Below are 59,134 nucleotides of genomic sequence, written 5' to 3' on the forward strand. Positions count from 1 at the left end.
CGGATTACGAGTCGAACGCCTTAACACACTTGGCCATGCCGGGCCCTAATACAATCTGAGTGAGAATTTTTAATTTTAAATTGATGTTAAAAATATTTATTTCATCGTGACAACAGTGAACCAATAGATATATTTTTTAACTCAACAGAGAAATTTTCACACAGCTCATAATCACTCAATGAATATAGATCTTTATTTTTCATCCAAATTCGTTGGGAAGAGTTGTTAGCATGTCAAACAATGGAGTTGAAGATTTTTGTTCTGATACCACCATAGAAAACAAATTATTCTCAGCACTTTTGAAGCTTGGATACTTTATATGAATGACGATTACATCTCACTATTTTGCCTGAAAAAGTGTCCTAAAAACTGATTGTGAGTTGTTTTTCTTATACCATATTACTTTTAAATCATTGCTGGCTAATTTTCAAATTACTCTTTTACAGTTTTGCATGGAATTAAAAAAAACGAAATTGGCTATAACATAACATATAACATAATGCCTTGGGATAGCATTAAACCTCTTACCAATCATGACTGTTCCATCCTCCAAACTAAACTAAAACTATTAATAAATTAATTTTCAAAATAACTTATAGCCAAATCTTATCATTCATAAACTTATCAAGCTTCCTCTCAAACTTATTGCCTCCACAACATATGAAGGTAACTCATTCCAAAGGCCAAGCACCCTGTTAAAAAACAGGAGTGTCTTAGCTGAAGGTGACTCCTATACTGCCCAAAAGCTACACTTGTGTTCCCTTGTTCTACTATTCTCATCATTAAATGGGAAGAAAGATTATGCATCAAAGTTTTCAGTTGCATTTATAATCTTAAACACCTTAATCAGATCCCCAAACTCTTCTTTTTCAAGAAAGAACAGTTTGAGAAATTACAATCTTCCATTGTATGTCAAACACCATTTTTGTAACCCTTCTCTTAGCCCTTTCCAACATTTCAAAGATCTCAAGACTGAACATAATATTCCAAATGTGGCCTAACCAGCGACCTATACAATAAAATTATTAATTTTAGACTTGTATTCAATATCTCTGTAGGTACAACCTAAAACCCTATTTTCTCTACCACTAGCAACAGCACGCTGCTTCGATGGCTTTAGAGATTGATCAACTACTGCACTAAGATCACTTTCTTTTACAATACTGTTAAGGTTATTTCGATTCAAATTCTACTCATAATTCAACTTATGATAGCTTACAAGCATTATCTTGCATTTTTTATAATTGAAACTCATTTGCCATTTACTTTTCCAACTCACTAAATGATCTAAATCCTTTTGTAAATCAAAAGCATCTTCTTCGCAGCTAGCAACACCCAAGACCTTAATATCATCAGCAAATTTAAGTAACCTATTAACCATTCTTTCATCTATGTTACTGATGTAAATCAAAAAGAGTAAACGTACTAAGACTGAACTTGAGGTACCTCACTTGTGACATTAATCTAGTTTGACTGAACTCAATTTATAACAACTTTCTACTTTTTCCCATTCAGCCACTTTTCTGTCCAATTTGCTAACATATCTTCCACACCTATAGAAGTAATTTTTACAACCATGTTATGTGGCTCATTTCAAACGCCCTTTGAAAATCAAAATACACCAAATCTACACTCTTATCATAATCTACGTAAGCGGTAACCTTTCCAAAGAATGTCACAAGATTTGTAAGGCAAGATTCTTCACTTTGTGAAACCGTATTGGCTATCCGATAAAATTATAAGTTTTGTTAAATAGCTCTGCAAAGTATATTTTGTCATACTTTCCATAACTTTTCTCACAACTAATGTAAGACTAATGGGTCTAGAATTACTGGGACAACTTTTATCAGTTTCCTTGAAAAGACGAGTTACATTAGCTAACTTCCAACCCTCTTGTACCTGCTCGCTGTTCAAGAACTCACAAACAATAGTAGCAAGTGTCTTATGTTTTCAATCTTTAACCTTCTTCAAAACCCTTGGAATTGTTTTATTTTGATTTGGGGAATTTTGCACAAAGCTACTCGAGGGCTATCTGTGCTAGCCGTCCCTAATTTAGCAGTGTAAGACTAGAGGAAAGGCAGCTAGTCATCACCACCCACCGCCAACTCTTGGGCTACTCTTTTACCAACGAATAGTGGGATTGACCGTCACATTATACACCCCCACGGCTGGGAGGGCGAGCATGTTTAGCGCGACGCGGGCGCGAACCCGCGACCTTCGGATTACGAGTCGCACGCCTTACGCGCTAGGCCATGCCGGGCCTCAAAACCCTTGGAGAAATATTATCTAGCTCAGAATTAATGCAATCTTTTTGTTCGATCTTCTTTCCATCTATCAACTGTCAAAACTGTGGAACAATGTTTAAATCTTAGTTAGTAAAAATCGAATGAAAAGCAAAATTTAATAACCTAACCGATTTTCAAGTCATGAAGTAATTATTTAATTTAACTCAGTTGATTAGAACTCAACCGTACTGCTGTATTCATTCTTTGGTGTCCTTATCCTAAAAAGATCATTGAGTTGTTGGAAATTATTCGAATCAGTCGCCCCCCGCTAGTACAGCGGTATGTCTACGGATTTACAAGGCTAAAATCAGGGGCTCGATTCCCCTCGGTGGGCTTAGCAGATAGCCCAATGTGGCTTTGCTATAAGTAAACACACACACTCAAATCAGACCTAGTAGGATGATATCTGGGATGAAAAATTTGTTATATGAGAAGAGATTAAGAACTGGTTGTTTGTTTGTTGTTTTTTTAATTTCGCGCAAAGCTACTCGAGGGCTATCTGCGCTAGCCGTCCCTAATTTAGCAGTGTAAGATCAGAGGGAAGGGAGCTAGTCATCACCACCCACCGCCAACTCTTGGGCTACTCTTTTTACCAACGAATAGTAGGATTGACCGCTACGTTATAACGCCCCCACGACTGAAAGAACGAGGATGTTTGGGGGCGATGGGGATTCGAATTCCCGAACCCCGACCATCAAATTACGAGTCCAATGCCTTAACCCACCTAACTATGTCGGACCAGATTAAGAACTCTGAAATTGTTTCTTTCTTCTCGGAAAGAAAAATAACAGTTAGATATCAGAGATTTGGTTAAGAAAAAATGTTAAAGAAAGTGATAGTATTAGTGCATCTCTTTTTTTGTACCTAGTAATGAAAACAGTAGAATTAGGAAACACAAATTTAAATTTTGGCAGAATATGAGTTGTTTTAAACTGAGTAAATTTTATTTTACCAACATAATGATTGGCCTTTGAAATACCTTGCCTTCAACTGTAGTTTGGCCTGGCATGGCCAAGCGCGTAAGGCGTGCGACTCGTAATCCGAGGGTCGCGGGTTCGAGCCCGCGTTGCGCTAAACATGCTCGCCCTCCCAGCCGTGGGGGTGTATAATGTGACGGTCAATCCCACTATTCGTTGATAAAAGAGTAGCCCAAGAGTTGGCGGTGGGTGGTGATGACTAGCTGCCTTCCCTCTAGTCTTACACTGCTAAATTAGGGACGGCTAGCACAGATAGCCCTCGAGTAGCTTTGTGCGAAATTCCAAAAAAACAAACAAACATTCAACTGTAGTAAATAATAGTGGCATACGTCTCCGTAACTGCGAGAGAGGAAGCCAAAAAAGGCGCCTGAATAAGCTAGAACAATTACAGTTACATGGGAATAAATGTATGGGTTCAATTACTTTTCGTACGAGGGGACCCAACTTTTCGAGTTACGCCACTTGTGGACGCAATAAATTTAGAGGAGTTCAACGTCAATAAAAAGCTTGATAAATATTTTAAAAATAAGATCTGGCTCTTAAAGTTTTGTTTTTGACGTTGGTTTTTAAATCAACGAATAAATTGCAAAAATATTTTGACAGTGAAAGACTACGTTGAATGTCTGTCGGTGTTTGGGTAAGAAATGTTCATACCCTGAAGGGTCAGGTTCTCCATGACCTCTTCCTCCTACTACTATGTATAGTGAGTACTATTCAAGTTTTGAATAACTACGTTTTGTTGAATAGTTCACAGGTGGAGTATTCCATACGTTATTATATGGTAGTAAGTTAGTATACATATAAATAAATAAAATATTTTACCACGCTTAAGGTTATATTTATTTGACACCTTAAATATGACTAATATAAACTGTTATGCCTTATTTAGAACATCTATATACTGCCGGCCATCACATAAATAGAAAGCAAACAAACAACAAGTATTTTAACGTATATTTATGTGAAGATCATTGAGGACGAGAATACATTGACAGTTCTCTGGTGTTACTAGATGTGAGAGGTTAGGAGAGAGGTAGTGAATAAAATTATAAGTAAACTTCAAATACATCTAAGAAATTATTGCGAGATGTAATTTGTCCTTTGTGCAATGTCGTATGGAGTTTCGGTTATTACTAAAAATAAAATTATTATTTAAAGATACTGCTAAGTTAATGGTGTTACTAGTAACACATAAAACTATAACTAAAAGTCGATCGTATAGAATTATACAATATTAGGTTGTAGTATAATTAACGTGTCATTACTTTGTATTTATTTGTTTTACTGTACTTTGTTGATACTATGACATAGTCAACCATCATTAATTTAATTTATTGATTTTTTCTTATTTAGTTATAATGTAATTATGTGACATTGAACTTTTAAACATAACGTAATCTGTCGTGATATAGTATTATGGACTATAGTATTAGTGACATTTGCTGGTGGTCTTGGCTTGAACATTCTGTTGGAAATATTGGAATTGATCTGAAATTGAATCACGTATATATTATATTCCTTGCTGCTAGTGAAAGTAGAGTAGAAGTACTACTGCTACACATTACTGGCACAACAACCAGTCAAAATTGAAGTTTGTGGTAGGTCAACACTGACAACAAAGAGCTAGCACTGGGCAGGTAATATTATCTTCTGAACAAAACTTATAACAAGCTACCTACTTAAGATTAAAACTAAATATCAGCTCAGTAATGAACAAATAATTGTATATCTTGTTCTTGAGAAGATTATATATAATACATAGTTTAATCAAGTGGGTGCTCTCACTATTAGTGATATTTTCAACCATAAACTCAATATTTCACAAGATTTGGCCAGCTTGGGAGAGTTTAATTAAATTCAAATCTGTATATTGTACTAACAATACAAAATAATATCTGTAATAAAAATAAAACAATTATTTTAAATTAATGAAAATAGATATATTAAACATTCTAACCTGTAAACATTATGGCATTGTTGATCATCATTGAATTTAGTGATTTTACTATTTCATAACATTGTTATTGTTTGATATTAACTTGTGAATGTAATGCAACCTGTCATGATATTCTAATAGTAACTTATTTATTGCTGGCTTTGAGCATTCTATTGGAAACACTGAAATTGAATCATGTAGATCTTAAACCTGTTGCTGGTAAGTAGAACTAGAACCAGTGAAAATCAAAGTTTTCAGTAGGTTGAAAATGACAATAGACAGGTAATATTAACTTCTGATTAAAGCAAGCTGTCTACTTAGATTAAAACTAAATATCTCAAGATTAGGACACATGGTTTAATCAAGTGGGTGGTGCTCTCACTGTTACTGATATTTTCAGCTATAAACCCAATAATTCTAAAGTTAATCCAACTTAGAATATTTTGGTTAGGCTTACATTCATATATTGTACTGACAGTGTTAAATATTCTCTATAATAGAAATATAAACATTTAATAAAAATGTATATATTTAACATTCTAACTAATGGTGATAATGAAAGTAACATTAAAAATTATGGTCAGTTTACTTTAGTGACAAAAATACTAAAGAGCATGATAAAGGAAGCTTCACAAAATTATTTAATTTGAATATGATACCATAAAAGAAAGATAACATAGATTCCTCAGAAGGAAATTTTGCCTTACTAATTTTTTTTTTCTTTTCTTGAAGTTATTTTGACAGTGAAAGAAGATAGAGGTATTGTACATATATTTTGAAAATACTTTTGATAAGGGAGCAATCAAATAAGAAAACTGCATTGGTGATGGATGAGCTGGGAAAGGCTGTTTGATTGAATTGCAAGTTGGTTGAATAGAAGAAAGCTAAAAGTTCCTATTAATGAATTATTGTGAAATTAGAACCTTTTACTAATTAATATCTTTTGCTTTTTCTTATGTATAGGGACATAATTGTTAAAGTATGTTGTTAGGTATTTATAGTTTCGAGGATGTTGAGGTATTGCAGAATGATTTGGCTGAAATTTTACCTTGGACAAATATTTGGAAAATGACCCTTAAGTATAGCAAGTACAAGGCAATGCATTTGAGTTATCATATTTCTGATCACACATTTCTGTATGTATGAGAACACTCAGTAGCTTGAGGGAAGAAAAGAATCTTGACATATTGAGGAGTAACTCAAGCTATCAGAGCATTGTTCTGTTGTTAGCAATAGTAACATACAGCATGAATGTATCCTAATTTTAAATTTCTGCTAAGTCTCAGTACATTGCTTTGAGCCCTAAAGAGAACTAGCATTTGAACAGAAGCCTATTCTTGATGAAATAAATACATCAGAGGTGGTTAGGAAGAGTGGGATGTGAAATAGAAACGTGGATAACTATCTGAAATGAATTTTTGGGTAAATAAAATGCTACATTTAGTAAGATCATTCTGGTAGAACATAAACAGTTTTAAAAAAATATATTCTTTTTCAATTATTCATCATTAATCCTTCTTTCTTTCTCTTTCAAAATATCTTTGAAAGATTAGTTTGTAATTTAACATTTTTAAAGTTGGGGACACAACTATTCTTAACTGTACAACTGGATTCATTAAAAATTTCAGTCAAAATTAATGTAGTGAACTATTATGCACACTAATTACATAAGGAAGTTTGTTGATTGATTTACTTGCTCTTCATAGATTATTGTGTGTACTAGCTATATAGGGTTGCTAGGTTATTTTAGTTTCTAACATATTTTTTATGGGTTTGAGGTTTGCAATGCCCAAAATCTTCAAGTTTTACAAGGAAGAATGACTTATCAGATTCTCCTTGAAGTCAGAAGTTTGTTTTTATAGCTGAGTGTTGGTTAACAACAATTACATTTTTATTGTAGAATGAAACCCAATTTCAAGAATATTTTATTGGGATTGTATATGGTGTCTGATGTGGAGCATACAAGTTCCAGAGGTGCAATATGTCTAAAAAAAATTATCTGGATGTATTTTTAAGATTTCATTTGTAAGTGTGACTAAAAATAGCACAGTTTTGAGGGTACCTAACTTTTTCATACCATTTTTTTTGTAATTATAATCCAGAAAGAAAACCTCTAAATTTATAAAAACATCTAGAGTGAGAGAGGGTTGAGTTTAATGGGAGTATTCCCTCTGCTCTGGAAATAAAAATTTGATGATTTTAAGTGAAATAGATATGAACATTTTTATGTAAGTGGTGAACTACAATTTCTTTGTATCATTAATGACATGAAGAGAAATGTTTCTTTTTTTTTTAACTGTGTCAGTACAGAACATATTGTGTAACAAGTAATATCTTTTATTTTTTCTTTAAGACCCATTGCTAACATTTATTAATGTTAACAAATGTTTATCACTATGTAAAAAGGGTTTTGTCCACAATCATTTGATTTCATTACACTGTTGTACAATTATAACAGAAGTGCAATTGATTGTATTGTCCTACTTTATAAGTGGGGCACGTTTGCTAAATTAGTTTACTTACTCACATCACTAGCTTTGTTGCATATGCTATATTTTTATCTTTAGGCTTTATTAGTGGAGGAACTTGTTCAACAAGCTGGAACATTTCTACTCTGATCAGGGAGAAGCTGCAATGGTGTCGACACGTGGTGTGAAATTTAAATTTTCAGAAGGAGAAAAGGTACTTTGCTATGAGCCAGACCCTACCAAGGCAAAAGTGTTATATGAATCAAAGGTAATTACTGGTAGAAATGCACTTAGTGGTAGTTTTGAAATTATCTAGTTATTTGTATTTGATTAAATTAGTAAAATTCAGTGCTTAATTTTGATTTAACTTTGAAGACCGGTAGGGATGAAAAAAGAAGTCCAGGAATGAGAATGGATTACAAACTCATGGTAACAGCAGAATTCATTTTTGAAAAGTTGTTAGTGATAGCATCTTTTGAGAGTTAACTTATAACATTTTTTTTTTGTCAACTAGTTATGAAACCAACTAAAAACAAAAACTATCTGGGATTTATGATGATATTGTTCAAACTGTTGAAATGAGGGAACACTTAGGAGCCACCATTATTATTAGGTTTCGAGGATTTTATTGTATGTTAATGTTAAGGAGTCATGCTCATAGGCTCACTGATTTTCTGTCAATAAATTGTGTAGGAACTGCAAAATAAAGGGAAGTTTACTAGAAAACAAAGATAAAGGACATATGTAGTATGTGGCACTATTACTGGAGAGAGGTGTATATTGGTTAGCTATTTAGGAAGATCTATTTTTAAGCTCTTTCAGACTTAGAAAATATGGCATTATATACTGATATCAACAATGCCATTTTTCATAGAATGTGACTTGTGGTTAGTCTTACTTCAAACAATAAATTTTGTACCCTTGGAGCATTACCTTACTTACTAGTAGAAAAGATCTTTGTCAATTTATATACAGTAAGTTTAACAAGGCAGCAGTCTTTCTGATCTTGTTCATTGAGTGATAGGACAAGAGTAACTTGTCAGACTTTCTGTATAAAGAATACATACTCATGTGCAGAAATTTTGAAAAATTTTATGTTAACTAAAAGGGTTAGGATACATGTGATGTGTCTGCATGCCAATGTAACAGATGGGTAGAGGCTATTTATTTGGAGTTTGACTTTAAATTCAGTTACTGATAGATTTACATTAAATTCGGGTATACAGTTGTAAGTGGAGTACACAAGTCACTAATTCATGGAAGTTTACAGCTAGAACAAAGAAGTGACTTGGAGACCAAGATTTAATAAAAAAACAACACTTTAATTCAGATAATTAAGATTCTTACCAACATCAGGATTACTGAAAGTAACTTTAAATATTTCACTGTTAAAACTACTAAAGTCTTCCATTCAAGCTGGTACTTGTCCTTCAATTAAACATTAAATAATACTAATTAAATACTTTAATGTAACACAGTTATCAATTATAACATCAGTTGATATACGCTCAAAGGTATCCTCTTTAACATTCATCCAATTCTTAAATACACTGTTCTACTGAGAATGAGAGCATTAAGTACTTATATGGAGTGTAAGCAGAAGAAGTCTTCTGCGTTCTTTAGAACTTCCATCTTCATCATTATTAAATTAGTTGGATAGGCAGCTGAGTAATTTGGATCAGGAATCATTACAATCAGCAGGTTTGTTGGCCTTTGGATATGAGCCAAGAGTCTGACATTTTTGGCTGAAAACAAGGCTTTTTATATTTGAATATTTCGTTGAGCATTTGACTGACTCTACATGCTGGTTTTGCAAGTAGTTCTATCAAGTAATTGGTTAATATTTACTGTCTTATTAAACAAGTAGTTCCATCAAGTGATTGGTTGATATTCACTGTCTTATCAACCCAAAAAGTAATTGTTAATTGGTTATAAGTAAACACTGTAAATTAGCCACATGTTTGCATGTAATTCTCCTCATCTTCCTTCTTATCAAAGTTCTGCCAAGAATCTCTGGTTTCCTCTCTAAATAAATCTTTTAATATAATTTGTTTTCTGTCTTTATCAAAGTTGGTATAAACTTTCTCATAACTTTCTCTCTGCTACAGTGATACCTGTTTCTGTAGGTAAAATAAACAGTTGGTTTGTTCTTTATAACATCATTAATACAATATCATTTATATTTGACATTCACATTTTGTTCTGGTGACTTGTTACTAAACTTCTCTTATGTATGCACAATGTTTCTCCATATTGCATGTCATACATGTAGTTTTTACAAAAGTTCATTTCTTTTTCCTTGAAGCATTTGAAATTAATGTAAAGTTCCTCAAAATGTTGCAAGTGCTTCACCATAAAAGTAATAATTTCCTAGTTTCAAACCACAGAACAACTAGTTTATGCCATTAGAAAGGAACCTGGTGCCTTGAGTAAATTGGTGCAGATTATTGATTGAACACACACATTTGAAGTGATCTTAGGAACAAATTACTAATTGTAAGTATATTCAAGGTTAAAGGAGAACAAATTTCAATTTTAAACCGTTGAAAGGAAATTATGCAAAGTGAGGGAAAAGCCTAACAAATTTAGAATATTCAATATATTGCAATAACAGAAGGTTTAAAGGCATACAAAACTGCTAGAGAACTGTTTTAAAGAGAATATAGTAGAACCTTAATTAACAGTCACCAAGCCATTAAGGGAAGACCTTTTCTGTGTCTTTATTATTTTTTTTTACTGTTTGTAACAAAAATAAATTTTGAAATAACAAACCCCTCGATGTTCTGGAGTAAGGACAGTGTCTTTAGTCTCATTCTCTGTATGGGCATTTAATAAAGACAGTTATTTAAGTATGTCTCTACAGTACACTGCTAAATTCCAAACATCCCAGTATTCAAACACTTGTGATGTTTATAGGATTGGCTACAAACCATTTTCTCTATTAAACATTGTTAGAGATTCAAAGTAAAAAGATTATTATTACCATTGGGAAATTCCACTGTGAACAGTGTAAGGTACATAAACCGATAAATTCCACATTGTGTTTTCACAGCATGAGTCAATAAAGCTTATTTCTGTGTGTATATGCTTTGTTGCTCTTGAGAGTATTCTGTTCCAGTGTTGGAAACACAGTTTAATGATATAAGCAGTGATTTGTTGTTCTGTTTTCAACAGATTTTTGCTTCAGTCATTGACAATAAAATAAATACAGAAAATAAATGTGTAATGTTTAGCAATTCAGATCCTGAAAAGTAGTTTGAAACTTTGTGACCAATAATAAAGAAAAAAGGGCACAGCTAAAACTGAGACCTATTGACAACTCCTGAACAACTGTGTTGTGCATACACCAAACAAAATGGGGATGGGGCTTAAAATTTGGAAAAGTAGTAAGGTCAGTATGGAAACCAGCTTTGTGCAGCTTGTTTCTGATGTTAAGAGTACCTTGCAATAGAGAACATATGGACACAGAGGGAAGGGTGCCCTTAATATCATGTTTCTACTGTATTAGAAAACTGAGAAGAGGATATCCAAAAAATAGTTGGTATAAAATGTTATCAATAACAACAAAAACTCTTTTAAGCATTTTAAAGGGAAACAAAATGCTAGAATGGGTATTGGGCACCTGGATCAGTTAATATTTTTCCTAAGAAGGAAACAAAAGAACATATTTATGGGATGTTAATCTTGATTTTTAACAAATCCATTAAAAGTGGTTATTTGCTGGAAGATTAGCCAATATCACACCAACTTTTTTGGAGAGAGAATAGACAGTGGTTAATTAAATCTTATCTTAGTGATTGGGAAATTACTAGTCTATAATTAAAGAAATTACATAAGATGATACAAAATGTCCCTGATAGCCTATACTGATTTAGAAATGGATAGTTTGTCTTACTTGTAGACTTTCATTGGCAATGCTATATAATTTAGACATAGCTAAAGTGTTAGATTCATTGTATTTGGAATTTCAGAAAGCTGTTGATATCTTGTTATGTGAGAGACATTTTAGGTAGAGATTACACATGTTGAATTAAGAGTCAATTGAGTGTTAGAAGGCTTAAGGTTGTTAGAAGTGAGGTGAATCACAGTAATGTCACAAGCGATGTATTACCTTTGGGTTTTATGGTAGGTTATTTGTTTTTTCTCATTCATTGATGGTGTTGATAATTCAGTAACCAGAAATCTGTAAAATTTGTCAGTTATTTTCAATTAATTGGTACATCATAAAGTTTACTGTAGTTTTAAAGAGAATTTTGGTGATCTGATCTAACATCCAGTAGATGCCTTTTAATCTTAATAAAAGCAAGTTATGGGAAAACTGCAGATAAACTCCATGACAAAGTGATCTAGGGATAGTTATTACAAAGTTTCTAATTAGACCTTTCTAGAAAATGTACATTAGCTAATAATAAGGTGTACATGATTTTATATTGTGTGCATTGAAGTATTGAATACAGGTTAAAGTAGAACATCATCTCACCTCTGTAAGATGTTTGTTAGATCTCATGTGGAATTTTGTATTCAGTTTTGATCTCCTTCTACAAAAAAGAATGTTGAATTTTTGGAACTAGTCCAAAAAAGCACTACCAAGATGTTTCCAGTTTTGGAAATATTATTGTATATGGCAGGTTGAAATCTCTTGGTGTGTTTTTGGTGAAGAGAAGATGGACTTGAGGGAACGTGATATTGGTTTTAAGACTGTTAGATATTTGTTATCCTTAAATTTTAACAAAATATTAAAATAAAATAAAATTGCAAGCAATAAGACTAGAGAATGTAAGTTTAATGAAACTTTGGCAAGACTCCAATTAAGACAGTGTTGCTTTATTTACTAAGCAGTTGTGCACATATAAAGTGGGCATATGCTAAAGATTCCAGATTTCAGGGACCCATGTGACTCAAATCATGAAAGACTTACTAATGAAATATATAACATTAATACTTTTGTGTCTCTGGATCTGTCTGATTATGCTTAGTCCTAACTTGTGTAAGATACACAACATTTTCAGTTTTGGGACATAGTCCTGTCTGATACACATTTGCAACTTGTAAACAACCCACCTTTGAAGAGTGCCAGTGCAGCAGTCCTCTTGATATCTCTAAGAGTCAACAGCTAGAGGTCATCCAATCAGGAATAGGCCAATATACTGGAGATCAGTAACTGAATACAAATATGAATATTTAATACTTTTCTGAATAAAAAAAAAAAACAAATGCAAGAAAATTTCTAAGTATTTGAATATGAATGCATAGTAATGTATTCATAAATACTTTGTCAGGTAATATGAAATAATGATAAAACAGCAAATGATAATATTCCAATACTTTTATTTTATAAAACAAATTTTGACAAATAATAACATTTCAATACTTTTGAAATGCAATAACAAAGTTTTAGAACAAAAAATTTAATTTAACTAATGTTCTTAATGGACACCAGTTTCTCACATTTTTTTCTCAGTGGCAGCAATCAGGTCTGAAGATTTTGCCTTCAGTGCTAAAGAAATGTTCAATGGGGGGTCAGTAAATGTTGGAACACTCAGTTAGCAATTGGACTGTAGAGATAGTTTTTCATGGATCTTCCAATAATCTAGAAGGCTGCTTTACAGAAGTTTACAGTTCTCTTTTAGTTCCATAGTTGTAGGATTATTTATTGACTAAACTTTCTTGACTTCATGCTTCAGGAGCATTTGATTAGATTTATAGACCACAGGTCCAGTGAAAAACCAGTCTAGAGTAAATCTGGAATTCAGTGCCACAGTCAAGCAGAAGATGCTTTGTTGCTCCTCCTTAATCAGCTGAATGTGAACAGATTTCTTTAGAGCAGAGACAAGATTGAAATTATAACTGGACTGCATGCTGTCAGTCTCAGTCATCAGTCCATAAGCACATGATACTACATAACTGGAGGTAACAATATTCTATCCATGGGTGGAGTCTGTTGCCTCTTCAAAAGATGTCAGTATTGTCACCAAACCTGCAAGCATGTTTGGATCATGAAAAGTAAGTTTCAATGTACCAGTGTCTAGATTGTCCAACTTCTCTTCATGAGTTGTTAATAAAGACTTAATCATCTATTTAATGTCTGGGATTCATTGTGTTGGTGTTAACTAAACTCTGGTCTCTTTTTCAAGTAGATTAGTTAATTACATTGATTTTTTAGTGTATTACACAATGGCTGATGCTTTAAAAATTACTTTCAGCAGTGGCCAGCTTGTTTCATACCATCCTTAATCACAAGTTATGGCATGTGGGAAAGGCAGGAATTATGTTCAGGAAGAAAGTTGGATAAATTGTCTGCTGACAGATGCTTGGGAAGAATATACAAAGAATCAATAGCTGCCATTAGATCTTCAAAACCTTTTGACTCCACCACTGAGGATGGTTACAGTATATCTGAAATAAAATTGATGAGTTTGTTATTGATATGCTTCTGACAAGGCAGTGTAGACTTATATTTAGTTGCTTCTGTATAGTATACTGCCTTTGTAGGCTGCTGCACCTGGACAGAAATATGAGAGCCAGATGTATAATTCTGTATTTTTGCCTCATAAATGTGTTAAAAATACGAACATGTATCTTAGTTGTATAATACAAAGTATGGTTTATAATAAAACATAATTCTAAATAGATAACAGTAATGAATAATTTAGTTTAACACAGATCAGAAATTTAGTTTATCTATATATCATATAATTTACATAAATGTAGTTCATATTAATAAAAATAATAAGACTTCTGAAGCAAAAATAGTTCACTCACTGTATTTGCATTTTGCCTTGATATGACTAGATCTATCAGTTGGAAGTATGAAGTGTTCATGTAACACTGAAGGCAGTTTAATAACCATCTCAAATTCTCTCATATGACTTGATTGGATTAATAACCATGTAAGACAATAAATTTTAAGGTAGGTGGAGAGTACTGACCTCTCTTGACATGTTGAGGATGTAATAACAAGTCTAGAAATTGGATGAGTACAAAAGCTGACATTTATTCTTGAAATATTAAGTATTCACTAAATCATTCATCAGACTTGAATACTATGCCATTATATTCAAATAGAGTTACAAGTATTCCCAAAGCTGTGTTCAGTAGGAGTTTAATATTAATACGACATTCTTGTATCCTGCACTATAATATTATGACAAAACAATCATAAACTTCTTACTTGTGTAAATTTAGTTTATTTTTCTACTGAAATAACATGTCTGTGATTAGTTTTGGAAGGGGAGAAACAAAATAGCCTGGTACTTTCATAAACATACATATATAACTGCTCAAAGAGTGGTTGACCTATAGTATTTTCTACCTTTAGGTCAAGCATAGAAACTTCAACATTGAGTTAGTATAAGAGGAAATTACACAAGTATTTCAGAGATCTACAGTGAATAAAAGAAGAGGGTTTTATATTTAGTTTGGAGTAATCATAATATGAGATAGTCTAGATAAGTTATACAGCCCTTTGTAATTCCTTGAAAATCATATGAGGTATGACATTTCTTTTAAATCATTATTCCTTGAAAATAATATTGGGTATGGTATTGTTTTAAATCACTAACCCTGTGGGAGTGACCCAAAAGATGATAAAGCTTTTATCTTCATGCCAGAAGTTAAAGAAAATGTAGTCAAATCTTGTTCACAATACTTGATATTCATATAGGAGGTTTTCAAGGTTATATAAGTGAAATATGAAAACTATAAGATGAAAAATAATTTCATTTCTAACTTGAAAGTCATCTTTCACTCAGATTAACTTCATAAAGGGTTTTCAAAATTAACAGAAAATCTTTAAAAAATATATAAAATTTATTTTTTGTGTGCAGAAGACTTGAAATGTTTACTAAAAATTTAGTTTTAAAACAATAGATTCAGAATAATTATACATATAGTTTATGATTTGATAGTGGTTGCAAGTTTGATCAAAAAAACTGAGCCTCAATATAGAGTTAACAAACAGGAGTTTTGAAATATTTTAAAATGCAAGATTGTTTTGTTCAACATGATAACAAAAGGTCAAAACATAATACACTTTGTTTCTAATCAAGTTTTTTGTTACCAGTTCAAGCTGTTTCTAGATTTATTATATAATTGTTTTAACTTACTGAATTGTATTGAAATTCAATAATCAAGTATAATAACAATAATGTTAATGACCCATCAGATTTTTCATCAACACTATTCTCTTAAAATGTTTCTATAACCCATTTAGATGCCACTAAACAACATAGCAATATTATTCCAATAAATTATTTTATATAACCAGTAAAACCATTTACAAACACATTTAAACCTTCTGGTCCAAACAAGTATAACACCAAAATGCAATGTACAATAATTTTACAAGATCATGCCATTTTCATGTCATTATACCTTTCATGAGTAATACATTGAAAAGAATTAGTGTGTGTGTGTATATATGCATCTAATATATCATGAGAATAGCAACAACCTTTTTAGTAAAATTTCAAAAGTTATAAACTAACTGAAAATAAATGGTTTATTACCACTTTGTGTATCCTGTTGTATTAGCAATTTAAAAAAAAAAATTTGAAAAGCATTATAATTTTTATTTATTTATTTTATTTTTACAAGTTTTTCAAGAGCCAAAATCAGTACTAAAGCAGTCAAGTAAAACAAAATAAAAAGGAAGGCTGTATTAAAAACAGTATATCCAAACCTGTGATAAATGCACAAAAACAAGCACAAACGAAGATCAAATAAAAAATGCTGCATAAATCAAGAGAATCCCAAGAGTGCAGGTTATAATGTTGGATATAAAGTGTGGGATAAGATGTTCATCTGCATAAAAGTAGTGCAAAGTTGTTTAAGTGAACAATTAACACTGAAAATACTTATTGGAAAATATCAGCAAAATGTTCTAAATGTTTATATTTATTGAATATATTGTGTGTGTATATATATTAGTGAAAATAATTACATTCTAATGAATTTAAATAGGAAAATCATAAGGAAGGACTGTTAAAAACAGCAAATCCAAACATCTGACTAATTGTATTAATTTGTCATTTTAACTCAACAACAAGCTAAAACATAAATAAAAATTTCTACATCAAATGGAAAGATCCCAGGTTACAAGCTACAATGTGGGATCATGAAATGTACCCTCCTACTAGGGTGTGGAGGTGACTGAAGACGTAGGACCCACATAGCAGTGGGGAAACACCATCTATCAGTCTTAACTTACATTCACCTGTTTCATTTGAAATAAAGAATAACAACAGATTTAGAACTAGAAATACAAATTAGGAGAGTATGATGTTGGTGCTTGAGCCCAAGATGTTCTACATCTATATCGCCCTTCACTGCCTACAGACAGTTGTGGGAAGGTGACTGCTCTCCCAAGTAAAGAATTAATTGAAATAAAAATTAAAAAAAAAGGAAATAAGGTACTTCCATTCTGGGGTAAGTAAGATGAAAATTTACCTCTTGATGTTAGCATTCCAGCCCCCAATATGATAGAAAGGCACTAATTGACCAGCATAGCAAACAAACTATACCAACATGAAGCATTCCATCCAGCTGTCCAAACTAGTATAGCTCACAACCCATTCATCAGGTTTATTGTGACTATATGCTCTAAACAAGCCTTTATATGTGGGAAGATGTACATCTGCATAAAGTAGTGCCAAGTTGTTAAATGACCTTATTCTTAACAAAAATTAGTTATTAGAAATCTTAAGTAAAATTTCTCTAATTTTTATATCATTATACAAGATATTCGGAAAGTCACTGTGAAGTTTTGTAATCATATTTTATTTAGTCTATTTCAAGCCAGCAACTGATAGCAGTGTTTAGAAACAAAATAAGAAGGATCCAGGTCTGTATTGATGCCAATGGGGGTCGCTTTCAACATTGTTTATAATTGTCATTCATATTTACTTCCTGCATTCTATTTTGAAACATGTCTGTTAATAAATATATAAGTGCACAGTGACTTTCCAAACACCCTGTATTTATTTAATATGTTCTTATATTTGCTACAGAATAATTTTGTTTAAAGTTTCTTTATTAAATCCATTAACTGTTGATTTTTGTATCAGTATTTTAATAGTAATACTTCAGGAAAATGTTTAGGCACTGGTTATAAAAAATGTTACCCACAATATATGTACAGAAATTAGATGTAATTGATTTGTTTATCTGTTGTTTATTTAAAAAAAAAACCTGAAAAGAAACACTGTGTTATAAAGTTAATGTTGGGTGTTCATTATCTTCCTACAAGGAATTTGTCTTAGATAAACTGAAGTTCAAGGCAATTTCTTGTAACAGTTATTGTTATTCCATTTTTTAAATAATTTCTTCATATTAATTCAACCGGTATGTCTCTGATCTTACTATAATTATGTGGGTACTAAGTAAATAAAATGAGTAATGGTGCAAAATTTGAGATTGATATCTCAGATATAATAATAAAAGCTACACCCTCCAAAAGGTAGGGAGAAGGGTCAGAATTTTGAACATATTTCTAAAATATGTAACATTTTATGCTTTTCATCAGAGGTTGTATCTTTCTGGTTGAACATTGTACCTTTAATCGATGTGACACAAATGATAATAATTGCAAAATCATTCTACTAATGTGCATAAAGTAATTTATCAAGCATAATGTGTTATTCACACATGAATATATTTTTCTTTTCTTTAACACTAGTTTATAGCTGTGTATTGTCAATGTATCTTTTTAAGAGTACATTGGAATATGATTGAGCAGACCCTGCTGCTAAAAAAAAAGAGAGAAACTGAACAGTATCAGTCTTTCTCACATTTGTACTAACATTAGTAAATTTGAAATACATTCTAAGAAGCTATTCAAATCATTGTAATAAATAATAAACATTGAAGATTCCCAAACACATCAAAACCTGTCTTACCACTTATGTTCTACCCAAACACAGCAACTTTGTTTTGTTGTACCAAAGTGAATTACCACTGAACCTGTAAGATTAAATGTGTAGAAAAAAAGCCATACGTAATGTATAACTTTGCCTTATTTGTTAGAATGATGGTTTTGAAAGAGTTAATTAGAAATTGACTGTCTTCATATGTAGTAAAATACCAATGGAGAGCAAAATATTCTTTAATACTTAATAATGTATTCTGAAAAGATTATTCTTTCTTCTTTAGGGATGGCTTATTTGTAACAAACAAAAGCAAAAGAGAATGACATAGGTGAATCATGTCATAATTAAAGACAAAATGTTGAGAATTAATATCTCAGAATATCAAATTTACTAATAAGTTATTTTTTAACTTGCATGAAAAGCGGAAAATAAAGATGTTTCAGTTGCTTGTGAGTCGTGTTTATTACTTATTTATTGAATACCTCTGTAATTTTTCTTTACAATTGAAAATTATTTTTGTATTGTTGTTGAGAAGCTTATTCAGATGCAGCAAGGATCAGATCTTCAGTGTAATTTATATTGTGGTTGTGTTTGGAAAGAGAAAGGACTAATCAAATTAACTTATTCCTTATTGTGTAGGTTCTAGAATTGGTGGTAAATCGAGACACTAGAGGAAGAAAAGTCCCTGAATATCTTGTTCATTTTTCAGGCTGGAACAGTAGGTAGGTTTGACTGTTCAAAACTGAATTAATATTGTTTAAAGAGAAACACATTTTATCTAACTATTAACATGAACTACTTAATGACAATAAAGAACATTACTTTCTCCTTTTCTATTTATTTATCACAGAATTATTTTACATGTGAATAGTTTAAAATTAATAAATTGATAAATTAGTTACTATTACTTAGTGATTAAATTTAAAAACATTCATGCATATAGCACTCATCTCTCTTCAACAAGTGTCTGAAGCTGTGAGTAATATTCTGTGGAAAGTAGCTATGAATAAAGATTTTTTTTCCTGTTTAAGAATTTTATTTGAAAATCAAATGCACATACTTACTTATATATGTATCTAAAATTATTTAGAATTTAATATATGATGAAATGAAAAAAATGTTTTTTAAGAGAACACAAAATTTATTTTTCTGAAAACCAAACTGTCAAAGAAAATGTTTAAATTGATGTTATTTTTAATTTTTCAATAACTGTGTATTTTGGTTTTGGTAATACTAGAACTCTTGTGGTTGAAAAGTAACTGGTAGGTATTTTACTTCATAAAACCTTCAAAGTTACAAGAAGGTATGACAACTAGACAAGTGTGTGGCACAATTGTTATTTTTCAGAATTTGTTCTAGTCTAATTCTTCTGCAAAATCACAAAGAATTACAAAACATCCTTCATATAAGAACTTTTAATTTAAAGTAAAAAGTTAATGATAATATGTAAGTCACACTGTATCTGCTATATCTATATCCAGTGCCAAGAAGGTCCTTTTGTCAATGTGGGGGCTTATCAGGCCAGCTAGGGTACACAACACAAGCAAACTTATAAGGTATTATTATTACTTTGTCCAGAAACCTTTACTTTCCTGCTCATCTTCTTTTTTTTTTTTTTGCTTCTTCTTCTTTGGAAAATTGAAAACTTCTAGTTGTTTTACAAATAGAATGTGTACTTTTTTTTATAAAGGAAAATACCAATAACATTAAAGCAGATGTAATAGAAGAACTTTATCCTATCCATATATCTCAGAATGGCTGGGATGGATATTAACACTTTTATTGATAAGGAAAGAACAATGTTTTGACCTTCCTAGGGAAGGTCAGTTACAACACAAGCAAAAATAAATTGAATATATTAACAATAACATATTTATTGTTATTTATCAATTTATTTATACCTTTGTAATTTTTCTTTACAATTGAAAATTATTTGTGTATTGTTGAGAAGCTTATTCAGATGCAGCAAGGATCACAGTTTTATAGTCATCTATAAAACCACTAAGAATATACTTGATGGGTTTTGATATATTTTCCAACTAATACATGTACATAAAATTAGAACAGTTATTTTAGATAAAAATTGTAAATCATAACTAGCCTTATCTATGTAATATTAATTGTCAGTAACATAGTTTGAGTTGGATGAATAGAAGAAATGTCTAGAAGCTATAACATAAAACAGTTAACCAAATATATAGTAATTTGAATTAATACAGTACAATTGAAACTTTACAGTGTAACTATGGGATTTTTGTATTTGTGAAAAGTGTAATACTTTCAGTATTAAATCTTTGTAATAAATATTTAAGTATCTGATGAAGTGGGTGCTTTATTTTATCTGTCAGTCTTTGTCTCATTTTCTGGATTATTTTAAAAAATGTAGAGTTTTACCAAGAATTTTGTAGATCAAGAAGAATGATTATTTCTGTTACGAATGTATCAATGGTAAATGTCAGAAATGCATATTTTTCAATAGCTGGGATCGATGTGTATCAGAAGATTATATTTGTCCAGACACTGAAGACAACAGAAACTTGCAGAAGCAACTAGCTGAAGAAGCAGCAGAAAAGTTGTAAGTTTATAGGTTTTTGAACTGGCAAGAATCAGTTCTTTCTTTAAAATTTGTTTTTTTATTGAAAATGTTATAAAAAAGTATTATATTTGCTATCTTAAGTAAAATGTGAATGTTTATTATGTGTGTAAGTTAAAAAACACTAACTTGTTTCAGTGCTAGACATAGCATCTTGGTAATTTTTATCTTGCTACAAGTTTATTATTTTGTGTGAATTCTGAATTTTTCAAGTCTTAGATGCTGAAACTTGGCTGTTTCAAAATTTAAAAGCTAATACCTTGTCAGTAACTGAAAATTAAAAACAGATGTAAACAATTAGAGTGTTAAATATATAACCCTCAAAAAACTGATTTCTGTTGACATTGATGTTTTGGAGTAACTGTGGGATGAAAAAAATTTTATAATTCTTTATGTTTACTCTTAAACTTTCTCCAACTGTAATAATTAAATGAGTTTTGAAAATAGTTTTGTTTCTCTGGAACATGACTTATTTTACAATAAATACTTAGTCTTGAAAGTTTGAGACAAAGAAATCTTTAAAGTCTGAAGGGGTAGTGTTTTAATTTCAAGAAAAATAATTTGCAAACGAAAATTGTTACAGTTGATGGGAACAATAAAAAACTGTCATAGATATTAAGTGAAATTTCCATGAAAATTAACTACAAGTATATAGTTGGACTTCAAGGAAATATTTAGTTATTTCATTTAAATATTTCATTTCAGCCATTTTAATCTGTGTAAAGACTATCTTGTTCTTTCAAAATTAAGATTTCAAGAACGTAGATTGTGTCCTTAATCTGCTCAAAAGTTCATATTTTTGTTTAGACCAAATTATAGCTTAGTTATTTAACTTGGTAAATTATAATGGAATTATAGGGTATCAGCACAGTTATTTATGATATTTTTGGTGATTCAACTATATATCTAAAACCTAAAAAGAAGTTTTGTTTGATATCCTCCATATGCAAAATTTTAAAAAGCTTAGCAACCGAGTTCAAAAGTCATAGATGGAAGAGATAAATGTTTTCTTTACTTATTTATTGTTTTATATTTTAAGAAAAATAAATTTAATAATTTATTTTTAAATAGTAATAATCTATATACATGTATAATGTATAATAATTAAAATGTAACTGTATATTATCAAATACTAGTCCACTAAAACACAGCTAAGACAGAGAAGAATAACGTCAGTTTTATATTGGATATGTAACATGAGTACACGTTCACTGCATCAATGCAAGTTATGTAATATTAGCTAGGTATGACTGGAAGGCTAACATAATAAAAAATTATATATAATTATGAGACTTAAGCTACTTAGACTACACATTTGTATTTTCATGTGACAATATGTAGTCATTCTAGTATGAAAAAAACAATAATTTACATTTATTTCCTAATTTTTTATGATGGTTACGAGGTTGGTCAAGTGATGAACCCCTCATTTAAGGAAAAGAAAATAACATGAAATATAAAGTCTTACTGAAAACAAACATTTGAAATGTATTTAGGAGGTTTTAGAGGTTACACAAACATTATTTGGGAGAAATAATAGTTTCTTAATCATAACATGAAATCACTTTGTACTTAGACTAGTAACAAAACAGTTTATATATTTTCACAAACAAATTTTTAATAAAAATATTTCCTTAAAAAAATCTGTTTTTTTTTTGTATGAAAATACTTGTAATCTTTACTAAAAGTATACCAAATTTTGTGAAGGTACCCACACTGTATTAAATTTTATAGTGCAAACACTAAACGTGTGCAAGTGTGTTCACAAACTCGTATTATACTGAGCCCATTGTGAAAGGGTTAATACAGTTGCTGAATACATTTATGAAGTACACCTGTTCCAAGACGGAATCAGATGTTTACATCTGTAACAAGATGCTGTGTGTCAATTTACAAAAAGCTAGAAAGACTTCACAAGCATGTCCTCTGTGCCAGACACTTACCAAGGTGCATTTCATTCATAGATAGGTATATAACTGCTAATATGGATATAATCACCAGTTGTTTGTAGAATTCTCTGAGCCGACAACATGTGGAGCAATGCTATTTTTTACAGTTGAGTTACATTTCACTCTGAATAAAATACATACTGGTACAACTTCCTAGTGAATAATAGTGCCTGCCCCCCAATATGCTAAACTTGTTGATACCTTCCTGAGAGAAAAGGGATTGACTAAATGGAATAATCTGCACAATCACTAACTTCAATTCTGTCACCTGTATATGGGATTCTCTAAGGAAGCAAGTCAAGTACTGCCAAGTGAATCAAGATGTTAACCATTTATCATCCACAGAAGGTTATTTTGTCAGTTACTGTAATTGGTATAAATCTATGGGTGGAGATGATATCTGGCATATGTAAATATATGGGTGGATGTGTTAAAGGTTTAAAGATGCCTTTGAAACAGCTCTTTCAGGGAGTGGTTGAGAATACTTTGGGATCCTGTCAACACTGACATTAAGTACACAGTATTGATGCAAGACTCTTTTGCTGTTTGTGTTGACCATATTCAATGATGTAACAATGTCTACCAAAAATTACTGATAAATGTGAAAAACAATTTAGAATGATTTATGTAGTAAATATGGTTTTATATTACTTCACCAGCTTACATGTTAAAAAGTGTAAAAACAAATCTTATTTCACTTTCTAAATGGTACATAACTTTTTTACTTTTAGAAAAGGAAGTAGGAGGAAACTTCCACCAGTCATCAAAGAAACACTTAATAAGAAGCTTTGTAAGGAAACAGAAAAGGAAAACAAAAATGATCTGGCCAAACGACTTGAAGAATCATCAACAGAAAGTGAAAGCTCTGAAGTAAGTTCAGCTTTCAAATCAGTACAGTAAATTTAGTTGTGAGAAATTTGGTCTAGTACAGATTAATGTATTTTATTGTGTATTTTTTAAAATTTTAAGTACCTTAGATGTTTTTTCACTTTTTCAGTTTTTTTGTAATATCTAAGTAACAGTGAAGGTTATAATTAAATGAAATATTTCATGTACAAAGTCTGAATTTTGTAATCTGCAGTGTTTCATATTTTTAAGAATTGGTAAAGCTAATTAATGGTTAAATGAAAAGGTTAGTTCCCTCACTCTATGTTCAAATTTTTATCTTTGTCTAGTTACTAGTTGCTAAAAAATAACTAATACATGTTAATCCACACACTTTTGATTAGTACATTTTATCTATGTTTTCAAAAAATTACACATGAAAATTGCATCCAGCAAGATATGGTAATTGGAATAATTACAATTATGAGAGGATTAAGAATAGAAGTAACTAATTATGTTCTTTCAACAACAAGGATGAAGAAATTGATCATATAGTTGAAATCACCATCCCAGGGATATTGAGAGAGATTCTTGAAGAGGACTACTACAACATCAATAACAAAAAGATGGTGGGTTGCAAATAATGTCTTTGGAAAAATAACTTAGCTTCTAATTGTAATTAAATTAATATTTCCATAAATTTATAAAATGACTACAGAATATTCAAATGTATTTATTGTAGGCATGTAACATCAGTAAAGAAACAGTGATGATAAAAAGCCATTTGTAATCTTCGTTAGCAAAAAAACAATTGCTGTACTTTCAAAAGTATAGAAACAATTATTTTTCCTTTAGAAGAACTTAAAAAATTCAAAAGAGTAACAGCAACAAAAATATTGTAAAGATAAAATATTACATGTGACTTGGTTTGAGAAATTTTCTCCATTTACAGTTTTTGTGTGTTATCTTACAAGATTTTCTTATATTCCTATGTGTTTAATTTCATTGCCTTCATTCAATGTCCCCTCGGTGTGGATTCCTGTATGTGGTGAGGGGACCTCCCAGGGAAGGTTCTTTTCTTTCAGTTTACCTCCTGTGGAATCTAAACATCCACCCACGTGTTTGCTGTGCGTGGCAACCCGTGAATGGGAGAAGAGGATCCTGGTGGTTGAGGGGTCCTACCCTAACACACCACTTTGACTTTGAGTTCCTGTAGACGGGCAGCCTTGGGGTGGCCCATCTGGGGTTATTCGGCTGGTCCACTCGGGCTAGGGTCAACTAAGTATCAGTGTTGGATGTTCTCAACAGGTGTTGTGGACATTATATCTGATGCTGATATTTGAGTATAGTGCTCACGAAACCCTGGCGTTGCTGCAGTGTCCTTGTTTCACATTGTAGTGCATCCTCTTGTAAGGCTCTGTGGTGGGTGGGGTTAGTGAGCACCGAAGTTTCCATTTCTTTATTATGGATACTCCAGTTAAAAATCTTAATAAAATAGTAAAAAACATTCTATAGGTAAACAACCACGTCTTGAAGATTCTGAGCAGCAATTCTAACCATCCGTACCACCTCTTGTACCTCAATTTCTTATATTGCACTCACTTTCAGACAAACTATTAGGGCAAATGTCTCCCTTTTTCATTTAGAAGGAACAAGAGGGACTTGCTGGCTCTCCAAAGTCAGTAAAAAAGTTTTGATTGGTGGAAACATCGACATCTCAACACAATGAACTCCTATTGCATTCAAAGGCAATTGGGGATATACCTATAGAGATTACACTTCATGCTACTTTGAATTCATCATGAGCAGTTATTGTTGAGAGGGATTTGAAGAACATCCCAGAGTCAGAGATTCTCACTTGTTTCTCCACCCAAGGAATTTCTGCAGTGAGGCATATCTCCACTCCTAAAGATGGAATTATGATGCTGACCAATGTCCTCATTCTGACATTTATGTCACCACATCTGCCTGCCACTTTCAATGCAGGTTATCTTAATTGCAGAGTATAGCCATACATTCCAAACCCTCTCAGATGTTTCTAGTGTCAACGGTTCGGTCACTCGAAGATGTCGTGTCGTGGCTCGTTGAAGTGTGCTCGTTGCAGTGGCAGTTGCAATGACTCTCACCCATCCTACTTCCATCCCTAAATGGTTGGAAGAAGAAGAGGTGCAGCATTTGAAAACGATTCATAACATTATCCATCCCAAGGCTCGAAAACTACTATCCATCACCTCGTCTTGGACGTATGCTACTGCATTTCATTCCACAGCTACTGTGGGAGTGCAGACAGATCTCTCTGTGCCTCTTAAAGAATCGGTCTCCAAACAAATGAAAAGTCTTTTGATTTCCATTGTTAAAAAAAGTTAATGAATCAACTTCAACACCTATCTCTCTCCCTTATATACATTCCACCAAACCCCAAGATCCACATCCTTTGGTTCCAGCTACAGGCATTTCCTCGGATCAATCTTCCTCTCTCACCCCAAGATACAAAATAATCATTTGTTCACGTCCTCAGCCTTTGGAATCCCCTTCCAACAGCAAAGACCTGTCCAATTGACCCAGGGCAGGATCCATGGAAGTCGATAGACCTCCCTTGAATAAGGAAAGTAAGGAAAAAAGACATAGTCTTAAACAGAAGGGTTCTCCACCTAGTCCACCTACACATAAATAAAAATGGCCACCTTGATACAAAGGAAATGTCCTGGTTTACGTTCTAATTTAGATGGCATCAAAACACTGATTGCTTCCTACCATCCTGTTTGTCTCTCCTTGCAGGAAACATTTCTGAAACCTGCCGATACAGTCACTTTTGAACGGTTTTCTTTGTACAGAAATGACAGGCTGTGTGATGGATGAGTGCATGGAGGGGTGGCACTGTTGGTTGATCAACATGTGCCCACCCTGTCTATGCCCCTCTACACACCCTTGGAGGACGTAGCCATCCGTGTTTCCTTGGGTCTAGAGGCGTAGATCCTGGGGGGATGGGGGTATATATCCTCCCTTTCACTTTGGGTAGGGGTTATGGTGCATACAATCATCCCTCCTACAGTTTGGTCTGTTGAATTTTTATTACATCACAGGCATACAAATTATGTGTTTGTTCTTGTGATTCTCGTGTTCTTACCAATTGAATTACATATTTAGGCCTATATGTAGGCTTTTTCAGTAGCCGAAATGTACATCTTTAATATAGGCGTGCTTCTAAGCTTTTTGATCTGAGCAATAGTTCATAAGTATCAGTCAGTAGGCCTAAGTATACATGCAAGTATTGTGGCAACAAGATTACTCTGTAACTGCATGTTTACAGCTTTCAGGTTCAGGTAATCAGAGATTACCATTTTGCAAATTGAACAGTCCACATAAGTGGTTGCAAAAATCATTCCCCCTATCGGGTGTACAAAAATCTACGCCCCTGCTTGGGTCATACCATCACTGTTTGTTCTCTCTATCTGTCATCTGGAGAGACATATGATCAATCAGATCTTGATGCTTTCATTGAACAGTTGCCACCTCCCTTTTTCATCTTGGGGGTCTTTAATGGACATCGTCCCCTCTGGGGAAGTGCTGGTATTGATAGGAGGGGTCGCTTTCTAGAGCATATGCTCTCTGATCACAACATTTCTATATTCAGTACTGGTTCTTTTACTTATTTCCATGCACCTAGTCATATTGATCTCTCAATTTGCTCCCTTTCATTATTTTCCCATTTTTCATTGAAGGTTGACAATAATCCACGAGGCAGTGATCATTTTCCTATAATCTTGAGAGAAACTAGCCATGGTCAGTGCCACCCGACTTGTGTGCCCCAGTGGAAGCTGGATCATGCAAACTGGCCCTCTTTCACTGCTTTCGCAGAACTTGATCCTGCCATTGTCTGTAAGCCATCAATAGACGACTCTGTTGCAGCAGTAACTGACTGTATTATACAAGCAGCTGCTCATTGCATTCCTAAAACCTCAACACGTTTTCCAATATAGCCTTGTCCATGGTGGAATCCTGCCTGCCACATGACACGGAAGGCTCAAAAATGAGCCTGGGATACCTTTTGTAGATATCTCACACTCTTTAGCTACATCGCTTTTTAATGGGCCCATGCACATGCTCGATGGATAAGACGTCAAAGCCAGAAGGAATCTTGGATTAAGTTCACAACCATCATATCCTCTATAATGTCAGTCAGAGAAGCCTTTCTCAAAGGACAACATCTTGTATCAATATTCTTTAACATTGAGAAGGCTTATGATACAACATGGAGGTGTGGCATTTTGTGAGACCTCCATATATATGGGTTACGTGGCCATTTGCCCATTTTTTTAAAACTTTTAATGGACAGGAGATTCCAAGTTCATGAGGGTTGGACACTTTCCCATTCTTTTCTACAGGACTTTGGAGTCCCTCAGGGCTGTGTTCTGAGTGTCACACTTTTCAGTATAAAGATTAATGCCATCACTGAACAACTCCCTCCCACTGTTACAAATGGGCTCTATGTCGACGACTTTCACATCTCTTGTCAGTTGTCGAACATTAGGTATATTGAGCAGCAGCTACGGAATGCCCTCAATTGTTTGGTGAAGTGGACCACAGCAAATGGCTTTAAATTCGCTATTTCTAAAATCATTTGCATGCACTTTTACCACCAACATGGTATTCACCCTGATCCTGAACTCTGTATCGGTGATGTTTTGCTGCCTGTGGTCCCTGACACCAAGTTCTTAACTTTGACCATAAGCTAACCTTTATACCACTCATCAATCAACTACCGGTCAAATGTACAAGAGCAGTGAATATCCTCCATGTCCTCTCTACCTCCACATGGGGAGCGGATCGACCTTCTATGCTAAACATTTATTGTGCTCTTATTCGATCGAAACTTGACTATGGATCACTGGTCTATGGCTCTGCCAGTCCATCGGCCTTAAAGATGCTGGACCCTATTCATCATCAAGGGCTTTGGCTCTGCACTGGGGCTTTCTGCACTTCCCTAGTTCATAGCTTATACATAGTCTCATGAATCTTCTTTGCACCTCCACCATTTGCAACTGTGTTTACAGTATACTTCGAAACTTCATTCCTCATCAAAGCATCCCACCTAGGGCTGTGTTTTCTTTCCTCAATGAGCCATGCTTTTTCAGACCAGACGTCCAGGCGCAATTGGATGAATTGGGTCTGTCCTTGGATGACATTGCAGAATCCACTGGTCAGCCCATCCCACCATGGCTTATTACAATCCCCAAATGTGACCTTTCTTTAAGTCGTCTGAGAATAGCAGATACTCCCGATTGGAAGTACTGTCTTTTATTTACTGAATATCTTTCAAACAATCTTTCCATTCCAATTTATATGGATGGTTCCAAATCATGTGACTCTGTGGGCTCTGCCATGGTTTGTTGCTGTTCAGTGGTTGCACGCAGAATCCCCTCTTCAGCTTCTGTGTTCACTGCTGAACTGTATGCCATTTCTCTTGCCCTGGATCACATAAAATCTAAGCAGTACTCGAACTGCATGATTTATACTGAATTTTTTAGTTCTCTACTGGCCCTGGAATTGCTTCATGTTGGCTCACATCCTGTTCTTGCCAATATTCAAAACCAACTGGCCCATTTCTCTTTAATATCTACTTCAATCCAGTTTTTCTGTATACCAGGTTAAGAGCTTGCAGACACGGCAGCTAAATCTATCTGCTGTAGCACTATCACCACTGTGCCTATTCCATACATAGGCTATGGTCCTATATTCAAGGCTCAGCTCCATGCCAGCTGGCAATCGACTTGGAGTGAGCAACGTGAAAACAAGCTTTTCCAAATAAAACCCAATATTGGACTTTGGCTGTCTTGCTTCCATAAGTATTGGAAGGAAGAAGTTGTTCTAACTAGACTATACATTGGTCACAGTTTTTTAACTCATCGTTTTCTTTTATCTGGAACTGGTGCACCAGTGTGTAGTTTTGTAACACTCAGATCACTATAAGCCACATTTTACATTCTTGTCTTCATTACAACTCTCAACGACGGCACCATTTTAACACTGTTCGGACCCAAGGTTTGTTCATGACATTAGACAGTGTCATTGGTGATGGTAACATTGTCCACCTTGATAAAGTTTTTAGTTTTTTAAAGGCCATTAATCTTTTTAATGTCATTTAAGTGTTTTAAATTTATATATTAAACCTTTTTTAATGTGGTTCCCTTTTAAGAATCACAAACTCTAGTTCGATTTGAAAAGCATAGAATGGCCGTAACATTAAATAACTCGACACCAGGACTGGAAAGGCCAACTTCAGGTGACTAACACTGCTGTTTGAACTATCCATTTAAACTACCCTTTAGTCATCCTGGCGAGTTATTATTACAATTTTGCTGCATGTCTTTTAAAACTTTTATTACTTTACTTTTTGAAAATGGCCAGAATGACACATAATCCAGAACCAGGACTGGAAAGGCCAACTTCAAGTGACTGGCAGTGGCTCTTGTTACCTGTTAGTCTTTCTGGTGGGTTATGATAATTGCCATTATGCTACAGAAAGTCTTTTACAACTTCTCTTACTGTGGTTTCTCTCTTAACATTGTAGAATCGATGTCAACATTGGTTTTATGCTATTTATGTTTTTCAGATGTCTTACCTTCATTTCCTTTTATTAATTTTACTATATTTACTTTATTTTTACCTTTTTAACGGATGTTTGGCGCAGATAGCCTAACTGCTTTGTGCCATAAAACACTAAATCAACCAACCAACCAACCACACTGCAGAAAGTCCTTTACAACTTGGATTACTGTAGTTTTTCTCTTGACATTGTAGACTAGATGTAAACATTGTTTTATGCTATTTATTTATTTTTAACTTTGTTTTGTTTTACCTTAATTTCCTTTTATGAATTTTACTGAATTTACTTTTACCTTTTTACCAGATGTTTGGCGCAGATAACCTATCTGCATTGTGCCATAAAACACTAAATCAACCAACCAACCAACCAATCATTGAATGTCATACTGTGTGTTTAGTTTCATCATATTTGAGTGTTATAGGATATGTTTAGTTTTATCATTATCCTTGAAAGTTATCCCATGTGTTAGTTTCATCACCATATTTGAATGTCTTTCAATGAATTTTGTACCTGAACTACACATATTTTCTGTATCTGCTTTTTGCTTGTGGAGTAGCTATACATGTTTCAATGAAATGTTTTATTTTAAAGTTGTATATTGAAAACTCTTCTTTCCAATAGAGTGTATCTTTTCCATGCTTAATCAAAAAAGGTTTTTAACTTGACTGATGCAAGAGAACTGCAAAATGTAGGCATAGTATATTTTACTGACCTGTAATACACAGTTCTAAACATGGAGTTACATACTCTGTTCTTGAAGATTTAGGTCAAGTACTTTTCTCTCTTATAGTGCTTGCTATAACTTTTTTTCTTGTTAACAAAGCTCACCAGAATGTTGTATCATACTAACAAGTTCTGTAAAAGTTTCATATCTCCTCAATCACAGTATAATGGTTGTGACATAAAGGGTATAATCAAGGTGTGGTATAGTGCAGTGTCATGAATTATGTGAACATTGTGGATCAAAGTGTAGTTTGAAAGTTGAACTTACTTCAGAGCATTTTCTTTATGTTGATTATTCTTCAAGTGCTTTAACTAGCTCTTTTTTTCCCTTCCCCTTTTTTGTCTCTTTTCAAGGTGTGATGCAGTTCTCTCTCATGACTTGTGTTGTCAATGTGTGGTACAGTATAATATCATGAATTGTTAATGAGTGATGATGTACTAAAGTGCTTTTCAACAAATGTGTAATCTTTTTGTTTACAAATGATATACATATAATTTAACTGGGCTACTTTAAGTGTTTCATATTACTTCGTCACTTCTTACCTTAACATATAAAAATATTTCTACTGACTGAATACTTTAATATAGGAATGTAGATATTTTAGTTAAAAAGTCTGACAGTATATAAAAAAAAGCTTTATGGATATGAAATGGAGTTGGTGTGAAATACTGTCATATTAAAACGAAATATATTATTAATGATATGTTTGTAGATACCTATATACTTGTATGTGTGTGTGAATATATAAACATAGTTTAATGATTAGATAGATGGTGTGATATTTTTGGATTAAACAAACTGTGTTAAAGCCATGTTATTTGGCTTTATTCCCAATACTCTACATAGTTTCACAATTCCTGTAAAAAAAAAAAAAACTTTAACTGGCTTCACTTGATTCATATTTTAACTTCATGGTTATTTTTGAAGAAAACTGAAAATTCTTCAATCAAAATAGTTGAATTGGTTATGATTTTCCAAAAAAAAAACCCAACTAGTTTTTGGTCTTTGATGTGTGAATATTCCACATTGTAAAACAATGCTTTTGAATTTCTTAAGAAGTATGTCAGTGAAAAGAATGTGGGAATTGTGTCACAAAATTATGTATTAATTCCTGAACTTAACTGTTTTAGCATGTATTGTATAGTGTGTCATCTGTTGCTTTATTTATTACTCATTTTGATCAGTAATTTTAATTCTTCAGCTGGTGAAACTTCCTTCCGAACCAAATGTGGTGTCTCTACTAGAAGCTTATGCCAAATCTGTTGCAGTAAATACTGTGTGTTCATCCCCAACAAAGAATTCCAAAAACCACAGCCAGTCTCAACATTTATCAGCTGATTCACGAATTCAGTATGTGTTTAGTTGATAGTCATACTATTTCCCTTGACTAATGTAAAAGTAAAACAAAGGGTAATTAGATTATTGAAAGCAAGTTAATTTTAAATAGTGCTGATATAAAACCTTTCTCAATGACATAATTATATGTTTTTCATTGTGATTATAAATGTATATCTAGTTAACTATAGAGTTTTATTTTTACAAAATTGTAAATTTCTTCATATTTTTTGCATTTATCAATGTAATTCAAAAAGATAAATTAAAGTACCATCTTTCATTTCAGCATAGTTCTAAGTAATCTTACATTTAGACAATGAAATTTAGATATTTATTTTTAAGAAATTTATTCCCCTCCCAAAAGTATAGATTATTTTGCCAAGAAACTTCCATCACTTGAGAATATTATTTTCCATGTCTTGTTTCTCAGGCAATTTTCTTTTACTATCACTGGTTTTATTGCTACATCACTTTGTTGACATAAGTTTATGAAGCCAGGCATTAAGTCTGAACAATTACTTGTCAAGCTCAACTTTGAACAAATCTTTATTCATTAATGTGTTTTGATAGGTTAAGTTATAAGTTATTTTCTTTAGAGTAAATAAAATGGCTTGAATAATAAATTATGGTTTCTAATGATAGCTGACTAGCTAGAGGCTGTGAAGGAGTTAACATATAGACGTTATTTTCATTCCTAAAAATATTTATACATTATATTTACTTGAAACCTACAGATATTGACTTATGAAAATACATAAATAACCTTAATTTGACTTAGCAAGTACAGTAGACAAGATATTTATAATGAAGCAAATTCTTACTTACTGATTGTTATTAAGTTTATTTTGTTGAAATAATACACACCAATAAAAGTACTATTTATAAGATGCAAATTCATCTAGACTAAAAATATAGTCAACAAAAATTTTTATATCTATCCTGAAAAACGTAATGGTAGTGCTGTTTTGAAGAATGAAGTCCTAGATTATAAACAAATCCTTGTCAGTTTTTGCTATATGTTTATATGATTTATAACCAAAAGTGCAATTGGCAAAATGGTATTTTACAACCTAAAAAATAACAGAAATCCTAAATGAAAAGACATGATTTTCAACAGTACAAACTCAGTACTATTTTATGTTCAGTACTTTTGTTCTAAGTTTCATGCAATTTAGTTAAGTATTTTAACTTTGAGAGAAAGAAAAAATAAAAATATATCAGTGATCTATCTTCAATGTACACAAGGTTAACCATGAATCACTGGCTTGGGCAGGATTGAACATTTTAATTTTCATAAATTGGTATGTTTACTGTAAATATGGATGCCAAATGGACTAGTCACTGGAGTTTCATTTGAAACAGTTAATAGTAGATTTATTTAAAACCCAGTTTGTGGAGTATAAAAGGCACTAATGTGAGGAAATTTATAGTTTGAATAAAAAATTGACTTTGAGACTGAAATTCAAAACACAAAATACACTTTAATGAGATATATTAAGATACTTTGCAACATTGAAATTACTGAAAGTATTGAAGTTACACTGTTAAAACTGTTGGATTCTGCAGTCTGAGCAGGTAACTGCTCTTCAGTTAGACTTTCTATAATATCCACTAAATTACTTAATACTATCAGTAAGCTATCAATTAACACATTGATTGAAATCTTAAGCATAATTTTATTAATTCATTTGCTGACTCATTGAAATTCTCTTAACTAAAACCTAAACTAACTCATCAATTGATTGTGATAGAATGTGGCAAATTGGTAACCTATTTGCATGTATTACTGAAGGCAAATGTATATTATATTCAGTTTTCTGCTTTTAAAAAAGTAAAGGGAGGCAAGAAAAACACTTTCACTGTAGCTACACACACATACACATGTGTTAAAAAAAAGTTATAACTCAAGTGCTTTCAAAAGATTGATGTTTTCTTCATCTGAAAAAAGGTCCATCCTTCGAAAGCACTTGAGTTATAGGGTTTCTATTATTTTATATTGAGCTACATATTTTTCTGATATCATGTGTATGTGTGTGAGTTTCTTTGTGTTGGTATTAAACTTTTAACCTTAAAATAATTATTTCAAAAATGTTTATTAATTTTTAATAGAATCGAACTATGTCGAGAAGTAGTGGATGGATTTCGAGTATTTTTTGATTTTACCTTACCAAGTTTGCTCTTGTATCGGAGTGAAAAATCTCAGTATTCATCAATTCGAAATTCTCAAGTTCCAGCTCAGTCTTTGAATAGGTAAGTATCAATGCACATTTATTTAAGTCATGAAAATTGCAGCAATTTCTTGAATAGTTGATTGTCAACTAAAAGGTACCAAAGGTTCTACCGTGATATCTTTTATCAGTATTTGGATAACTATAGGAACTTGAAAAATTGTCTTCTTGAGAATAAACTGATTCAGAAATTTGTATAAACTTTTTTGTAGCAACCAGTATTTCAGCCTTTTCAGTCATACAAAGTGAAGTCAAAGAATTGGGTAAGCAAATTGTGACTTGATATGCATCTATATTTTATATTTTTTTAGTTGATCAAACTAGTAGTTTTATTTACTTTGGTCAATCTAAAACAAAGTAAAGAATTACTTTGCTTCTGACCTGTCATTTTGTTTTAACAGTTAAAATAGCTTACAACAAAATTAAAATATTTTGAAACTTTTATGGCAGATAAACATTTCGTAATCTAAGATATTTTACAGTCAGTGGGTTTGTTTAAATCTAGGGTCTCAATGTGAATATCACATTCTTCTCAGTTAATTTTTCTTTTGATAAAAAAAAACAAAAAACAGTGAACATGAGGAAAATGAAGAGAAAAATGTAAAGAAAAGTTAATGTTACATTATGTAACTTTTATCCTTTTACATTGAAGAATGGAGCATCTACGAAATGTTTTAACAACTGGAGATTTCAAAACGTTGCAGTAAAGAGCTTTTTCAGCAGTCTGATGTTACTATTTATTAAGTAATTTATGTGCTCCACTACATAGATAGGGGAAATATGGTTCTTGTGTGATTAACATTAACCACTTGGATGTGACTTCTACAATACAATCAACTTTACTTTGGTAAAATATTCCACAGTCAGAAAAACAGATACAATATATCAGAGATATCTATTCAGAAAGTGTGAAAATTCATTTTTTTATTTAAATTAATAAATTTCCTTGTTTCTATGATTATTTACTGTACATTTAGATATAACATATTAACAAATACTGCAAGAGTAGAAGTGAAAAGGCAGTAAGTGTTCAGTACAAAATTTCAAGGAGTAAAATATAATCAATGGAAAACAAATATATGTTTGGGAGATTAATAGACAAGATTATCAAGTAGCTTTATGTATTATTTCATAACCTAACAAGTATATGATAGTAAAAAGTTATCCATAATGAAGTAGTAACTTCCTTTTATGTCATAGCATTATAATAACAAACTGACAGTTTGATCCGATGTGTGTAGGAGGGTCACAAAGTTTGCCACATTTACTTAAAAGAACTATGTTATAACCACATAAAGTGCAAACTTGAGTATCTTGTTAATCTGTGAATTTATTTTACAATAGTGAGGGTGTTTAAAGCTTCTTTTTTTTATTCTGTAGTTTTCTGTAAAACCATAGTAGAAATGGAAAGTGATCAGTCAGAATTTTTGTGTGAAGTTATGGTTTGGTTTGTTTTGAATTTTTCACAAAGCTACTCGAGGGCTATCTATGCTAGCCATCACTAATTTAGCAGTGTAAGACTAGAGGGAAGGCAGCCTGTCATCATCACCCACTGCCAGCTCTTGGGCTACTCTTTTGCCAGTGAATAGTGGGATTGACCAGCACAATATAACACCTCCACAGCTGAAAGGTTAAGCATAATTGGTGTGATGGGGATTCGAACTTGCAATCCTCAGGTTACAAATTGAGTGCCTTAACCACCTGGCTATGCTAGTCCATGAGGTTATGAGGAGAAACCTTTGTATCTCTAATTATTAAGCAATATAATAAGGATATCCGAATAACCTCAATAATGAACCAGAAAAAACAAAGTTTGTTTTCCTTAATTTAAAACAAAAGCTACTTTAAATCATCAGTTAAAAGAATTTTTCAGTTGATGGCTGATTCCATAATCCTTGCTGTTTATCTAGGTTAATTATCGAGTATATGCTCCAATTTAAGGAAGTTGTATGTCTAAACACAAAGTTGTAAAGGCCATTATATAGACATATTGAAATATCAACTGACTGTAATGTTTTGTTCAGAAATGCCTTAATTCTGTTAAATCTTTGCTGCTGTGGAATTAATTGTGTGAATACTTGTTAATAAATCAAAAAGGTATTTAGACAAGATATTTTTTCAAAATTTATTTTAATAAGAATCTTTAATGTATGTTTCTTTTATAATCAAGATTGTTGACAGGTACATAGAAATGTATCTTACCTGATATAAAGTAAAGCTGGAAGACCATAGGACTTTTTTAATTGCTAGGCTACCATTCTGAAACTCTGTTATAAAGTTCAACTGAAATTTGCATTAATTACTTTAACCCTTTTGTAAAATTCGTACTTGTGGTATAAGTTTAGTTCTTTTCAGGATATTTACAAGTAAAATATTGACTTGATTGTATTCAAAACTTCTTTGAGTCTTATTTATTGTATACACTTTTCAAACTCTTTTTATCTTTAAAATGGATTAGAAATAAGTTAAAGTTTTGCATCTTATTCACTTCTGTCATAGTGTCACACACAACAGTGATTCTGTTGAAATAGTAACTAAAGAACACAGAGAAGTATTCACACAGCAAATAGCCTCTTGTAATGGTACTTCACGAAAAACTTCTGCTGCTGCACCAGTCTCACATTTGCCAGCATCACTTAGTGGCCGATGAAGCTGTAATGCTAGGTACTTGGCAAATTCAGGACGTCTGTTAACTTCAGAACCAGTTAAATCCCAATTTCACTTGAGAAGGGACAATCGAGGATTAACTGATTCGGGTATGTTTTGTGTTGCTATGAAAAGTAGGAATATATAAAACAGTTCAGATAACAGGCACAAAATAAGCATCACATACAGAAAACAGTTTAAAATAAGAATTTAAAGTAAATTGTCTATGAAAGTAGGATCTGTATCGTAGTCTAGATATATAATTTTATCTTATTTATTCTCTCATCATAAGCCTCATATATGAAAGAATGAAAAACTTGAAAATTATAGCAGATAACTGAATAAAAATTAACATTTACTATGCATAGCCAGTTATAGAATGGTAATTTATTGTAATGAAAGAGAAATACCAAAATAGAACAGGTCACTACAATTGTATGCTGGAGGTAAAGAGTAAAACTTTATCCTGGCACCTGCATTGCAGCCCCATAGTGCAAATAAAACATAGATGACAGATTAAAATTTAAATGAATAATGAATTAATTCTTCCTTCAAATTATATGTTAACTAAGTAAGTGAAAAACTGTTTTAAAAATAATATAAATAAAATAATTTCAAAATCTATTTTTGAAAAATAAATATTAATGTAAAAATCAGTGATATTGGCTTGATTAGTGAATAAAAAACATTTTAATTTTTATGATTTTTTTTGGATGACTTTTGTTTAGCTTGAAACATGTTTTTCTGATTTTAGTTAGTAACAGTTCTCCACCAAGAAGGCTGTTGCGCTCCTCAGGTCCTACAGTTCAAAACCAACTTAAGTCAAGTAACAGAGAGACATCTGATTCTGAGAGTAGTCACCCTACACCTGCAGTTGTCCACTGTAACTTAAGATCAGTATCTCCAGCATTTCAAGGAGTACACTCATCTACCACATCGTCAGGTGTTCCACATGGGAACACTTCACAACTTTCCAGTCTAGCACAACGTACTGAACCTCCACCACCATTAAGCCTTACATCTGTACATGTAGCTAGTGCAAGTTCCTCAGCTTCCTCCACATACTCAGGACCTTCAACTCCTCCTCTTAATAACTCAGCTCTCTGTTTGAGAGAAAGTTCTCAAGTGCTAGATGAGGTACTTACTTGGCAGTTGGTACCAGAAAGTGTATACAGGAAAATTCCTCCACCACCATCTGTTGTATATGGAGCTCACCATCTTCTTCGTATGTTTGGTAAATAGATCATATTAGTTTTGTATAAAGAGTTGTGTTGTGGTTAGTTGTTTGCTTTACATATAGCATGTTTTCCTACTGCCATTCTGTTTTAGCATCAGTATGTGATTGTGTAATATTGTTCTATTATTCTCTTGAATCTTCATACTGGCACTTTATGTATGATGAGATGTGGTTGTTAGTGTTCCATTCATTACTTTACCATTAAGATATTAAAAATATCTTTTCACCTCATTTTCTGTATGTTTAGGATCATTGTTACAGTAGTAAATAAATCCCCATCTAACAAGTCTTGTTCCTGGGAAAATATGATGAATCAGAAACAGTCTGTACTTGTCAGCAGTCAAGGTCTCGTGCTGTTTTGTGTATATTACCAAAGCCATTGATTGAGATACAGACAGTGACAAACTTGAACTAATCCCCCATCATGCTTCATTGTAGACGTTGTACATTGATTGTAATTGAACAATTCAAGTTTTTGTTTATCAGTAAAGATCATGTGTTTCCAGCTTCATTTCACCATTTTTGGTCTAATTACCATTTTAAATTTTTTTTTAAAATTATCTCAGCAGTGTTTTTGAACAGCTACTTGTCCATTGAGGACACTTCATGCTTATATTTGTCCTACATTTCTCGAGGTAACATTCAAACTTGTAATTACAACTAGGTATTTGGCTAGATCTGTACTTGACCATCATTTGGCTTATAAAGTCACTTTTGGAGATTGTTGGTTTTATACTTCTTCAACTTCTGTTATTAAAAATGGTAGTTTCACATACCCTCTTCACAGTCTTCCATGCATCTTTCATTGAAACATGGAGTATTCTTGACTAGTCAAAACATAGAATTCTGTAATGTGCTTGTCTTGTGATATTTCAATCTTGGAAGCTACAAGTGGATTTGCACTCTTACTTCTGAACATAGTGTGGGTTTCTGTGCTTTTCTAGGTTTTATACTTGTATGGTGTTTTCTAATTGGTTGGATAACAATCAATTATAGTATAAACTATCAAAAGGTGATTGGTACAGTTCATTTTAACATAATAAATGCATGGCATTTCTGTAGTATTTGCCTTTACATCCTTTTTTCTCACCATTGCCATAATCAGTTCCAATGTTGTACATATTCTCTGTTCAGAGTAAAAATTAACTTTTTGGATGAATTGTTGCATGTTAATTTTTTAGTTCAGGGTGTTAGTAAACAGATTTTTTGAATTACAATTATAAACAATCTTCTGTATAGCTTAAAGTATGTTGTAGTTGAAATTAATTTTATAAAACATTTGAATTTGGTGTAAAGTAGTATTATTAGTCCTACACTGAATAACATTTGAGCTATAAAAAGTTTAATAATATTTTCCATTGACAACAATAAATAATACCTTTACGGCATGGTAGAATTAAACAAAATCTATGAAATCTTAATTTAACTGTTTTGTAAAATTTATAGAACTTGTGCAAATGCCATAATGCTATAATTGTTTGAATATGTGATCAATCCAGTTTCCAAACATGCACAAAAGTATAAAATCGTAGTCAGTTCTGCATCACCTTTGGTATTGATAATTTTGTTTCATGTTATCTTGCAGTTAAACTTCCAGAACTTCTCCATAAGATGGGTTTATCCCATCGAAAACTCAACCCGGTTCTCCAACACATCCATGGACTGCTTCAGTGAGTAATCTTAAATTACATATTAACTTTAAACAACAGTTTCATGGGTCCTATTTCACAGTGCTTCCACTCATTTATAAGCAATAAGCACAGATCATTGTCATGGCTGGTAGCCTACATGAGCTAACCATATGAACATTTCCAAGAGGGACTGTTCAGATTTTGCTGACTTTTGTGCTCTATCAGATAAGTAGTTTATTAGTCTAGTTCTAAATGGTGAAGATCCCACGCAAGTGTATAATGCTGGATTTCCTAAAAGAAGACCAAGTCCCAAATGAAATCTTAAGATTTCTTCTCCAGATTTCCCTTTGCAACTGAAACATAGGATAAAACTAATTGGTAGTTATTATATATATTTTTTACAAAATGTTATTAATTTATAATTAGACTTAAGCAAGCATATAAGCTTGACGACGACATTGATTGGGATCAGGTAACCACAACTCTAATATAAATATGTAACAAGCACAAAATTAACTCCTCCACATGTAAGAAGTTTTATGTATTTTTATAACATGTACTAAATTAAAATGAAATATGTGAATTATAACCATTAGAAGCCTTGTGTAAATATGGCAAGTAGGCACAACAAAACTTTGAATACTTATCAAGTAACTCAGTAAAATATTGAATATAACTATACACCCTACTATACAAGTTCTTGTATAGTTCTTACTTCCAGTCTTCTTTTCTTTTTCTAAAGTTGGAGATTGGGGAGTTTAATTAGTAATTACTTGGTGGCTTCATTTCTACAGAAAGTTAAGGGTAACTGCCTTCCTACAACTGACTATAGACAGTGAGAGGCAACTCAAATGAGATGTTGTGGGTGTAAGCTTATACCCTTATTTCATTTTTTATGATTTTTCATCACAGGTGACTAGACTGGCCTCAACATTTGAATTTTGTCTAACACAGTGGTTCTCAACCTTTTCTGACTTGCAGCACACTACAACAATCTGAAAATTTTTGCAGCACACCTAGAAAGCCTTAACGGTTTTTTTTAGGTACACATTATACGACAAGTGTTAAAAGCCTTAGAACGAAAATCACGGGCAAAGCAAGCGATAATAATGTCACTGTGCATCACGTTTGAATACACATAAGGGTTAACTTAAAAAGCCTTAGAACGAAAACCACAGCCAAAGCAAGCGATAGTATTGTCAATGTGCAGATGAGATTAATATTGTTCTAAGGCTTTTTAACGATTTTGTGGGATAGAAGAAAAATCAAAACATTTTACTTTTACATATGTTTTTAATGTGACACTTGTGCCTGCTTCTGAGAGCAAATCAAATTGAAGCGAGGCTCTAACGTAGACAAACAAGCTCGCATTTCATCATCAACTGTAAGAAGCCTCTCTCTCTTTCTGGCTTTAATTTCAGTCAATGCTGAAAATCCAATTTCACAAAACCATGAAGTTGCAAATGAAACAGAATTTCAACTGCTTTTGAACTGATTGCAGGATATGAATTTTTAATGGAGATCCAAAACTCATCCAAGCTCTTTTCAGGAAACAATGACTGATAAAATTTGTTGTTTTATAAATTAATGAGCTGTTCTTCTTCCTCAGTTGTAAGATTTGTTGTTTCGTTGATTCCGAATGGATAGGTCACCCAGTTATATTCGTCAACAGCAAGTGACGGGAAGTAATGTTTTAGCGTGGACTGTAGGTCGCTTAATGTGTTCAAAACTTGGACAATTTTCTTCTTTGACGGACATTCGTTAACAGAAGAAAAACAATCAAGGACTTCTTTCGAGATCTTATTCTTCCACAGCGTCACCTTTTCATCGAAGGCCTTCAGTTTGGACGTTGCAGTAATAATGTTTTCAGATGATCCTTGGAGACTTAAGTTCAGAAAATTTAATTTGTCAAACAAGTCAGAGAGAAATTGAACCTTCAGTCACCAGATCTCATCATAAAAGGAAAATTCAAAACCAGCTTCCTCAACCTCCAAGAAAGAAATTACTTCAGTTTTTAGTTGGACAAGACGCTTTAACACCTTTCATTTCGAAAGCCATCAAACTTCAGTGTGATACAGTAGCTTTTTGTAGTCTGAATCCATTGCTTCACAGAGAAGAGAGAAAAGTCAAGATTGAAGTGGCCGAGACTTGATGAAATTCACCACTTGAATAACTTGATTCATAACAGACTGCAAATCTTTTGGCAAAGATTTGGAGGCAAGTGCCTCTCTGTGAATCATGCAGTGAACAATCCCTAATGTTTGGATTTTGTTGGCACACCAGAGTGACGAATCTCTTCTTTTTTCCTTATATTGAAGGACAGCCATCAGTGCAAATGCTGTTATTCCAATGTAATTTGAAGAGCAAAATGTTTTCATTCACCAACTCGTAGAAGTCTTGGCCTTTCACTGTACTTTTTAAATCTTTGCAAAATAAGTATTCATTTATGATTTTTCCATCTTTTATAAATCGACCAAAAGCCAGAACTTGAGCTTTTCCATTAACATCAGAAGATTCATCAACTTGAAGAGACCATAACAGAGACAATTCATCTTCAAGTGCTTCGAAGTGTTTGCAAACTTGATCCTTCAAATCCGACGACAAGTCTACAATTCTGCGTGAAATTGTGTCATTGAACAGTGGAACTTGCTTAACCTTTTTGGCAACATCCATTCTAAGCATAGTTTCAACAATGATTGCTAATGCTGGCGCAATGACTGATTCGGCCTCTGTATGCACTTTCTTGCATTTTGCCAACAATTGAGCAACCTTATAACTTGTAATTAGTCCTTTTTTTGGGCAGCTTTATGTAGTTCACAAGCTTCCTTGATTGTTCATGTTGTTGAGTTGCAAGATTCTCGAAGTATTCTTTTGGTTTATCCTTCACAGCTGAATGATTTGTTTCCAAGTGTCTCTTCAGTTTGCGAGGAACAAGCGCCTCGTTTGATAAAGCTGCATTGCAGAGTAAGCAGAATGGTAATTGAGAATGTTCCGATACCAAAGCAATAAAACTGTATTCGATGTATTCATTTTTGTATACTTTCGTTTGATTCCTTGCTTTTGATTCAACACATTCTCCTTTTCAGCACCAGACTTACTTAAATATTTTTCCATAGATAAATGATAAAGCTAATTCATACACGATAAGAATGAAGTTTTACAGTTGATATAAAATTCTTACCTACAGTGTAGTAGCTATAGCTTACCGCAGAATGAGAACGTGTTCCAGAAAGCAGTTTGATTGTTTGATGCATCATTAATGATGTACGAAGCGCTTGTTGTGCCACAATTAAACTTAACAGTTGAACCGTTGCAGTCGAGAATGAAATTTAAGTATGAACTTCTCAATACTTGAGCTCAATGAAAACCATCAAATGTTTTGGAAGGTTTCAGAGTGTCTCTATAGTTGCTTTTATTAACTGATGTGTTCGACTTGTTTGTAAAATCCCAAGAAAGTTTAATGTGTTACAAAAACACTGTGGTACACCTGCCAATCTCTCATGGCACACAGGTTGAGAATCACTGGTCTAACATATAGGATATCCACAAACATTATTCATTATGACAATAATTTTACAACATGGATCAATAATAGCAATGTGATGTATAGAAAAACAGACAGGTGTTTGGTCTATAGGGAATACACAATGGATATGGTCTATTTATTGAAGGCAATAAACTGTAATGGTTTGATAGTACAACTGTATTTTTTAATCTTAAATGTTTTCTTATGATACACTTTGCATTCAAACCTGTCAGTGTTACACTGGTACATAAGAACAATGGCAGGTTTGTTCTTCTTATAATATTAACTATAGAACAAAATGAAAACATAATTTGTATTTTAATTATTGTATTTAGTATAGTGGCTTTGTTGTGTAATGCATATTTTTTAGCTTGTCAATTAAATGCACATTGAGTAATTTAGTTCTGCTGTTGGTAAAATTATGATCTTTGTGACCATATGACTTCAAAATATTCCTGAAAGATAGGCTAGGCATAATTCAAGAGTGACATTTCTTTTGTTTAAAAATCACTTGGTTATAGTAAAATAATTCTAATTTAAAGTAAATTTTTATGATTTTACAAGTATCCCTTATTGAATTACATATACACTTGTTTTGACAACATATTGAAATGTTGTGTTGCTAAAATATGTTTCTTAAGTTTCTTGGTAAATGAGTTTTTTTTATAATCTAAACTTTATCCAGCCCAAATTTATTTTTTCCAATTTTGGTGAAACATATGTAATCACTTTAATTTATGACACACATTAGATTCATTTGTGTGCATTGTTTAAGTCCCACTAGGCTATTTAGTGCTGCTTATAATCAGAATGTTTTATTCATTGAAGGTACTTGACAGAGCGGCATGAAGAACTTTTTCCTTCATCTCTTTATGTTGTTACTGAAGATCAGAACGTTGGTAGCAGCACTTGAGACTAGATGAGGGAGGAACAGAATATAGTTAGTTTTTTACAAGTTTATTGCTGAAAAATTGGCTCTCAAATTTCAGTCGGACTAAAAAACATATAGTTAAATCATGATAACTGTATATGTGTAAGGAATGTGTGTGTAATCAGTTACTTTTCATGTTTCTTACAACAAAAACATTAAGAAATTGTGGGCTAATTTCTTTTTCTCCTGATATAAAAGTTATAAAAAATATTGTTTTATTGCAAAATGTTTTGTTGCTTTATTGATAGAGCAAAGTGTTTAGTGGAATTTGATAATATCAGGCTCATTAATTGATTGCTCTTACATTTGATTTGAACAGGTGGAATTACTGGAAACACTCATTTTGAATAGTTGGTTATTTTTATGAGCCTTGACATTACTCAGTTAAGCTAAACAACATTGAATTTACCAAATATAATATTGAGAAACCAATATGGCAATATTTCCATTACATAGATAACTAGAATAATCCAAATCACAAATTTCAATTGATTGATTATTTTATGTGACATTAATGATGTAATATATTATCATAATTTATCAATTGTATTAAATCAGTTGCGAAGTTCTACTTTTATTTTAAGACCACATGTTGATGGTATCACTTCACTGCTTTTTTCTTGGTTTTGAGGATCAAAACATAGTTTCTACAACAATGATTTATGGCATACCAAGGAAAAACTACACTTTTTTTTTCCAAAGTCTCCTGAAAAATTAATTGGTATGACACTGTTGATAAGCAATTTTAATGAAGGTTGTTTAGCAACAAAGGATTTTATCTCCACTATACCACAATATTCTATTTTGTTTTAGACTGTCTTTCCCAATAACGTAGTCCTCAATAAATTATTGTAACGTGAGATCATCTTCACATAATATATGAACAACAAAAAACCATTTGGTATTTCAAGGCTGTCCCTACATGTATCACCTGTGAGACTTAAAGAGAAATAAAAACTGAAACTGATATTTCATTATTTCAACAGTAATTGATTCCTCTTTTGTATTTGTAAAGTACTGGTTTTTCACATGTGGCTAGCGGTCCCTAATATAACAATGTAAAGCTAGAGGGTAGGCAGCTAGTCATCTCTACCCACTGACAACTCTTGGACTACTTTTTTACCAACGAATAATGAGATTAATTGAAACATTATAACATCCCCACAGCTGAATGGGTGAACATATTTGATGTAATGGGGATTCGAAACAGTGACTAAATTTATGAGTTGAGCATCCTAATCACCAGGCCAGGCAGCTTTAGATAGGACCTCATTTATCGGGAGTTATTGATAAGAAGTTTGTTCAAACCATGGAAACTTAAACAACAAAAGTCAAAATAAATTTTATTTAGCTACTAACTCGAAACTCAAATGTTCAGTGCACAAAGTGTATATTTCTATGTCTGAAACCCATTTTCTTTTGAAAATGATACCTTATGTTGTTTATAGATAATAAACTTATTCATTAAATAAGATTTGACGTTTATACCAACTAGCGTGAAATTAAATTCATTACTTCATTTCATCAAGTCGTTTTTGTTTTTTTTATTTCTGAAAATAATCAACAAAGAATGCTCACACACAGTATGTTTGACAGCTTGTTATATCATTACATTTCTAAATTAGAGCTTGTAAATTTCTCAGTTCATAATGATGAAAAGAAATTGATGTCATGTTTTTTTTGTAGGTTAAATGGTATTTAACTTGAGTAAAATCGTATCTGAAACACACATCTACGGTGTAAAGTTTCTTTCTGTTATCACAGAGTCAATCCTACAGCTATTGATGAGTTTCGTATGTTCCCCATCTGTTTCCTAAATTACTCAATCCACCAAGCTGCAAAAACGTTTACTATAACACCGTTATGGACTTAGTGACTAACTGAGGTAACTTAAAAGTATTATAGAATAACACATGTATTTTTAGAAGAAAAAACAAGATGCTTTCTTTAAAATAAATATGTGAAACTTCAATTTTATTATAAAACTAATTAACCCCAGAACTGCAAAAAGAGTAACACCTGTTTCTGAAAAACTTCGCTGAACTTCTTTATTGGCTTATTTGCTTATGCGTTCATGCCTTAGCTGTTTGTTACAGGATTGGTCATAAATTTAAAAAACAACAAAAAACCCTCAGTATTCCAATTAATCTCATTAATTATTGCTGGAGTTTTAAGAAAGGATCCACCATCTACAAGATTTAACTTAATTTGTGTGCGTGACAATTGAGAAATGGAGCTGGGAATCTGTAATACTTGGTTAGTATAATAGAATCCACTTTAAATGTAACATATATATTACCAATTTATAGTTTGTTTAACTTTGTGACCAGTTTGAGGCCAAGAAGTCTATTTCATTGTATAAGTAAAACTTAACATTGATGTTAGTCCATTTTAATAATCTGTTGGCTCATTTGTCTCTCCTTAGTGTGTGTGTATATACCCACATATATAAATGTGGCTGTACACAAATGAACCATGTATTTTGATGTTAGATGGTGTATCCTTACAGTTCTGTAGATGGTGTATCCTTACAGTTCTGTAGATCTGTCTTGCAGTAATATCTCAGATTTTAGAAAAGCATCTTATACTCCTAAACTATAATTTGTAACTTTCTATTATTATTTTTGGTTTTATTCTCATAGTATTTCTCTAAGTTGCCCCCAGTGGAACAGCGGGATGTCTTCAGATTTACAACGTTAGAAAGTGGATTTTGATACCTGTAGTGAGCAGAGCAGTGTAGTGTGTAGCTTTGTGCTTAATTACAAAAAAAAAACAAAAACAATTCGATAGGTCTTATTTACAGAACTATAATCATCATTGGGATGTAAGTATGTCATAAGGAATGACTGTCAAGTCCAACTTTCGATTAGGGTAGCCCAAGAGTTAACGATGGGTTATGTCGACTAACTACTTTTTGTCTAGCTTGCCCCATAGTGGCACAGTGGTATGTGTGCAGACTCACACTGCTACAAACTGGGTTTTGATACCCATGGTGGGCAGAGTGCATTTATCCTATTGTGTAGCTTTGTGCTCGATTCCAAACAAATAGACAATCCTTCTAGCTTCTCCATTGAACATTAGGTCTAACAACCGTTGTTTAGTGTTTGGTGAGTGTCCAAAACATATACACGTGTGAGCAATTTTTAAAACACCAACATGCTACAATACGTGTTTATTTTAACTACAGTGTTTAATACACTCAAACGTTGTATATATAAGAGATACGTAAGTTGCATCTCCTGTGAGCAGGACCAGTTAATCTGGGAACTTAAAAAAATAATAATCACATTGGTATATCGTATGTATATATTGATCCAAGGTTGAAATGTTTGCTGTGGATTTTCACGTACGTTTATGAATGTAATAAAGGTTTAAGAGTTTTAAACAGCTAAAAACTAGATTAAAGAAAAAGGTATGATACAGGATTTAACATTTCACTACCCTGGCATAATCTGTGAAATTAAACTGTTGCACTGTTTACTTTGTTTAGAAATATAGCATGTAGATTCCATTTAAGATATTGTTTCTGCTTGCTATGAGATTCAGTTTTGTTTTGTTTTGTTTTTTGTAATAAATGCGTAGACGTATTGAGAAGATTCATGAATAATATTATTTAGTTCAAATAATTTGATCGCTTCTTTTTTCACGCAACATTTCTTGGGTGGTATTTACGGTTTCTTTTCATTTAAGGAAATAATCAATGTACATCCGTGATGACGACAAATTCCACTTGTAGAGAAATATATATATGTAAAAACGTCTGGTATGGGTTGAGAAAATTCTGTGTAAAGGAGCGAACAACGTTTCGACCTTCTTCGGTCATCGTTAGGTTCACAAAGAAAGAAAGAGGTAACTGACCGATAGCTGACTACATGTTTGAAGGCGGTTGTGTAATTGAGTGTAGGAATGTAGAGAGCTTGCTTAGATGTTTGATTATATTTATTAATATAGGTATAAAGGTGTTTCTTGAGTTGTATAAGTAAGGCTTTTTTAAAGCCGTTTTTACATATATAAATCAATGTACATCATTTATTTAGTCATAAACAAATTTTAATACTTTCTTCTGAAATATTTACACATGCATAATAGTCTTATTTATTTTGAGCCTAAATTCGTAACAAACATTACTAAGACCAACAAAACAGTTGAGTTCGAAACTACAGAATTTCTAGCTATAGGTGTAGTAATAAACGCCCAAATGTGCTGTGCATTCTAAAACAACTGTCTCAGGAATATCGTGATGTTGCTTACAGACATGAGAAGTTGTTTGCTGGGTGATGTTTTACCGAAAAATATATCTACATGGTTCTGAATAATTTAGTTATCAGTAATTAATTAAAGGATAAAATTATAGTTTTCCTTTCATGAATGTTAGCTCACTAGCCCCTATTTCAATTTAGTATTATAGACTGAGGCGACCTCGGAAATGTAAAATGATAAATATTTCCAATTAAAAATTATCTTACTCTTAAAAATTTTTAATATACAAGTTTAGTTTGTTAAAAATTTTTAATATACAAGTTTAGTTTGTTTTTGAATTTCGCGTAAAGTTACACGGGGGCTATCTGCGCTAGCCGTCCCTAATTTAGTGTGTAAGACTAGAGAGAAGGTAGCTAGTCATAACCACCCACCGTCAACTTTTGAGCTACTCTTTTACCAACGAATAGTGGAATTGACCATCACATTAAGACGCCCCCACGGCTGAAACGGCAAACATGTTTGGTACGACAGGGATTCGAACCCACGACCATCGGATTACTAGTCGAACGCCTTAGCCCACTTGGCCTTGCTGGGCCTATAAGTTTAGTAGATGAATACCTCTGCATTCGATTAAAGTATTCTAAGACGCAAAACCATCACATATGTATTTTAAATTACATATGCATCTATATCATTATTTAAGTGCCCAGTCGGTCATCGATAAGTTTAAGGACTTAAAACGTTTAAATCCAGATCTCGAATTCTTACGGTGACAAAATTAAACCGGACGTATATATTTTCTTTCGCGTGTATATATATATATATATATATATATATATATATATATATTTTCAACAGAGTCAACCCTGTTGCTGTACTTAGAAACGGTTTTCTTAAGTCTTAATAATGCGCCTGCGCATGAAAACCTGAATCTGATATCACTTTGATTAATGAAACTAGCCTAACGTTGATCTAACTTTTTTAAGAACGAGACGAAATGAAATTACACGATCAATTTTTCGTTCTACGATTTAACACATATTTTATCATTTCATAAGTATTTAAATTTATGATATAAGACTGATATTCGTATAGTGCCTAAACTAATGACGAGGCAACTTATTTTCAAGAATAAAATTATATTTTTAAAAGACAGACTCAACTTTCAATCCGTGTATAAGTTTGTTAATTTGTTTGATTTAATCTTAAACAAATAAAAAATTGAAGGAAAAAAAAACAGTATTTAGAAATGAGCTTTATTTTGAACCGGGCGTTATTTCCATGTTTGGGAAATACCACGAAACGGGGTGTTCGTTTTATAATAGATGACTTCTCTATATATTTAGAAGGATACGTACACTCTTGGATAGTGATTAAAAGGAGAAAAGAATGACTCGCCAAGGGGACAGGTGTTTACCCAGAGGTTTTGTGGAAAAGCCAGTGTTGATAATCCCAGTATAAAATAAACATCCGTTTGTTATCAAGATATCCTGTTTTATAAAACACTGTATCCTGGAAAACTCGGAATTTCGATCACTTAAAATATAACTGTTTTAAAATTTGCGCAACCCAGGAAATATTCAAAATACAAGTTCCACTTCATTTACAACTTTCACTTACCACTTTTGCATTTGTTTTTCCTGTATTTATTTGGAAATGTAAATACCCAGGTAACTCCAAATATTAACCAGTTGTTATTTCTTCTTTATTTATATTTTGTTTTTCAATATAAATTATAGAAAACAAATTTATTTATTTTTGTTTTGCTTTCTGTACAAACTAAAAGTTTGATCGTCATTACAACTTCCATCTTTATGAATTTTAATTAGATTTTGAAATCTGCATATTTCAGAAAACCTGGCTTCTTGAAAGCGTAAAACTAACGTTTGAAGTTTAGTCCCTGCAGTATACGTGCACAGACAGCTATCGCGCATCTTTTTTATAAAAAGATGCAAAAATAGAAAACTTGAAATAGCCACACGATCAGGATTATGAAAGTGATTTTTACTGAGGTACAGTGTGTCCTAATAATATTGTGATAGTTATTTTTACTGAGATTCAGTGTGTCCTAATAATATTGTGATAGTTATTTTTACTGAGGTACAGTATGTCCTGATAATGTTGTGATGGTTATTTTTGCTGAGGTTCAGTGTGTCCTAATAATACTGTGAGAGTGATATGTAGTGCGGTACGGTGTGTACCAGTAATATTGTGATCGTGATTTCCAGTGAGATACGATGTGTACCAGTAATACTGTACTGGTATTTTACAAAACTCTGAAATTTATCTTCTTTGATACACGTATCCTTATATGTAATTAACAAACACGCATGCACCAGTCTTCTCGTGCTATTCCATGTATATATACTTTTTTCACACCAAACATGAAATGTAAACGACACTGGTATATTACATACACATATACATTGTTGATTCTTATGCTCGAGATTTAGTGAACAGGCGAGAATTTCTCAATACACATTTAACAGTGTAAGTCACACACATTTATAGATATACATTTGACTAAAGCAAACATTAATATTAAATTAAACTTACATTAGTTACACACAACGTCACCTCTTCGGCTTCTCTTGTCCGACCAAATAATAGAATTTTACTGTTACTATTTTTGCGAAGGGTGGCCCAAATGTAAGAGGTCTATTTTTTATTTCGTGCAAAGCTCGACGAGGGTTACCTGCACTAGCCGTTTCTAATTTAACAATTTAGAGGAAAGGTAGCTAATCATCACCACCCATTGCCAACTCTTAAATAATAGTAGGATTTATCGAAACATTATAACGTCTCCTCGAATGAAGGGGCGAGCATGTTTGGTGTGACGAGGATCCGAACCCCCCACCCTCAGATTTTGTGTCTAACGCTCTAACCACTTAGCCATATCGGGCTACATAGTGTGTTTATGTGGCAACGAGCCGAGAAACAAAAATCCTCGGATTCAAGTCCCAACATGCTACAATTGAACCATGTCTGGTCCTATTTCTAAGATACATTTAAGCTTAATGTAATAGCTCAGCAATAAAGAAAAATATTAACATATCTGAAAATTAGCTTTATTGCATACTGATTTTGTAGTGGACTACAAAAATTTGAATGTATATAACTCCGCATACGAATTTCTTTTTATCTGCATATTTAACAATTGAAAGAGTTTGAATATCGAGTTTGTACTCTGCATGTGTGGCATCTGTAATCATCTTTGGTTTCACAATATCGGTAAATTGTTCTTGAAATCTCGAACATTAATAATTCATATTACTCTCTTTTACTACGAAACACTCAACTTTTCCATCACATTCTTTATAAACGAGATAATACGCTTATATCGCCTAAGTAAAACCTTATACAAATTTCTTTTAAATCAAACATTCTGGCATGAGAAGGTCACTACGTTGTCCTAAGTACTAACTACATGGAACTACTACGTTTATTTAAAAACTCTCGTAATCTATATAGTCAATCTCTTTCATACACAAAGTACATAAGTGAACATTCACATCAAGCAGCTTCCAAAGGATGAGTTACAAGAAACAGTGACGTGTTAAGACAATGTTACATGAGAGGGATGCGAAGTTCAAATGTTTTTAGGTGTTAAAGAACTTCTTCACAGTATTCTTCATTATTTTGGTAGTTTGGGGAACATATATATTTAATTTTCGATTGTTCACTTTGGAAAATATTCACATAACAACAATGTTCAAAGTTAAAAATATTTGCTAAGAAAGTTAAATGTACTAAACTATTTGCCCCCCGATAATACAGTGGTAAGTCTACGGATTTTCAACGATAAAATCAAGGGTTTGATTCCCCTTGGTGAGCTCAGCAGATAGCCCGATGTTACTTTGCTATAAGAAAAAACACACACATTAAAACATTTATTATAATTGTGAGTGAAACGATTTGAAAAGTTTTATTGAAATAAACACCATGTATCAAGCCAACTTTTTGGTAAGAAGCATGGATAGAATATAGTTTTTGCGAAATATGTTGGCTGCAGTGGAATTAATGCTACAATTCGGGGAACGGAGAACGTTTCTAAGTCAGCAAGAGATAAAATCTTCAAAAACTCAACAGACGTCATCAGACATGTAAAATTCGAAACAGAAGTTTAGAATCGGATATATTTATTCATTTCTTTACATTTTTTGATCAAATTGCAATAAAGGTAAAACATATTAACGTATTCATAGTGAAATAATTATTGTGTTTTCAACTAATAAAGGAAACAAAACCATTTCTTCTCACTCCTAAGCCTGTGTTTGCATACATGTATTACTAATATTATGACACATTTACTATTATACACTTATTTTAGTGCCTACGTTTGTTTCTATATAGTTTTCTTTTTTGAGTGTGACATATATTCTGTTCTCGAAATTTGTAGAAGATTCTTGATAATGAGAATCAATAATATTTGTTTTAGGAAAACACGCTGCAACATTGTTGAAATTTCTAAAAACTCACGTGATTCATATAAAAAGCAGCTAGCGAGAGACCCAAGAAAAATATTATTGATCAGCTACAGTCATTTTGCTATCGGCCTCAAAAGCTATAGTTGTGATTAATCCCTATTAATTTGAAACTAAAGAATTTAACCATAAACGTTTATAAATTTCAAACATTACAAACCATTGAACTTCAGTGAATTACTTCAGACGTTATTATTTCTACAAGGACGTTAAATATTTTCTTCAGTAAAAGGTGAGCTTCTAACCGATGTGAGACCAGCCAAGAAAGACGTTGTTACTTTAGGCGAGGTGTGGCAAAATCAACTCAGACATAATTTGCTCGTCGTGGATCTGGATTATCTATAAAATATTCAGTTCAAGGAAGAGAGAAGACTCAGTATAGTTTGTAAGCTTGTAAAACTCTTGTATATAAGCCATGATTTGTAATAATTATTAAAAATAACATTTATAATGAATTGTTTTTTGTATATTTAAATATATTTATGTTAAAAAGAAGATTATATGTATAAGTGTTGTTGGCAAATATCATAAATTTGATACATATTAACATTTAATTAATTTGAAATTAAAGTTAAAATTCCCGGCCATTTGAAATCATCATACATAAAGTACGTAAAGAAATAAATTGGAGACTCGTCCGAAATAAGTTACAACGAGTAACAATATCTTTCCGTAATATCTTGTGCTATGGCCTGGCATGGCCAAGCGTGCGACTCACAATCTGATGGTCGCGCGTTCGCGCCCGCGTCGCGCCAAACATGCTCGCCCTCCCAGCCGTGGGGGCGTTATAATGTGACGGTCAATCCCACTATTTGTTGGTAAAAGAGTAGCCCAAGAGTTGGCGGTGGGTGGTGATGACTAACTGCCTTCCCTCTAGTCTTACACTACTAAATTCGGGACGGCTCGGTGCAGTGGGCTAACAACCTACTCACTTAAATACCTGTTGAAGAATCCGCAAGCGATTGCGGCCCTATGTTCCTTGATGGAATCTAATGGTGATAACTAACTAACTGCAAAAAAACTCTAGAAGGTAAGACGGACAATTTTTCTTGCTTGAATAGTAAGATTTTATATTGTACAAATTTTAGACCTTTTAAGATTTAAATATCTTTTAGTTGATTATTATTTTTTAATTTCCAATAGTAAAGAAAAATATCACACAAAATATTTTGTATGAACCTCTTACACATTAGTTGTGGATGAAATAAATTTATTCTTCATAATAATTTTATTTTGCTCTTTTGTAGGATGGTACAGAGGGGAAAAAAGAGCCATGAAGTTCGCTATTCCAAGAATTTGGCGTGAACTCACTGATCACTCAAGTAACTGCTACTTCTGCATGATGGACTCTTCCAAATGTCGGGCTGGCAAGAATGTATCTGTTATCATGTATCTGGACCTTCCATCACCCCAGTGCCACACTGCCCTGAGCTCTCTGTACCCACTCCATCAGAGAGAAAGCAATCATCTTGAAAAACTACTCACTTCTAAACATTTTTGTATAATTTTGATATAAATACATGTAAATCTTGATCCATATGTTGTTTTATTCAGACCTAATGTAAATAAAAATGCCCGTTTTTGCATAGAAAATAGGTTAATTTTTAAATTTCATTATCCAGGTCACAAAAACAAAGTTTGAAGGGAATAAGGCCATTTTATGTACCTTTACAACATAAGCAATTAAGAAATAACACATACTATCCAGAAAAAAAAATTGTGTTACATAGTGTAATCGGAAACAAGTGAGAAAATGAGTAATCACAATGTTTAGTTTATGAAATGTGATACACATATAATGATCCACATTTTCAGAATACAGAAACTGTTTTTCTATGTGTAATTTTATTATACCTTCAACTTGGTTTCAAACCAAAGCACGAGTCCTCTCTCTTCCAAGGTGTGCTCTCTGTCAACTATGTCAAAGGCCCATCTCTCTCTCTCCCTACCTAATGGTTGATTTTAATAAAGTCAAACTACCTTAGGGCTGTGGTATTCTCAGATAACACTGATTTTTCCTTAGAAAGTAACGGGAACTTCATAAGACTTTCAAATAAACAAAGATAGGCAGCTCAATGTGTAGTTTTGCGCTTAGCAACAAACAAAATCCGTTGTGAACGTTTAAAAATTAAAAGCTACCTTATAATAAGTTGAGTAGACTGTGATGGGATTAAGATTGACGACAGGGAAAATGAAATTGCAGATAGGGATGATGGAAAATCACGTCTAAATGTAATATGATAACATGAGAAGAACATGTATTGCGAGTATGCGATTAGTAACAGATGTATAACGTACAAAATAATTTTTCTGACGTTTTTAACATCTGTTCTCTAATCAATGCAAAAGGAATTAACTATATTATATCAGCCTTGCTGTTATATACAAACTGGGGCTTTCATAGCTAAAGATGAAGCTTTCTTCCATACACTGAGTTAGTTGGTGGTGGGTGTTGTCCATTATCTGTCTTTCCTCTAGTCTACCAGCTTAAAGTTTGGAGCAGCTTTGTGTAAACAGACCTGTTTATATAGTTTTGTACAAAATTTTGAAACAATCAAACACGCATTAGCACTTTACACAATACTGACTTGTCTGAAAATAGTTGTTTGTTATGACTTCTTGTGATTTTTGTGGCATGCCTAGCCCTACATGAGACTAAGCAAAAAGCTTTAGCCTGCATTGAAGTTTTATCAATAATTTCGGACGCAAAAATACTTTGGAAGTTTTACATGAAACAAATAATTTATTGTACCTGTCATGTACAGTTGTACGTGGATACTTTTAATGGACTTGAATACATTGGGTATGCAAGTGTTAAACCATTCTTAGGATATATCTGTATTTATTTAATTACAGAGGTAAATTTTACATTAAAAGTTATGCGTCTAATGTTTCTCAACCCAAACGAGCCGTTTTTGCATATATATTGCGGATGGAAAGGTTCGTTTCGAAAAGAATGCCACTGAACACGATCCAAACATTATCTGTTTGCACGTTATGAAACTGCCACTCAGTCACGTTATCCCATTCTAAGAGCCAGATAAACCCGTATGGCTGAAGACAATACAGACTTGGTGTGCCTTTCCAAGAAATAGTTATACCCGCTTCATATACGGTTTCTAACCTTGTAATTCAGGTTGAAAAATTCATTTCCGAAGAACTATATGGTCCATAATTACTTACGTTGGATGCTATTAAGGTTAGGAGGAACCAACACATAATTGTTGAAATTCCTTTGTACTTCCCAAATGTATTCCTGCGTACTCGTGGATGTGTTTGTGCACACGTCAGATGTATACGTTACCACAACGATAATATAAAAGAAACAAAAATATATTTTTTTTTACAAATTAATGCAGCGTATTGACTAAAACAAGCAATGAAAACATTTCGCTGTTTCGGACCAAGTCGTTTTTACTCCTCAACCCTGTTCATGACATCATGGTCATGAATGTGCATCAAGTTCAACCAAAGACTAAGCTATTAAAAATCAACTAATTATGCACTTTTTTATATACAGCAGAAAAAGATAATTACTTTCTTATCCGCGTGAGCACAGAAGTATAAATAAACTGATTGACTTTGATGCTGTTTAATACACCACAAATGTTAAGTTGAATGCTGATAATATGTACAGAGCATGCGTTAAACATTTCTTCGTTTTATTGAAACATCGCATCGCAGTTAACAGAAGATTTTTGATTTTGATTTTCGGACTAGTTTGTTTGTTTGTTTGTTTTGGAATTTCGCACAAAGCTACTCGAAGGCTATCTGTACTAGCCGTCCCTAATTTAGCAGTGTAAGACTAGAGGGAAGGCAGCTAGTCATCACCACCCACCGCCAACTCTTAGGCTACTCTTTTACCAACGAATAGTGGGATTGATCGTAACGTTATAACGTCCCCACGGCTGAAAGGGCGAGCATGTTTGGCGCGACCGAGATGCGAACCCGCGACCTTCAGATTACGAGTCGCACGCCTTAACACGCTTGGCCATGCCGGGCCGATTTTCAGACTAAGTCAATACACCTGCAAAAACAACTGACCAGACGGATAAAACTACATAAAGTATGTTTTTGTTACATCAACAAACCTAAAAAATCTCGCCAAGTTATAAGCTTACGTCTGTTTTGGGATAAACAGTGGTTAAAACTTAAACCTTGTGAAGTGTAGATAAGACAACGAAGCACCTTCTACGATTATGCAAGAACAGTTCCGGTTATAAATTAGCGTTAAACAAATAGATTTTAAAGTGTTAAGCCAAAAAGATAATACAACCCAAAGTACAGTCGTATTTTTAGAATTTGCTATTATATGAAACTGATTACGTATAATACGCGCTATGTACAAATAAAGTTAAGCTGAATTGTACAAGTGTTTATGTCTATACCCTACGTAAAAAAACAACAAAAAACGTTTACATTCAGAAACGAGTTTCTTGAAAGCTAAAGGTTTTACTTAAATATGTTTGTATTGGTATAAAAAAGTAACTCATGACAATCAAGTCATCATACATTCAGAACTCGCGTCCTCAACTCTGTGATCAAACATATGTGAACAGCTTTGGCATAAAGATTGACTAGACAGTGTAAACATGTACGTACTTATATCCTTAAGTTACACCAGTGAAAGTTTAAACGCGCATGTGCAAAGATTGCGTTTTATAAATTATTCATAATACATTCTACATTCTAATAGGTATTATAAACAAATGTGAAAGAATTTTAAAAAGTTCAGAAACCAGCTTGCAGTTTTTCAATTATTCTTATTGCAACTTGCGTATTTCGACCTTGAACTCACAATTACACAAAACTGAAAGAAAAGAGAAAATAATTTTTTATCCTTTTCCCCTCCAACACACTTAAAGATAATAAAAATCAGATCACAGTTATCTTTTAATTATTACTCTCGCTCTTGGATTCTGGATAAATTTGAAACATTTTTATAATGGAGATAAAATAAATTTTCTTTGTTTATAATAATTTTGTAAGAAAATGATCAGATTCGGACCGAATTTCAGGCGCACATTGAAACCAAAACCTTAGAAATTTGCAGCGTATGTAATTTCTTTGATTGCTTTGCTATTTAGTAAGATTTATTAGGAAGATAAGTTATTTTCTTGCTTTTATTTTTGTTGCTGAAGCAGAAAACTACAAATTGGACTATTTGCTCTGGGTTCACTATGAATATCGAAGCCCTATTTGTAGCGTTATAAACCTTGAGACTTTCCAGCGACCCACTAGAGCCTTTACTTAAGCATTTAGAGAAACTCTGTGCAATTAACTACTTAAACATGTTATTTTTCAAATCCCACTAGAAAACGTAACAGTGAGTCTTATGTGTTAAAACAAGCCAATATGACAGGTTGCACAACACAGCGAACAAAATCCAACGAAATGCTGACAAAGAGTTTTATTTGTTATATTTTAAATAATATATGTTTATGTTCTTTGTGTGAATTCGTTTGAAGTGAATCATTTTTTAGTATGTTTTCGTGTACATTCATTTGAAATGAATCGTTTTTATGCATGTTCTTGTGTGCATTCATTTGAAGTAAACTGTTTCTAGACTTTTTTTTTTTTTTTGAGTTTCTCTTTGATGAGTACACGTCATTTTCGTTGAAAAACATTCGCCGAGAAAAGTTTATATTATAAATGTCTTCGAAAATTATGTTTGGCATCTATTACCA

General features: G+C 32.6%; 1 protein-coding gene and 1 long non-coding RNA gene across 2 annotated transcripts; both read left to right on the plus strand.

Moving 5' to 3' along the window:
- The first annotated feature begins 4,157 nt into the window (after positions 1 to 4,157).
- msl-3 (male-specific lethal 3) lies at positions 4,158 to 45,727 on the plus strand. Its single transcript, XM_076468528.1, has 14 exons — positions 4,158 to 4,295; positions 4,792 to 4,899; positions 7,766 to 7,934; positions 19,171 to 19,253; positions 20,013 to 20,087; positions 21,011 to 21,106; positions 23,805 to 23,943; positions 24,432 to 24,527; positions 32,431 to 32,579; positions 34,674 to 34,814; positions 37,292 to 37,440; positions 38,193 to 38,672; positions 40,261 to 40,345; positions 44,661 to 45,727. The coding sequence occupies exons 3-14, from the start codon at positions 7,833 to 7,835 to the stop codon at positions 44,743 to 44,745; spliced, it is 1,680 nt and encodes a 559-aa protein (XP_076324643.1). The 5' UTR covers positions 4,158 to 4,295; positions 4,792 to 4,899; positions 7,766 to 7,832; the 3' UTR covers positions 44,746 to 45,727.
- Positions 7,941 to 17,067, plus strand: LOC143255770 (uncharacterized). The gene is made up of 2 exons (XR_013030834.1): positions 7,941 to 13,669; positions 13,870 to 17,067. It is a non-coding gene; the product is annotated as an uncharacterized LOC143255770 (long non-coding RNA).
- Positions 45,728 to 59,134: the final 13,407 nt, after the last annotated feature.

Source organism: Tachypleus tridentatus, chromosome 1 (genome assembly GCF_004210375.1).
Source record: "Tachypleus tridentatus isolate NWPU-2018 chromosome 1, ASM421037v1, whole genome shotgun sequence".
NCBI classification, from domain to species: Eukaryota; Metazoa; Arthropoda; class Merostomata; order Xiphosura; family Limulidae; genus Tachypleus; species Tachypleus tridentatus.

Coding starts and splice junctions, on each gene's coding strand:
- msl-3 (XM_076468528.1), top strand. CDS start 7,833: ATGGTGTCGACACGTGGTGTGAAATTTAAATTTTCAGAAGGAGAAAAG. Junction 37,441..38,192: donor AGCATCACTTAGTGGCCGAT/GAAGCTGTAATG, acceptor TTCTGATTTTAG/TTAGTAACAGTTCTCCACCA. Junction 40,346..44,660: donor CACATCCATGGACTGCTTCA/GTGAGTAATCTT, acceptor TATTCATTGAAG/GTACTTGACAGAGCGGCATG.